Consider the following 72089-nt stretch of genomic DNA (forward strand, 5'->3'; position numbering starts at 1 on the left):
GGAGTTCTTGCAGAGAAAGGCTTCTAAAGTTTCCTATTAACTAGTAATTTTTAGCAGACATGAATAAGCACTCTATGTAGTCTGTTTAAGAATATTTACTTGCAGGAGTAACTCAACCATGTAAACCGAAAATATGTGATATTTCATGTTATTCGAGAATTTCCTGTTTTTTTTTATTTTTTACTTTTTAAATTCTGACCACATGATGTGTTATAGGAATTGGCTGTTGGGTTTGTTCAATTTCAACAAGCAATCTGGATTTTTCAAGGCTTAAAAATCAAAAACTCAATTTTTGTAAAAATTCAATTAACCCAAAGTTCATGTTTTTTCATTGAGAACCCATAATCCAATAGTTATTTTCTAGCAAATTGACCATACTAAATACATCTGCAGGATCAGATTTGTTAAAAAAAATATCAAAAATGCCCAATTCACACTCATTTCACATTGTATATGGATCACATATATCAATGATGGTAAAATGAATTGGGTATTTTAAGTTCTTGATTGCCCTTTCATGCATTAAAAGAAATGTATGATACCTTAACTAACGTTTGTGCTATATGACCTGCAAATTCAAAATATACAAATGAAAGAACAACAAAGCATCTACTATTTTTAATGGTTACTTACTATCTTATATAAAATGTGTTGGAATTGTGAAAAAAAAAATTAAGCAATTAACTAGCTTAAACTCTTGATCATGTTTGTTTTAGCTTTGACAAAGCCACCTAGCTAAGCTCACTGTTGTGTTTGACTCGACTTTAACTTTCTATACTCTTCTTAATTAGCTAGTAGAGAAGTTAATTGATTTAGCCATTATTTGATCATCGGACACTGGTCGTTTCGCACACTAAAACTCATATGTCGTAGTTGTTTGGGCCATTTAGGTCATTCATGGTTAGTAGTTGAACCTATTTATGGTTAAACAGTCCTCTTGATTCTCCTATATATTTGTGATTGTTTGACTTACTTTGACTTTTGACTACACTTCGATTTTTTTTACTGTTTTAAGCCTAATAGGCTCCTATATATCTTGTTGATCACTCTTTTGGTTGGTTGATTGTCTCCAACTTATAACTCTCCTCTTACTAGTGATTGAGCTTATTTATTGCTAGTCATTGTGTCAACTTAGGTAATTTATTTTTTGTTGTTGGCATTGATTCCTAGTTGTTGAGGCTTGGGCTTATATAAACCCTAGTCCTTCCTCTTATTTTCACCACTATATCTCGATCTCTCCTCTACTCTCTCCCTCGAGATCGCTCTGTAACTTTGACTTATGTAAGAGTATGCCTAGTTGAGCTTAGGATTTGCTTATTTGAATCAAGAGGCTATTCAAAGTAGTACGTATCAAGTTGCTTAGTCTTATCCCATGCAAGACATGGGTCAATCTTTATGAGTAAATGAAAGCTTGAATGCATCCTTTGAGTGATATTGCATAAATAATCATTGCACTAAGGATCTAATTCTAAGGATTATGACTATCACTTTAAATACAACACATCCAATGAGTGCCTCCGAGTCTACCTTTGATAAAAACTCAATTGACATACCCACTCGATTTTCCAACAAAATTATCATTAAAATGACTTATGTTCTTGCATTGCCTCTTCAAAATGCCTACTTTAGTATTGAGACATTTAAATCTTTACATTGAATCCAACACTCAAAACCTTAGGCTTCAAAGGAAATTAGGCTTTCTTACTAACTTGAGAGAAAATAGCAACTGCTAGCATATGTTTTTTGATTAACCACAAAATAAAATATGAATACATTTGAATTACCAATTTTTTTTAGTATGAATTTGAATTATCAAGAAAAAAGCAGGTATGACTTTGTAAATATATAACACCTAAAAATTTCACATTTATTAATTGGCTGATATTTTTCCATTAAAGTAAATGAAAAGTAAAAAATTTAAAATTTTTCACATAAAATTCAAAGCCAATGAATTATCATTTAAACCTTGGTTTGGTCCTTATGAAGCCCATAAGCTAATTTTTCATAACATGCCATGGCCTATTTATAGAAAATGAAATAAATATTTGGCACTAACAAAAAGATGGAGATGAATTTGGGGGAAAAGTTTTGTTAAGTTTCAAGGAAAGCAAACATGTGTGTGTATGCACGCACACACACACACACACACACATGTGTGTGTGTGTGTGTGTTTTGGCCACGCCAAGAGAAAACCCAGTTCTCATCAGCCCCAACCAGGATGAGTATGAACCCAACCGGCTCTAGTGCAGGCCTCCACAGATAAAACCCTAAGGTCCACCTTCACTCCCGGTACTAGTTGTGGCTTCTGCCTAATTGACAGGAGATGGCAAATGTTGTCAATGCCTCTTTGACAAACTGGCCTATTGCTTAATGAATCATTATCCTTCATATTTTTATCTTTCTGGTGGCAAAAATCAACATCCTAGCTAGGGCTGCAAACAAGTCAGATCTGCACTGACCCAATAATGGTCTGACTTTCAGTGAGTTGTTGGTTCAGTTTTGGATCAGCACATGGTAGGATTTCAGATCTGAATATGAAATAATCCCCTCAGACACTGGATCCGTAGAAAATGGGTCAAGTGTATATATTTGTTTTTTTTGTGTGTGAGAAACCCATGAAATGAGTCGGGTCAGATCCCGTTCTGAAAATATTTATTTAACATCATGGCCTCAGTTTTTTAGCATGGACCCTGCCACATGCAGATCCTCCAAACAAACGCTACATTAGGAAAGGGCCAGTATCTGATTGAATGACAAGCTCAAGCATATGTTTCGGTTCGGGTCCCGGGATATCTCCATGCCACCACCGATACATTATGTTTGTTTCTTTATAGCGCAGTTGCGTCTAGGAATTCACAATGAGTCCAGCTATTTCATTCTCGGATTGGGCTTGACCCATTTAAGCTCGGCTCGAGCTCGAGCTCAAGCTGGTTCGAAAAATAAATGAGTTGAGCTTGAACAAGCACAGTTAGGCTCGATAAACCTGATGAAGATCGAACCGAGCTTGAACAACCAGTTTTTCTTCTCGAGCTGACTCGAGCCAGCTCAAGCTCGGCTCGAACCCGGGTAGTGTGCATCCCTACTTGCGTCCAAGCCCAACAACATTTCGTTGTTGTATTTAAGTTGATGGCACCGACCCCATTAATTTGAACCTGATTTAATCCATAAAATGAGGCCTATGTTCGAGTAAAGAGGTGACGCCCATAGGATTTGAACCAAGCGGTCTAAGCCCCATCCCACTACGTCAAACCCCTTGGTTATTTAAAAGTAGCCTACGTACGGCGTAGGGTGTCACAGGGTCGGGTTTGACCCAGACCCGGCCGTATCAAATCCTATAGGGTTAGGGTTTGGTTATAAATAAGAAGGTCAGATTAATATATGAATCTGAGTATGGTTTGTGAAATTTCATAACAGACCCAAGCCTGACGTGAGTTCTGATCAAGATCCACAATTTTTAATGTAAAAATGATAAAAAAATATTAATTTACCAAGTATGGTCTGGGTCTGGTTCACGTAATCCTTATAGGATGCAGGTATGGTTTCTCTTATGGTGGGTTCGATTAGACCCAGTTCTGAACCCGGATACCATCCTCTCAAATGAGGCTTGGGTGTGGTTTCATCCCAGTTCGAACCAAACCCGACCTGTTGACACCCCTACATACGTATCGTTCCCCCTACCTCTATATAAAAAATGACAACCAAACTGACTTTCTATAGGACTCGTTACCAAGGAATGCTTGCCGGTTCGGCCATGTTTTCCTCCAACTTCCTCATCTTCTTCACCATTATTTCCTCTGCCACTCTTCCGGCGGCCACCGCCGCCCGATGGCTGTGCCACCCCGAAGACAGACAAGTCCTAGATCAAGTCAATAAGGAATTCAACTACTCAAACCCTTCATGGATGCCTAACATTAATTGTTGCCAGTGGTATGGTGTAAGATGCGATATCAACACCAGCAGAGTGGTGGAGCTTGACGGTTATGGGTCTGGCAAGATCCCCCCATCCATTGGCATGCTCTCATACTTGCAAATGCTTACCATGCACAAATGCCCGAACCTCATTGGGTCAATCCCTCCAACATTAGCCAACCTAAAAAATCTCTATTTCCTTCGTATCACCTGGACTGGTGTCACCGGACTTGTCCCCACTTGGTTAAAAACAATGTTTTTAAAAAAGGTTTGAAATAAAAGATAAAAATCGAAGATCTAAATCAACTAGAGTCCTAAACGAATTGAAACTCTCTCAGATGTGGTGTCAATTGTCAGGGCCCCACATTCGGGTTTTGAAAAGATTAAAATAAAGATTTAAAAAAAAAGGTTTTTGAAACAGATGAAAATAAAGGCAAAGGATAAAATAAAAAAAATTAGAGTCCTAAACCAACTGAAACTCCTGACTAGAGTCCTGAAATTTTGAAACTCTAAAATAAAGTCCTAAAATTTTGAAAATTTAATTTTTTAAAAGATAAATGAACAAGTTTTTGAAATATTTTCTCAAAAATGAAGTCAGGGTTAGAGTTCTCATCCAACTGAAACTTTGGAACAAAATCCTAATTCGACAATAACTCTAAAATTTTGACCTCTTTCGAAAGATTTCGAAAGATTTTTTTGAAAACATGTAAAAATAGAGGTGAAAGGTAGAGTCCTAATTCGACTGAAACTCTATGGTAGAGTCATAGTTTGACTAAAACTCTAAGATTTTGGTTTCTTTTGAAAGATTTTAAAGGATTTTCTTAAAAACAGATAAAAATAGAAATGAAAGGTAGAGTCCTATCTGACTGAAACTCTGTGATAGAATCCTAGTTTGACTGAAACTCTAAGATTTTGGCCAAAATGAAAGAAAAGGACGAGAAATAAGGCTACCTCTGATTTAAAACCAAAATCAAATTTTGAAAAAAGTTTAAAAGGTGAAAAGACAAAGTCCTAAATCAACTAAAATTCTGAAATTTGAGAAATTTGGATGAAAGAAGGGATCCAGAAGTGACACCACCTAGATGGGTCTCATCTGAGAATTGATATCAGATAAAAATTGATTTTAAAATGAATCCAGATAGCTTTCTAAAGAAACTATTTTGAAATATAAGAACTCAGGGGTTGACAAATGGCAAATATCGATCTAAAACCCAACAAACAAACAAACAACAACTACGCCTTCATCCCAAAACAATTGGGGTCAGCGATATGAACCAAAAAAGAAATTCATTTTGGGTCTTCCACATGAATCCTTTTCCTCCAATCATTTCTATCCAACGCCATGTCCTCAGTGAGGTTCAAAGCATTCATATCCTTTCCTATCATCTCCATCCAAGTCTTCCTAGGCCTACCCCGACCTCTTTTAACTAATATATTTTCCCATTTCTCCAACCTTCTAACTGGAGCATCATTAGGCCTTCGCCGAATATGTCCAAACCACCGTAAACGATTCTCTCGCATCTTATTTTCAATGGGTGCAACACCTACCTTCTTACGTATCTCTTCGTTCCGAATCTTATCTTTTATTGTATTTCCACACATCCATCTAAGCATCGATCTAAAACCCAATTTTTTTTAAAATTGATTTTGAAAGAAAAGTCTTAAAATTGAATCTGGATTGAAGATTTTGAAAAACAAGAGTACTGAATCTCGAGAATGACATGCAATGCCATGCAATGTAATGAAATGATATAAAATGACACAAAATGCTATCAAATGATATGAAATGATATACAAAATGCAAACCCGGGATGAGGAATTTGAAGTCTCGGACCCCTGACAGAGACAAAGAATTAAAGATTCTCATCCAAGGATGAAAAATGCTAATTGAATATCAAATCTGACATTAGATCCAATCCAAATGTGAAATGGGTCTCGGATATATCTAAAATTTTCAAGAAATGAACTAATCTGAGCTCCAATTAATGGTTGTACCAGTTGGGGGAATGATAAAAATAATGTTTCAGAAAAATGATTAAGAAATGATTTTGCCCCTGCAGGGCATGTAGTGACACTAACAAACAAAATTTGAATTGGTTTCGACTGGTTTAAACTGAATCCTAAGGTTTCTGAACTCAAGTGAACTAAAAAGATACTGACTCAAATAAACTCCTAGACTGGATGATCGAGAAATTGTATAATTCTCAGAGAAATGGTGAGAAATGCACACTAGAGTGAAGTGGACCACAGAAATACAATGGGTTTAAGCTAAAATAAAGATCAGAAATACTGAGGTGAACTAATTTTGAATCTCAAACACTAACTCAAATGATTAGGCTCAGTTCAATTTCAGTTGAAATGGGCTAGAATGGACTCTGACACCATGGACAGTGGATTTGAACTAGAACTGAGTCACTTGAACTTCTGGTGAGCTCAAGTTAGACTCAGAGGGATAGGGTCGACTAAGATTAACTGGCTCAGAGACAATTGACTTGGATTCGAGCTAGAAATGAGTTCATTTCTGAGGAAATGAACCAATTTTAGCCAAAATGGTCAGAAATGAATAGGGTTCACTCATCATGAGCTCGGATGAGCTAGAAATGACTGACATTCTAACTGTTCTAAACTTGAAATGTGCTTGACTAGATCTAATTGTCAGAGATATAAGGTTACCTAGAGGTAAAATGGCAATTTTTTGACAAAATGGGGTGAAATGATACCTAAACTTGGATCGTCCTAGGGGTAGACTCCTAAGGGGACTGGCATCTGCTGAAAAGGGGTGTATGAGGATGAATGAGGAAAATTTGGGGTGTTTACATATTCTTAAAATTTTCTATTCTTTCTATGAAATTAAATTTTGTACATGATAAAACAAAATTTTTATTTGTAGTAGATGTGTTTATTTAGAGGTTTCTCTTGATGAATATCGATTTCTCATGGATGGTCCATGTGATGGACTGTTAGATGCATGTAAGCATGCGATAGAACAATTCATATGTGTGCATCTATCTTTTAAAAGTTTGTATAATGATGAATCTGAATATTTTTGGAGTTGTTAGTATGTTCATGAATATGCATATTACGAGTATTTGAAGGTTTATGCTTATGTGCATCTAAAAGTGCCTATAAAGTCATGTGTTTATCATGTATATTGTATGATTTTTTTTTCATGTTTTGTTTTCATACCATGTTCCCTTTCTGTGTGGCAGAACATTTAACTTGTTGTAGCAGAGACTGGCCCTGATTCATATAACTTGTACGGGAGAAGACAGCTGAATGATTGAGGCCTTCTAAATAGTGAGTGTTGGTTGTGGCAAGTCTAATGTGACTAGTGAACTTGTTTTCTGGTCAAGTCTAGTTGGACCATGTTCAAGTTAATTCATACTTTTACAGCTATTATTCAGAATTATTGATTAGATTAAAATAGTAAAAAGAAGTTTATTCCCATAAGAACAAAAAAAAAAGATGTTTAGAGATATGTTGCCATATACTGATTTTAGATGAGTGCTATATGAAAGTCATATGGCATGGGAGAATTTTTTAGTTACATGTTAGCCTCTCGGCTGGACTATACAGGCCTGACAGACCCCTGTCAGGCCTGCCGAGCCTGCTGAACCCAGCCAAGTAGGGGCTCGGCTGGGCAGTTTGTGAATATATATATATATATATATATATATATCATCTACATGTTTTTTTCTTTTATATAAGATCATGTTAACTGTCTGATGATGGTGTATGCAGGTTTTAAAGACTGAGATAGCAACTTTACTAAACCTTTTTATAATTGAAACTAAGATACGTTTCAGGGCCTGTATATGTATCATCTACATGTTTTGTTTTGTTTGCGTAAGATCATAGTGTATGCAAGTTTTTAAGAATCTAAAGATCAATGTAAAAATTGCATTGAAATTTTAATTAAAAACAAAACATGTTATTGTATTTTGAAAGTGCTTCATCTGAAGTACAATTTCTATTAAACAAACCATGCTAAATACATGGTGGGTCAGACTGATCATACAAATCCACCTATGACCTTACACATATACTTGGTACCTCAAATCCGACTGAAATAATTTGAACTGAAACTAATAAGGACAAGATTATACTTAGTCTTTTGGTTAGGGTTTTAGTGGAAACAAAGTTGTATGTTGGGCTTGACTTGAACCCCCAGCTGACAGGGTCGGTTGGGGCAACTGTTAATATATATATATATATATATATATATTGAAACAAAAAGTTTTAAAATATTGGGGCAACACTTGGTTTTGAACTGGCAGGTGGCCTGTTTGGGCTCAGCTGGGTCGGGGTTGAACCCTAGCCGACAGGGTCGGCTAGTCTTGATAAGCCAACTTCAAAAAAATATATATGTATTTTTAACCATTGGTGTTATGTAAATCTGGAGTTCGATTTTTAGCATGCATGTTAAATTTTCAGATTTCGGGTATGTACATGTATGTTGATTTCAGTACATGTTATGCATGAAAATGTTCATGTGCTCGAATTGATGTGGCATCCTTAAGTATTATGCCAAATGCAGCTTGTTTTAAGTAGATGTGCATACTTGAAATGATATATGTTTTGCAAGTGAATGAATGTTCATGTTTTTAAATTGGGCTCTCATGAATGGAAGCATATATGTGAATAGTTACATAAAAGCACATGCACATGAATGGTGAACACGTTCACATGAATGTTGCAGCACATGCACATGGTTAATTTGACATATACGTATGTGCATTGGAAAGTGTGTGACATTATAAATAACATGTTATGATCTTCGCATATGATGCATCGATGATCAAGATGAATCATCGCGGGCCTGGTGAGCCTTGAGCTTTGATGCTCCTACTTGTTTTGCATGCATCGCAAAGATCACATTTATGTTATTTCTATATTACATTATTCAATTGTTTTCATGGGCTAAAGTCCTGTGATGAGCCTCGTATTTGGAAATGCAAAATTGTGATATTACTTAGGCTTGCTGAATTGCAAATTGATGCAACAACTGTTAATAATAATATAATGAAAAGAACAGTGCAATGTACTTCTTGAGATGCCTCATCGGAAGTACGGGACTCTTGCAGTTGCAGTTTTGGGGAAACCGAAAGGATACAAAACCTTTGTGTGCATTGTTGTTGTCCTTGAACCCGATATTGAGGTTCTTATTCTAGCCACGATTTTAGAGAAAATCAGCTACTTTGCCTAGGGGTGGTGTATAGATACAGCTGTTGTTTTGGTATACTAAGAAAAGTGGCACTTGTGGATCCTGATGTCCCTGGTGTCCTTGACATTAGATGTTGATTTCTAATGTTCTGATGGATGGTATTGTTTTCTGATACCAATTGAGGGTTAAGTTTGGAACCTAGTAACAAAATACAACTTGTGTGCTAAGCTACCCTGGGAACTTAACTTGTCTTCAGGGATTTTACTCGTTTGGTGTATCCACAGGCAACGGTAATTAAAAAGAGAAACTTAAATTATGTGCATTTAATAAGAACATGCATATGGAAAAGAAAAATTGACTAAAGATAATAATGTGTTCATACATGTGCATTGAAATCATGCATATTCCTACTATGCATTAGATCATGCATATTTACTTGTTTCCTTAATTGTGATATATTGATTAATGCATGATGTTTCTTCCCTACTGCATGCTAAATGTCTATATTGTTTAACTTGTGGTCTATATTGATTATTAAATTATCCATCAAGCTTAACAATTGTTCCATATTGCATAAATGATTAATTGAATTACGAATTTATCATAAATGCATCCCTCTAAATTATTGCATGAATCTTATTTATATTTTTTATTCTTATTTATTTTATTAGAGTGATTCATACGTAAAATTCTTTGGATTCTGACACTCTATTTTTTGTATTTTTTGTATTTTTTACAGCCTCAGATGCCTAGTATGGAGGACTTGCTTTTGAGAAGAGTCGCGAGGGGACTACACGACTGCAGGGCAGATTCTTAGAACGGCGTGGTTCTTTCTTTTTGTCTTTTTTTTTTCTTTACTTTTAATTAATAATGTCTCAGACTCTTTATATTTGAATAAATGAAGTTTGCTTTGATCATGGTTTGGTATGAAAGATGAGTATAAGATCCCTTGTGGTGGTGGTTGTGTTTAACTATAAGGCCCGGGTCTTTGGAATTGTTTTCGCATTTGTAAAAAAAAATTGTCACTTTTTCTTGTGTATGAGTTAGGGTCGTTACAATTTACCTACGATATCAAAATTAGCTCTGTAGGCTAGATGAGACAATGATTTATACATGTGAATGATACTTATTGCAACGACTTATACATGTGAAAGATACATTATTAAACAGAGTTCACACATGATTCTTTTGTTCCATAGCTTTTTGGATGAAGCCATTTTCATAAACAGTGATCCAAAAAAATATTAAAAATTCTATGTTTGTGGCCCACGATTCATGAAAATGGCTTCATCCAAAAACTCTTACTTAATAAGACCATCCAGTGTATAAGTATATTCACCTCATGTTTTGTTAAACTCTTAACAAATCCGACAATGTGGAAATTGGGTCATGCAAAGAAGCATGACAACTAACTTTATGGTAAGACTCAAACAGAATTCACATGTGATTCCTGTGTTCCATAGCTCGCTTTTGAATTGATCTGAGACTGTTATGAAACAGAATAATATAAGACACTATATTAAGTTTCACAAGAAATATAAACATCTTCTCAACATTGATTACATACCAAAAGACTTGTAAAACTAAAGCTATCATTCTGGAAAAATTGGTCGGGAGGATAAAAGGTTACAACATTGAAAATTACGTTTGTAGGGTATTATTGCATGTTGGAAATTACATAAGTTAGATATTGATAAGTTGCATGTAATGCAATTTACATAAAAAGCAATATAATGTATTACATACATTTTCATGTGAAGGGTTTGGTTGTTTTTGCTTAGAGGTTGGTTGTTTTTTATACCTTTTCTTGCCAACCAATTTTAGTGCACCCTTTGTCCTCCGGCGACTGCGATCAGAGGCAGGTTTTCTTTTGATGTCCTTCGCTAGGTGAATTTTTTCATCATAATCTACAATGTTCACTCCTGACTTGTTGAAGATGATGTTTACGCTTCGGCGCAACTTCTCATGAGTGTCAATGGAAGTATGATTTTCACCTTCGTTGTTTGCTCTCATTTTTTTGGACTGGTCTTCATGAGCTATAACGGACTAATGGTGAATTAACTGCACATGTTTAAGCAACTCCCTTGACGCTTTTCTCATGCATACATAGGCTTCTTCACTTTTTGATGTCAAATCTGCAACATGCATAAGTGACCTACACAGTTGTTGGTAACAGGAGGCTATGTGGCACTTCTCATCAATACCAGATTGACTGACATTATCTGTATCCAACAGTTCAATCTTTGCTTGCCTCATCCATCTTTGCATTAAATATGACTCAGGTATTTCTTGTATTTTCTCTTGATTAAGTGTCTTTAATGCATGACGACATAAAATACCTTTGAATTCATAATTTTTGTACATACATTCAATTGTTTTATTGTCAACATTGTACGTGACATGTGCTTCTTGCCTTTTCTGATGCTCTTCGCCCTCCCATACAATATGGTATTTGTGCATATTCTCGGTTTGTATGCATCCTTCTATGTTGTAATTCATGACATGTATAACCTCCTTCTTAATCCACTTAAATACAGTTAGTGTATACAGATCTGCAGATCGCATCAATATTTTCATGCCCAAAATTATATCTTGTTCAAGCTCATTTTGTCTAAGACCGTCTACAAATAATTCATATTGTTCCATGAAGCAAAACGTTGTTAAACATAAATACATAGTTTTCTTCAGTGTGGCATGCATAGATTCAACTATTTGTGTTCTTATCATACCTGTACAAAAGTATTGTCTTCCATATGTCAATGTTCACTTCTCTTTTTCTGCATATAAATTTTGTAATCACAGACAGTCTTCAAGGTCTTACATCTGAATCATTTCCTCCCAATCAGACATAAAGGTGACCTAGTCTACGCTCTCAAGTACACACCTTGTAAACTTTTTGTCAAACCATGTCTTCTAATTAAATATGTGTCATATGTTTTTTGTTGTATTTTGAAAGATATGCCACAAACATAGGGGATGATATGCATCTGGTCATATATGAAACACTGCAGCCGCAATTGCGTGATCATCATTTATAAGTACAACTTCAAGTTGCTTCCCATTCATTGCCTGTGTAAATACTTTTAACAACCATTCAAAGCTTTCCTTGGTCTGGTCATACAAAAACGCGTTGCCTAATATACAACTCTGTGAGTGATGGTTCGTTCCGACAAAATGCGCAAATGGCCACTGTTCAATATTAATCTTCATTGTCGTATCAAAAACAAGCACATCATTGAAGCATTCATAATCTACTCTTGACTTTGAATCTGCTTAAAACATATTCACAGCATATTCATCTTTATCCAGTTGCATTGCACTAAAGAAACCAGGGTCAATGCTTGATTTCTTATGTAAGTAATCAACCAAAGAACATATTTCTTTATTCTTCATGTTATCTGTCATTTTCCTTTTCAAGTGGTTTCTTAGATCCATAGGTGTGAATGAAACATTCTCGCGACCACCATCTATGTATGCGTATAAAATGTATATCTTTTTTGGTGCAATGTCGGCGCTATCAGCTATTTCAGTAATTACAGCATACGCTTCAGTTACTGTACACTGTGACCTTAACATAGGAGTCATAAATGAAGCAGATAAATCATGGTTATGATCACTGATTAAAGTACAAACTGCATATTTCTCATTCAGAAGTCTTCTTAACACCATTCTCGTTAGACATCCACATCTTGAATCCGGCTTGTTGCTTGCTGGATTTTCACTTGACTTCTTCCAACCTTCCTTAGAACAAACATATGTCTTTCTCACCATGACATCGTGTGCATTTTTTGACCAAGAATACCTTCTAACACTGAAGCCAAGTTTTAAAGCATAATCATTGTAAAATTTATATGCAGCTTCCTCATTATTAAACTGTATTTCTTCTACAGAAACAGAGTCAGGTGTACTATCATGTACATTTTTAGTGTCTGCACCTTTATCAAGTGTATTGTCACAATCGTCTACCTCATTATCGAATTGCATTTCTTTTGCTGAAACATTCAAGTCAAGAGTGAATCCAATGTATGCATCCTTCTTATCATGTGCATCATTAGTGTATATGTTCACTTCTTCAGGTGCGTCATTAGTACATTTGTTCACTTCTCCATAACTTTCCAATGATTGAGATAGATAGTCTTCATTACAACTAGATGATAAGTTCACCACTGTTATAAGCAAGATATCAATTTGCGTTAGACAGCATATACGTTTACTACGATTTATTCAAGATGCATATAACAATAAATATCGATAAGGTTAAGTCAAAAGCAAGTCAAAGAAACGATTGAATGAATCATAGTATAAAAGCAACAATGATTTGTTATTTGCATATACTATGCATCGAGTTGTTATTTACCATGTCAATAAAATAAATGATTTGTCGTATATGTGTGTTGACGATAGCGGTTCATGTAACAACAATTTAATTATATCTACGACACTGTGAAGCGATTTCAATAGAAATTGCTAAATGAGCAGCAATTTGAATATGAAAATCGTCATCGCAAGCACACAACAATGTATTTCTGCACGCACATATTTTAAAATTCTTTCTACAAATATCTTACAAATCGATACGAGAAAACACATAATATCTTACAAATTGATATACATATCGCATAATATATTGCAAATTGATACGACAATTCAGCATAATAGCTTATAAATCGACACTGCAAAATACATAATATCTTACAAATGGATATACATATCGCAAAATATATTACAAATCGATACAGAAATTTAGCATAATAGCTTACAAATCGATATTAACAAACAAAACAATATCTCACAAATCGATAGTATGTTACTACAACCGCGATTTGTGATACATTGCATATACTGAGTGAATGAACGATACCAAATGGGGTAGAGGCCCTTCTTCGCATCTGTAAACAAGCATTCTTGTCAATAGGTCCCAGCGTCTTACAAATATCGTTAAGTTTCCAACAGTCGAAAGGACAAGATCCACCTGCAATAACAAAACAACGCTTTAATGGCACTCACGACAACATACGTTCTTCAACAATAGCATGATGACATGGAAAGGTACTCACGACGCCTTAATGGCACTTGTTGGAATGCTTGTGCATCATTGTTTTCTTCCATACTGCCTAACGATAATGAAAAAGAAGCGAAGACTGTAAAAAGAGATGACCGACAAATGCCCCTATGACGCCCACCAATGATCGAACCAGCCGATCATGAACCTGGGAATGTTTTGTAACACAAGTCAGGAACGAGAAGGAAGCAATGTGTTGTAACACAAGCTAAAAACCAAGGCGGAAATCTGGACTCGATCGAAACGATGACAAAGGCTGCTCCGACGGCAACATACGACAGTAAAGGGTGTGTCATCAAAGGGCGCTCTTGTTACAGCAGATGGTGCAAAAGTTTACTGCTTAGGGTGAAAACGGAACGTTTGGATTTTGAAGAGTTAACATCATCCTCGACTTTCTGGATATAGGACATTTTTGTCCTTTTCTCGAACCGTCGTTTTCCTTTTTTTGAATGAAAGATATTTTTGTCATTTTCTTGAATTGTCGTTTCATGACGAGAATAACAGGAAAGGGTACTTAAGTCTTTGCAATTGCTCCAAACTCTTATGCTAAGTGATGCTGACACACACGAGAATACGAGCCCCACGTGCTTATATACTTGGCGCTCATTCGGACCCCCGAACATGCATGGTAGAAAACAATGTGTCTTCAGGGGAGAACACACAACACCCCCCACCACCGATGCATTAGATTTGTTTCTTTATAGTGCACTTGCGTCTAGGGATTCACAACTAACCGAGCTATTTCGGCCTCTTCTTGGGCTTTACCCATTTAAGCTCGGCTCGAGCTCAAGCTCAAGCTCAAGCTCGTTCGAAAAAATAAATGAGCTGAGCTTGAACAAGTAGTCCAGCTAAGTTAGGCTCGATAAACCTGATGAAGCTCGAACCAAGCTTGAACAACCAGTTTTTCTTCTCGAGCTGACTCTAGCCAGCGCAAGTCGGCTCAAACCCGGATAGTGTGCATCTCTACTTGCGTCCAAGCCCAACAACATTTCGTTGTTGTATTTAAGTTGATGGCACCGACCCCATTAATTTGAACCTGATTTAATCCATAAAATGAGGCCTATGTTTGAGTTCTTTTGTAAAGTTCTTCCCCTGAATATAATTCTTTATGTTCATCGCGAATGAACGTTTTATTTTTTTATCTTTTTCCTGGTTGTAAAAGTAGGTTTTTTTTACTCGGAGAAACCACCCTAAGCACAAAGACCTAGCTACGCTAGCTCAGCTCCGAGGGCTTACCCCTCTGCCCCAAGGAATCGCCAAGCTTCAACTCATGCAAAGAGGTGACGCCCATAGGATTTAAACCTACCGGTCTAGGCCCTCATCCCACTGCGCCAAACCCCTTGGTTATCTAAAAGTAGTTTTTTACTGGTAAGGTTTTAAATCCAGTTTTACTGATACCTCCTCTGTCAGAGAAAACCAAGGTGGCAACAATGTCCAGTGCAAAGCTTGGCACGACAGTGAAAGGTCTATAACCAAGTTCAATCCTTCCCAGCCACCACCATACTGTGGGCTCCATCAAAGCATCTCTTATCCAAAGGGCTCACCGCCTTAGTTGAAAGACTACGTACTGCGTAGGGTGTCACAGGGTAGGATTTGACCCGGACCCGGCCAGTATCAAATCCTATAGGGTTAGGGTTTGGTTATAAATAAAGCAGGTCCGATTAATATATGGATCCGAGTATGGTTTGTGAAATTTCATAACAAACCCAAGCCTGACCCGAGTTCTGATCAAGATCCATAATTTTTAATGTAAAAATGATACAAAAATTATTAATTTACCAGGTATGGTGTGGGTCTGGTTCATGTAATCCTTATATAGGAGGATGCAGGTATGGTTTCTCTTGTGGTGGGTTTCGATTAGACCCAGTTCTGAACCCGGGTACCATCCTCTCAAATGAGGCTTGGGTCTGGTTCCATCCGAGTTCGAAACCAAACCCGACCTGTTGACACCCCTACGTACGTATCGTTCCCCCTAGCTCTATATAAAAAATGACAACCAAACTGACTTTCTATAGGACTCGTTACCAAGGAATGCTTGCCGGTTCGGCCATGTTTTCCTCCTACCTCCTAATCTTCCTCACCATTATTTCCTCCGCCACTCTTCCGACGGCCACCGCCGCCCGATGGCTGTGCCACCCCGAAGACAGACAAGTCCTAGATCAAGTCAATAAGGAATCCAACTACTCCAACCCTTCATGGATGCCCAACATCGATTGTTGCCGGTGGTACGGTGTAAGATGCAATATCAACACCAGCAGAGTGGTGGAGCTTGACGTTTGTGGGTCTGGCAGGATCCCCCCATCCATCGGCCTGCTCTCATACTTGCAAATGCTTACCATACACAAATGCCCCAACCTCACTGGGTCAATCCCTCCAACATTAGCCAACCTCAAAAATCTCTATTTCCTCCGTATCATCTGGACTGGTGTCACCGGACCCATCCCCACTTGGTTCGGTGAACTCCCTAACCTGAGCTTCCTTGATCTCTCTTACAACCGACTCACCGGTTCCATACCACCGTATCTTGGTGAGCTCCCAAAAGTGACGTGGTTACGGTTGGACAGGAACCAGCTGACCGGTCCGATACCCGAGTCCTTTGGCCGGTTCAAGGGCACCTCACTCTTCCTCTCTCACAACAGCCTCTCCGGACCCGTGCCCAAATCCGTCGGAGACAATGATTTTGAGCACATCGATCTGCAGAGGAACCGGTTCACAGGCGACCCGTCTCATCTGTTCAACAACCGGTCGAAATCATTGGGTTACATCGATCTGTCTCGGAACTTATTCGATTTCGATCTATCGGCTGTTGTTTTCCCCACAGGGAACCTCCAAACCGTCGATCTCTCTCATAACATGATACGTGGCAGCATCCCCGAGGAGATTGTCGATGTGGTGAGCCTGGACGCTTTCAATGTGAGCTATAACAGGCTTTGCGGAAGAATCCCTGAAGGTGGTCCCATGAGAAAGTTTGACAGCTCATCATACTTGCATAACAGCTGTCTCTGTGGCCCACCTCTTTCTGTCATGTGTTAAGCCAAGCAATAGTTGTAGCTTGCTTCTATCTTCTCTCTCACGGGCTTTGTATGCTGTAAGGTTGTGTCAATAATCTAAGGATGGCCAAACCTTATGAATAATGATAATATATTATTTCCATAAAATGTAATCCGAGAGAATTATAAAATCTAGACATGATCTTCTGGTTATTAGGAGCTTAATTTTATGAAATTGCTTCAAAAGCATGAAACCATAAGTTTCTTTCTGTCATTCTTCAAAAACTTCATAAAAAAGCTCACTTCCCTCAAGTGAAATTAAACTTTTGTTGACATTTGGAAATGCACTTTTCTTGCTTGAGGAATTGTTCTTTGAAAATTTGTTTTTCTATTGAAAGTTTTTTTTAAACGAAAAGAAGGATAAAGATATTTTTTACAAAAAAAAAAAAAATTAGAGATTATGCATTTAAATGAAAATTAATACAAGCTTTACCACGATACTTCATATAATTTTTTTTCAGAAAATGATGTGTTTTCTAAAATGACCCACAATTTTTACTATCCTCCACGTGTCCACCTCCACGTGTCCAATTAATCGCAAATGTTCGATTTTTAAAAGTCTTTTTCACCCTTTGCACATTCGGACTTTCTAAATATATACAAAAAAATTTCTTGAATATGTGACTATTTTATGCAAAACAATCTATGTTCTCATATATGTATCTCTTCAATCCGACATCAAAAACTTGTGTTTTTGTAGTTGTTGGAAAGCTGAGACATAAGCATGTAACTTTTTTGTTTTGAGTTAGAACCAAAAACCCTTCAAGAGCTCTAGTTTCTGAGTTTCAAAACTGAAAAAAAAAAATATGCTCTGCAGACCTGCAACAACTGAATAGTTTATCTTTCAAAAAATGAAGGACTTCATAAAATCATAGTTATTCTATATTATTTTTTGGTCACCTATACCAAAAATTCAAAAAAATAATAAAAAGGGCCGACAAATTGACGCATTAGCTTTCCAACACAACCAAGATTACCTTCATCTGATGAGTACTTTTCAATAATCGCACCCTCTGACTAAAAGATATATTTACATGATTTTTTTGCAAACCTCACAAAATTCGTATAAAATATAAGCAAATGGTAACCATTATTTAAGAGGATGAAGAAGTTTGCATATATTTTATGTGAGAATGATGAAGTTTGCATATATTTTATGCAAGGATAAGAAAGTATGCATATATTTTATGTGAATATGAGGAAGTCCACATATATTTTATGCGAGGATAAGGAAGTTTGTACTTATTTTATGTGAATATGAGGAAATCTGCATATATTTAATGCGGATATCGGGTAGTTTTCCTCATAAAATATATACAGACTTTTTCATCCTCGCCTAAAATATATATCAACTTCCTCATATGAGAATAAAATATATGTGAACTTTCTCATCTTCGCATAAAATATATGCGGACTTCATCACTCTCACATAAAATATATGCGGACTTTCTCATCCTCGCAAATATTGATTGTTTTTTTCTTATATTTTATGCAAATTTTGCGAGTTTAATCATATGAATATACCTTTTAATCAAAGAGTGTGATGGAGTCAAAAAGTCTATCTTTCATAAAATGTTTCTCTCAAACTACTCATGAGATCAGGGTGATCTTGCTGGTGTTTGAAAGATAAAGTGTCGATATGTCTTATCAAATCAAGGTGAACTAGTTGGTCTTAAAATGCTAAAGTGTCGATATGTCTACCCTTTTTATTGTTTTTTCTGAATTTTCGATGCAGCTGGCCGAAAAATAGCATAGAATAACCGGGTTTAGTACAATCATGTATGTTCATCTTTTTTTTTTTGAAACGTTGTTAAGGATGTATCTCAACACTTGTTCATCAAGTTTTTAATAATTCAGATATCGTTGAAAATGTATTTTTATCTAGTTTCTTTGTTCTTTTTTGCGTTTCTTCAAAATCTTTTCATTTTAGGTCAAAATTTAGTACTAAATTCTATCACAAAAAAAATGTACATATCCTCAAGAAGCCTACGCATGCGAAGATTAAAATAGTTTTTCTGATACTCAACATTTGTGGTTTCGAAAAGATTTTGACAAATAGTGGATTTTTTTAAAAGCCATCATTTTTGTCTCACAATACCGTCGTTTTCTATTTTTTTTGTCAAAAGAAAGAAAAGTTACATCTTGCTAACGTCTCTTGTTAATTTTTGTTTGGTTATTCTTGTTCTTCCTCAATACTCGATGTTGTACGTATCAAGGCATTTTCCTAGTCTCTCTCCTCACTTCACATTCTGTGCAAAGCTTCTCAGACCCACTTATGTGGACCACAGGGTGGCCAGCCAAAGAACTTAAATTGTGTTGTTTTACTAATCACCGCTTTAGTTAGAAATAAATTTCCAAAAGGCCGCCTTCTCAGTTTTATCATAGTTAAATATCATTAGTCATTAAAAGATTACCAGTTTGCCCTTCTTTTCATATTTCACCATACTCTTGCTTTGCTGAGGGTTTGAGGCCCCAATTTGGGGCTTGACCTTAGTCTCCTCTCTCTCTCTCTCTCTCTCTCTCTCTCTCTCTCTCTCTCTCTATATATATATATATATATATATATATATATATATATATATATATATATATATATATATATATATATATATATATTAACTGAAATATGTTTTCGTTATATAAGAAGGATCTTTTAAGTGTTGCAAATAAATGACTTAAAATTTTCATAAATATTCAAGCATAAAAATCACATTTCTTGATTCGATTACAATGATCCAACAATCGATTCATAACAAATAGACCACGTCAAATGCATCTGCAGGATTAGATTTACAAAAAACCTGTGAAAATCTCGATTCATACCATCAAACATATTATATAGGATCTCTGAAATATGTAAACCCTTTAAACTATTGTGCAATCAACTCAGATCGGATGGCCCTAGTTTTATTAGGGTTACCCCACATGTTAGGGGTAGAGTCTTTTTCACGCAACCCCAACTTTACCCATTATAGTTCCTTCTCTCTTTTCTCTATCTCAGCACTCCCAAACTCTCCTCTCTCTTCGTCCACCACGATCATCGATGCTGACCACCACCATCGCTAGCCACCACCGTCACAGGCCTCTAAGTCTCTCTCTCTCTCAATTAAACTCTTGCCGCCATCTTCTGACCCTCTCTCTAGCCATCACCGTCCTCGACCACCATCATGGCTTCATAATTACATCGCATAGATCCAAACCATCAACTTGCCATGGATAAAATGACTGGAATCATTTACATCGGACTCATAACTCTCACACCTCACCTACTTGTCGCCCCCTCTTTTTTTCAAGGCTCCTTCTCATTTCATATCTCTCTCTCTCTATCTCTCAATGTTGGTTGGCCCACCAACCGGATAACCCTTGTGCTAGTTTGCTTCTTGCTAAATATGGGGATCCAGCTCTTATCCCGGTTCGTCTGGGAACCCGAGGTTTGGCACTCTCGCACTTGCGTAAATCGTGGTTGAGGGCTTTAGCCTGCTTTAGAGACCATTTTGAGGACTCCAGAAATTTTGGTAGTGGTTGCAGTGGGCATTGGCACCAAGCGGAGAGTTTCTCACAAAAAAAGTCTATAGATCGTTGCTACCGCTAGGGGCTGATTGGTTGCCTGAGGATGTGCTTTGGGTGAAGGGTCCTTCTCCCCGCTCTGGAGTCCTGGCTTGGTTAATTTTGCACGATAGGATCTAGACCTATAGTAATTTAAAGAAGTGGGGCATTCAGCTCCCGAGTTGGTGCATGCTTTATCAAGCTACAGAAGAATCTACGTTTCACTTGTCCTGGTCTTGCCCAATATTTGTGAAAATCTTTAGCAGGACCTGAAGGCATCCAGAAGTATTTGTTAAGGAGGAGTCCTTTGCGTTAGATCTGATCTTGGGGCCGATTTGTATTAGGTGCAGCAAGAGGTGGAGGTTCATCTGGCGGACATGGTTGCTTACTTCTTGGTGGTTTGATGGCGTGAAACGATGCTCATTTTTGTCATATTCCAGTTAACATTCAAAACCTGGTGCATAAAATCTTGGTAGATGTTTATGTGATCTTGCGTATGCATCTTAGTGATCTTCCACTCCCTCCTGCTGAAGCTACCTATCCTTTGTCGCAATCTGGGCAAGCGGCTCCGGCGTGAGCCCATTTTATCTGTCTGATGTTCTTTTTTCTTGTGCTTTCTTTATTTGTTTTGGCTTTTGCTCTTGTTCAGTTCATGGGTTCAACATTTTGTTGATCTTCATGAGTGGTAATGTTGAATTACTTTCGTCTCTCTCTCTCTCTCTCTCTCTCTCTCTCTCTCTCTCTCTCTCTCTCTCTCTCTCTCTCTCTCTCTCTCTCTCTCTACCACCATGGAGAGTCCTATCTTAAAACCCTAGGGTTTTATTTTTCTTTTCTTTTTTTCAATTTACACTTTTTTCTCTCGCATTTCCTTGTTGAAGAGTAGATTGCTTATACTAATTTTCTTGCATTAGTTTTTATTTTATTATATTTTTTAGCCATTCAAAAGATATGTAGAGATCAGAAGGGTGGTGATGATCAACTACAGTTAGGAATACAACATACTTGTCACGATTGTCGATGTCATCTACCACTACAAGAAAAATGCTAATTAGCGACAGACATTTGCGATGAATTTTTTGTTGCAAATTTACGACGAAATAGCGAGAGAAAACTATCTGTCGATAACATTCGAAATATTTGCAAAATTAGCAATGAAAAGTTTTCTCTCGCTAATTCTGTCACTAATGAGCGACAGATTAGAGACAAAAAAATTTCGTCGCCATGAAAATGCTAATTAGCGACGAAATATTTTTGTCATGAATCTGTCGCTAATTAGCGAGAAGATTACCGAGAAAATTTTTGTCTATAATTCATCCTTAATTAGCGACGGATTAGAGACAGAAAAATTTTGTCGCTACTTTTCGATTTAAACCAACCCATTTAAGGCGCGAAATTTTCCCTCTCTCCCCGTGCAAAATTTAAATCGACTATTTCGTGGAGGACCTCATTGACTTCTCGAACGAGGACAACTTCTTGGCAGAGGAACGCGAGGAAGAAAAGGAGTCAGAGTTACCTGCAGGCACTGGAGGACCAGGCCGGCCCGACCTCTTCGGTCCGGTAAGTGGTTTTCTTTTCCGAGAATGACTTTTTGTTCCCGGCCTAACGATTCTATTGGGGGTTCTGGTTTCAGGTCGATGAACAAGCGAGGGAACCAAGTCGGGAGGGCACCGGAGAACACGTCAGTTCGAAGGTGTAGTCATTGCATTGTGTAGAACACCCCGCAGTGATGGGTCGGGTCGGACAAGCAGGGAACCAGGTCGAGAGGGTGCCAGAGAGTGCGCATGAGAGTGCACTGGTTCGGAGGTGCACTCTTCTGCGTTGTGCAGAAGACCCCACAATGGTGAGCTGGGCCAGAAAAGCAGGGAACCAGGTTGGGAGAGCGTGCTGGAGAGCGCGTTGATTCTATGCAAAAGACCTTGCAGTGGCAGGCCGGGCCACTCGGGTGCAACGCATGTGTGGTGTGGTACAAGTCCGGCCTATTGCTGCCAGAATACCGCCCGGCAAGGAGCAATTTTTTTAAAAAAATTTAGTGACGGATAATATCCGTCGCTAATTTAAAATAACGACGAACTCGCGATGGATATTATCCATCGCTAATTTAAAATAGCGGCGGACTCGCGACAGATCATGTCTGTCGCTAATTTGTCGCAAATTAGCGACGAAAGTAGTGACAAATCATTCTTGTCGCTAATTAGCGATGAGAAATATGCGATAGACGCTATCCGTCGTTAAGATATTTAGCAATGGATTAACGACGGATAGCATTTGTCGCTAATCCACATTTTTCTTGTAGTGTACCAGAACTGAGTAAGTTTTTTAATGCTAGATCCGTCCTCTATTTTTTCGTATTTTTCTAGGATTTTTCCTCTTCGTTTTTTGTTAATAATTTGTATTTGTTGAGACTTTTTGTTATTTTTTCCTTTTGATCTTTCATCATTTCTCAGTAGTTCCATAAAACTTGGATTTCGAGGTTTCTTTTGGCCCAAAAAGATCCTAGATTTTAGGAGTCTTGAGCAATTTAGGACTGGTCTTAAGTAGCAATAAGGATTTATTTTTTTCTTTTTTTCATTATTTTTGTACTTTTCATCATGAACCCTGAGAACAAAACTTATGACACTAGCTAGTGAATATGTGTTACAGACCCTTCTCTGCTCTATGTCCGACCTGTCTCAGAGTTGGACCTGCCCAGTCCAGGATTCGCCCCAATTCAGTTGTCCAACCTATCCCACTCAGGTTAGGACTCTGTGAAATTATCAAAAGTCCAACTCAGCTTGGAATACTACCCATGCAGAGACTATAGAAGGGTAGGGGTAGAGACTATGGCGAGATGCCCTCATGGAATCTCATCTAAGATGGGATTGTATATATATCTTACATTTTAGTCCTTTTGTAAACCTATTTATAGAGGCGCTTAGCTTAGGTATTTTTTAATGAGATTTATTGAGTTCAACCTCTAAATATCATTTTTTTGCTCTAGTTTGTTGTGTTGAGGAAAAGACTCTTCTCCCCCACCAGTTGTTGTCTTGGAGGGATGCCTGTTACCCTGTTTATGTGAGCCAGCCTCGGGAGAGACGGCCCTCTCTCTCCTCTACTGATCACATTGACCACCCGTGCCCCCAACAGCATGCATCCCTCATGCTCCCTCTATGAACCAATTGGAAAGACAACCCTCTCTCTCCTAGCTGACTCGCCCCTAACTGTGTCCCCTGCCCTAGGACACGTCTAACTCTCTCTCCTTTGTCAACCACCTTCATCGTGTCTAGCTGCAACCGAACACACCGCCCTTCACTCCCTATTGTTGTTGTTGTCACAGTGTATCCTCTGTGGTGCAATGAACCGACTTGATGCCCAAGTCACGCACGGTGTTCTCGTCGGGCGCATGGACCTCTCTCGAAGTTGTGCCTCATCAGCGAACCCAGGTCCACAAAGTTGGCCTCCTTGAGAGATCAAACTTTGACATTTGGTATCAAAGTTCTGCATTCCTACGAGCCACGTCGATCGGGGCGTCGACCAGTTGACTTCCCCAGTCAGATGCAGCAAGGGTCCATGCCCTTCTCGGTTCTGTTTAGGTACGATTCGATGCACGGGTGGGATTTTTTGAATTATCCTTAAATGTTATAGTGTAGGACTTATCGTGTGCAGTGTTAGATCAGATCCAACATTGATCTAACCCGAACCCGAAGGATTTGATTTTTGTTTTTTGTGCCCATCATATTTTTGGGTTTCCAAAGAGCCGGACAACAGTCCCAACAACTTTATGGACGTGAGGCTGAATTCTTTACAAGTTTGCACCAAGTTGGAAACGTATTTCAGTGCAACTTAGGCACTTTTGGAAGGGTCTGACCAACCCGGGTGCTCGACCATTGTTCCCGAACGTGTTTGTCTTACGTACAAAAGACTCATACTTATCCGGCCGTGTGCATGCATGATGCTAAAGGGGACTGGGTGGCCTTTGCTTCGATTTGCTTTAAGGAAGAAGCTATCTGTTGTTAACACTGGTTAGAGTCCCAACTGGGAATGCCTACTTAGGAGGGTTTTTCCAGAGCCCTAGTGATCCGCTTTGATTCATTAGCTTACACCAATCACCATGTCTCCTTGTCCAAGATCCTCCAACATAGCAACGTTATCGATTACCAAGAAAAGTTTGAGAGAACCAGTAACCTTGTTACTAGGTGGCCCCAAGAATTGTTGATTGAAATGTTTATTGTGGGTTTCAAACCGAACCTACAAATCGAGGTACAAGTTGTGAGACCTATCTCCCTTATGTAAGGTCTTGAATTGGCACGAATGGTCGAGAAAAAACTGTCTTGATAAACTCGCGCTAGATCGGGCCAAGTGGGACATCCAGTTAGAGGTACATGTCCCAAGGGAACCCGACCTCTAACAGGATTGTGTCCCTCCCCACACACAAAACCGATTCTCCCAAGTCCAATGAGCGGGCCATGAATCACCCTACACAACAGGGATGGACGATATATGCACACCCTAAGTTAGGGGTGAAGCGACTGTCACGCAAACACATAGAGGAGTGTCACATAGAGGAGTGTCGCAAAAAGTGTCTATATTACCACTGTGCCGAGGTATGGACCAAGGACCACAAGTATAAAGCCCTAAATATGTATGTGTGATAGTAAGGTCGAGGACGGTGAGGCCGAATAGTCTGATTCAGGATGCATTGGAGGAGGTTCCAGAGATATTGTACAACACACTAGCCGGCGTTGAGGTGCCTTAAACGCTGAGTGTCTGGCAAAATCAGTTCATTGACCATTTCAGTGCTAATAGACACCGGTTCGATACACAATTTCATGTGTACTCAGGTGGTTAAGTGAGTCAAGTGCGCAACTATATATATATATATATATATATATAGCGCGAGAGAGAGAGAGAGATGTGGTTGTCCTGTCATTTCACTGGTAACTAAGAGGAGAAGTATTGCATTTAATGAAACATGTATTATGAGTTTTTCTTATGAGAGAGAGAGAGAGCTTAAATGAGAGACAATGTGCTTTAAGTAAGGTGTTTCGTGGGATTATAAAAGTAACCATTTTTTAATAGATAAAACTTTGTGTTTTTTACTTATTGACTGAGAACAGGGCTTCAATCACTTTGAAGTTTGGGTCTCTTCCCGAACATTCAAACTTATATATCTCTATATATATATATGAGAGAGAGAGAGAGAGTAGAGCATAGGTGTTTGAACATTAGCTGCTTGGGGTATGTGCTCAATGGGTTTTTCTATTCTTCTGATTTTATTTTGCAATTTCGACCCTATAAATGTGTTAGGCATGGTCGTTTTACGAGGAATCCACGCCTCGATCATATGCTTTTCGATGAAAAAAAATGATATTTGGAGCCTCAAAAATTTACAAAGATTTAGGACAGTTGATTTTTCGAATATCATAAAAACCCACCCATGTGTCGGAATCGAACACTTCAAGAGCTGATCCCTATAAAATCAAGTTCGTAAATCACATTTATACTGTCAAAATTTAAAAATAAAACAAAAAAACCCTGAAAAAACCATCAAGATCGTATCGAAAGCACCTAATGTTCAAGCACCTATGCTCAACTCTATATATATATTCTATTTCTATTATCATATTGTTCTATATACTAATACTATACTGAGATTTTCCTAAAAACCAGATTTTTTACAATATCACAAGATTTTCCATCATGAAGATTTCCTAAACAAAAATTCTAACACTGACTAGCTGATATGTAACTCCACATTCCATGGCCTCCCTCAAAGCTAAGAGCTTATGATTCAAACCTGGATCCTTATCTAATGATATAACACTAGCTGGCAACACCAACCTGCTTGCATTCGCAGAAGATGACTGATGACATCATCCTAGAGTCCCCAACTCTTTGAACTGCCACTAGAGGGACTTCAAGTTCTCCAACCACACAGAGAACTTCTGAACCAATTAACCAACCAGACTCATTATGAAAGTCCAAGTCAGGTTGGCTATTCTCCAAATGTCAGCTCCTGATCTTCCTATCTCAAAAACTTTTCAACTCTCTCTATCAGAAGCTGTTCAAATGAGTGACGGTCATCTTCCTTACATCATTGTACCCTTGTCCAGCTATGCACTCAAAACCAAGGTTGTCATACTGAGAACCGGAAGCCAGAAGCGAGAAGCAAGATATTTAAAAAAATGTATAGGAAGTAATTCGAGAGGAATAAAAAAAGCAATATAACAATTGAATGAGAATCAAAATGAAACACAAATAAAAACTAAAATAAAAGTGACTTCTAAAATTTCTGATTTTTAGCGTAAGAATTAAGATTTTTAAAAAAATCTAAAAATGATGATTGCCAATTTAGAGAAAGGACATGGAAGCCGGCGAGCAACGTGAAAGAAAACACATAAAAAACATGAAAAGTAAAGTGAACATATAAGAAGAATAGATGGAGTGTGTGGAAAGGATAGGAGAGGCATGAAAGAATCGAGATTCTCATCAAGTTTCAAAAGTGTAGAGTATCATGCTTCCGAAGTTTCCGGAAAGTAGGTTTCCCACCTATCTAAGAAGCTTCCGGTAACTCTGATCAAAACATATGGTGATCTTTTGGCAGACCTTTATGAAATGAAACATCTCTTCTTGTTCCGAAGGAACAATGGATACAGGTATGGGCTAAGGCACTTGCTCCAAAGTCTTTAATCTAGATCTGTCTTAAGTAGCTTATATGGGTTGAACTGGCCATGAACCAAACCTGCCTTAATCAGGAACTCCCCATTCTTTTAAAATAAAATGCTCGTACTAATTCATCGGCCTGATTGAGATATGACCAAGAAACACCCATAGGCCTGAATCCAACTAATGTGTTGATTCCACTGGCATAACAAATATCTTATTGGGATTACCTAAGTGGGTTTTCAAGCTCTAGTGAAACCCGTTTAATTGACAGCCTCAATCCTCAGGGTGCACCTTTTGTCAAGTCAGTGCCTACCTAACAAAAGAGGGTAGCTTAAGACAACTGAAGGAAAGTAAATAACGGCATTTTCCTGCACAATGTTGATTCACTACATATCCATGTGTCTTTGTGTTAATAGGAATGGTATAAAGAACTAGCCCAATTTGCAGTATAACATAAATCCATAATAGCTATAACTGATACTCATATTCAGATCCACTGAAGCATAAATACAAAATGGTGTTTAACAGCATTCAAGAAACCCTTTCAGCATAGACATGCTCTAGAAATTGATCGCTGCAGTTCAATCCCACCATTCCCAACAGTTTTTGTTGTTATCACTGTAATTACTATAATATTATTATATTTATTAATATTTTCCAGACCATGTCTATGCCCAGCAAGTTCACAACACTCACAGAAAGGCCAACAGTCTTCGTGCCCAGGAACCATCCCAAATTGCGAGGCAAAAGGAGAAAAGACAACTCCCTAGAAATCAAAGCAGGAGTATCCAATAAAAACAGGCACGCTTAACTTCCAAACACAAATGAAAATACCAAAGTGTCCAACAGTCAAGGTAAAGGGTGAAACTCCATCTCTTCCATGGTAGGCCATGTCAAAGGCTTCTGATCAGAGAAGCACCTCCACTCCTGCAATGAATTGACAAACTATGAGAACAAGCAGATACTGTTGATCAACAGCATTCAAAAATGGTCATGCTGCTGATATCTATGCATACGTACTAAAGTTGGTGGTAGATGAATGGTCATATAATTGAAAAAAGGAAAATTTACAATCTACTTAACAATATTATGGACTTGCTTCAAACAATGTATGATGTAGAGAATAACTGTATGATGTAGAAAAGAAAAGAGAAAAAAATTGAAGATTCAGTCACATTCAGTCCTAATCAAACTTCATGTAGAAACTTACATTAAGGCATGATCTTCCACCTCTGGTTATCTCCCTTGGCCCATTGCCACAGCACAAGGATTGTGCCGTTCCTTACTCCTCCGTGGTCCTTGTCCCCATGGAAGGCATCCAAATTGAGCTTTATATTGTTCACCATCCTGATTGTTCTGAAACCCTGGCCTAAGTCCTTACTTAACGTCCAAAGAACCGACTGATCCAGCTCATCCGGATTATAGCGAGTCAACCGAACCTGCCAGCAATAATTGACAATCCGCCAAATCAATTCCCTATTAATGAATTACAACTCTGCTATGTGAAATGTAAGAAAATTTTATTGAACGCAAGAAGCTGTATACACAGGCAAATTGAGACAGAGTGGTGATCATGTTTTCCAATGCATACAGATCAATGAGATAACATAATGAAAGAAGTTTTGATCATCCATAACAGATGGAAGGTTGAAGAAAAGAAATGGCCGACATCCACATATTGAGAGAGAGAGAGAGGAATTTTCAAATACCCACAAGACAAATAATTCTCTGATAAAACACACATACAGAGAGAGAGAGAGAGAGAGAGAGAGAGAGAGAGAGAGAGAGAGAGAGAGAGAGAGAGAGACCGGCTGCGTCTCTCCAACCGAGTGCTGCAAGGCTTGACCAGTTGCCTTATTCACAAGCGCAAAGCTGGGAAACCCCTCCTGATCCTTCACTCTCGTGCTGTACTTCTCATCCTTGATCCAGTGCTGCACACATTCACCCCCATATTAACTCTCATTCCAAATAAAACAAAGGTAGAAAAAGCACCAACATATCACAAAAAAAAAAAAATTGGGAAGCATGCCTGATAAGGATCATCAGGGTTGGTCGGTGCAAGAACCACAGAACCATCCCTTATGGTCATGGAATACTCGGTCTCAGCCTGGCAGAAGACCCTCAGAGTCTGACCCTGAGGGCTGCTCTGTGGAGCATGTTCATGGCGGTGGAACGTGGGGAACCAGTGATGGCTCTCATTGTGGACAGCAGAAGGGTATGGCTCAGGTGGGGGAAGGCCCTCCTCATGACCAACATGCTCCACTCTTGAATAGCCCTCTGGATATGATTCATAGGCAGGTGGTGGTGGTGGTGGTGGAGCGTACCCATAATCAAAGGAATAAGGGCCCTGCTGGGGGTAGAACTCTGGATCTATGGGTAGGGGAGGAGGAGGAGCGCCAAATGGAGGAGGGGGAGGTCTATCATATAGTTCCTCACGGCGAGCGCCAAATGGAGGGGGAGGTCTATCATATAGTTCCTCACGGCGAGGATCGGAACGGGGACGGTATTGTTCTTCTTCTTCTTCCTCCTTTCTGTGATGATGAGCGTGCTTACTGTGATGATGACCAAATGGGTAATCCATTGTTCCTTCACTTAAATCTGTGAGCGACGGGGGAGATATTGTTTTCTCTCTCTTCTGATCAAGGTAGATGGAATAGCTTGCTTCTTTTGTCTGACAGGGTCAATGATATATATAAATGCAATAGGTGACACCTTTACCTGTTAAAGCCACTGTTGAGGTCTGTATTTTTCAAGGGGAGTCTGACTTTGGATCTTTTATGCTGATGACAACAGTTTGCTTGATGGGTTGTCTGTCAATTTTTATTTTCTCGTGGTTTTAGTGGAAATCTTTTTCATTGATTTTGGTGGGGCTTCAAAATCACATAATTGTGTTACGGTGCGTTGGTAGCGTCAGTTTTGTCGGCACCGTAACTCTTTCTTACTTTTGGTTTATCACATAAGATTTACACTTCATCATACACTTTACAAAGTGAATCTCATTTTGCAAAGCAACCAAACTTAAAAGTACCCTAACTAGAAAGTGGAAAATGACTAGTTTCAGAAAGTAAATCTAATTTGTGTGAGAACACAAAGAGTTTTCATGAGATTTTTGAAACTGAATCTTATTTGCACAGCACCTCACAATCAGCCAAACTTATTTTGTTTTTTATTCAACAGTCAAGCTGGGTTTGGCAGACCCAGTGTCTTGCTTTAAAAAATATGTATACTTCACAAAAGCAAAACATATAAAAAAATGATTGTACTATTTTTAAAATAATGTTATTTTACAAAACAATCACAAGATATCATAATATTTTTTGGACACTCTCCCAATTTTGTCCAAACTTGAAGGCAATTTTTATGATTTTACCTTTTCACTGAAGCACGGTTATAACAAAACTTACCATTTCAAAGAAACTGAATTCAATTTAAACTAATCGCAATTCTCGAATGTAAGATTTATTTTTTTACTATTTTTTTTTTACTTCACTCTCATCATTCTTATCACCGTTGCCACCATCATCACGACATCACCAACTTGTTCTCCATTATCATCATTGCTATCACCACTTCTTCACCATTATCACAAGCACCATCATCGTTACTATTACTTCTCTACAACTATCATCATCACCATCGTTATCACAACAATTATTTTTTAGTAAGATAATTTATAGTCATTTTATTTGTGCCGATTATATCAATAATTTTCAGATCTTTCTTTAACAACAAAGTACTTTTAACTCCACGTGTCTACACGAAGTCGAGCTCTTGTTATAAGAGAAAAAACACAATAGCTTCATTATTACAAAAGATCTTCAGTGACCTTTCAATAGAATCCACAATATCATGACCTAAAATAAAGTATTCAATCCATATTGCCTGAGATGAAGTATCGTATAGAGCAATAAATTTTGCATCAATGGCTTTCAAAAAAAATTCAGTCTTATAGTGAGAGATATTTCAAATATTCATAATCACTCATAATTGCAAAAGCAACAAGCTAAACCTAGTTGAGCGCTCTCACTTCTCATAATCAACCTCCTCATTAGTTTTGCTATTGTCTATAAGAGTGGGTTAATTGCTCTATATAAGCTTTATATCTAAAAGGTAAACATGAGATCATTTATTATTTATTTATTTTTAAAGCAAGCATAATAGGGTCATTATCATTCCACTTTGGTGAAAACAATAATACTCAGAATTGTTTTACCTTCTTAATTCTAAAAAAATTGATACTTAATTGATGAAACTAGTAGATTATGTAACCAGAGACAATTTGGTATTGTATATTTGAGTATGAACATGCTTCATGGGCTGATAAACTTGCTTTATAGGCTGGTGTACATACCTACCATTATATCTTATGTGAATTTGGAAGACAATGACCTGTCTTTGGGTACATAGTCCAAAAAACCCTTAATCAACATAACTCAGATCAGTTTAATGATTGCAAGAGTGAGTCAATCGAAATCTATTATTATAAGTATATTCATATTGCAAAGCATACCACAACACATATACTTTGAATTCAGTTATAATCTCATGCTTAAATATCATGGACAACTCAAAATAATATGAAATAAACATAATATCTTGTTAAAGCCACCATCCATGATAAAAATATCATATGAAAGTATGAGAGAAATTACAAAAGCATGCTTTTACAAGTAATACCTGGGACTAAGTCTGGAAATGGCCTTGAATGGGCCCTTAAAGACTCAGAACTAGTCATAGAAACCCATGAATCGATCCTAGAAACCCTGAATTGATCATAAAAAGCCCTAAATTGGTTCCAAAATACTTTGAACCGATTACAAAGTGTCTGAATCGATCCCAGAAAGATCGAGTATGTTTTTTAATCAGTTTTGTTCTATAAAGGGGTAAAAGGGTTCGATTTTAGACTTGATCTGTCCCATAGATCCTGACCCAGTTCACCAAATCAGACTTGTGACCCGGGCTAGATCCAAGGATCCAAACTCGAGTTGCCCATAAACCGGACGCCCAGTTCAGGTTCAGAACAGGTCCCGAGTCCCAAGGACTCAAACCCGGTCCACCCAAAACCTTGTAATGGGTGTATGTCGCATCAAGTCGAGGACCGGTCCACCCGAAACCCAAATAGTGGGTCTGGGTCTTGGATTGAGTCGAGCCAAGTCAATGACAGATCTGATCCACCCAAAATGGATTTGAGTATGATCGGTTCGGGCACAAACCCGGTTCACTCGAAACCCTAAAATATGTCTAGGTCCAGGACTGGGTCTAACCGAGTCAGGGACAGACTCGATCTACCTGAAACCCCAAAAATGGGTCTGTGTCCGACCAAGTCAAGGATAGACCTGGTCTACCCGAAACCCCAAAAATGGGTCTGAGTTTAGAACCAGATCTGACCGATTCGGACACAGATCCGGTCCACTCGAAACCCTTATAGAGGGTCCGAGTCCTAGACTAGATCCCACTGAGTCGGGCTCAGACTCGGTCCAACCAAAAGCCCTGAACTGAGCCGGGTCAGCCTCAGACCCGGTCCACCCAGAACCCTAGTATCACCCGTCAAGCTGAGGCTCAAACCTGATCCACCCAAAAAACCCACTAATGGGTTTGGGCTCGAATTGAGTCCCATCAGGTCAGGAGTCACTGTAGCTATAGTGCTACAATGAAAACCCTACGCCCCACCCCAAAATACATTTTTTTTTTTGTAGTTAGGGTTACACCCCCCCCCCCCCCCCTTCCACTTCCTTTACCACATCTGCCACCACCAATGGCCAGCTGCCATCAACCTCAGCCATCCACCGGCTGCCATCAACCTCAGCCATCCACCGGTGACTGCAACAACAAAGAACGAAAGAAAAAAAAGAAAAAATATAGGAGGAAAGTGGGCGAACCACCCACTCCCACTGCCTACGTCGCCAACAACCACGTAGTTGGCCATAGCTGCCATCACTGACGGCCAGCCGCAAGTGATCCCAGTGGTGGAAACAAAAAGAAAATGCAGGAGTGGGGTGGGCCAGATTTATCCCGGCATTCCTACTCACTAGCGGCGACCACTGCCGATCTCGACAAGGCCCTGCATGGTGATGGGCCTCCTGTCGACATCTCTCCCTTCGCCAACTGACTTTCATAAATCAAACAGCAGTTCGATGAGGGAGAAGATACAACTAATGGATTCGGCGAGCACGACATTGATGCCAACACACCCACAACCGTAACACATGCAGCAGAAACACAGTGTGGGCTCAGAACACTGTGTTAGCATAAATAGCCTTGGAGAACACCACTTACCAAAAGCGGCCATGACCAATTTGAATGAAGCTTCGATGAAGGTGGGTTGTCGGCATTCTTATCAGTCAATCGTTACCCTCGATAAGCCCAGACCCCCAAGTTGAGAGGTGAGTGGAATCCTTGAATCCAGAGAGAATGAGAAACGGGTATCACATGCAGCTCTCATCAAAGTCCCATGGTGGCCTACTTATAGTGGAAGATTGGGTAGTGGGAGGTCCACATTCATGGTCAGTTATGAGAGCTCTTCTCATTCTCATAACTGTCTTATAACCATAACCTCCAAGAACTGAAAAGCCCCAGCCACTTTGTTCCTTTATGTGCTCGGGTCAATATGAGTCACATATAGGTTGGATCCGATCCAAACTATAACAGCGGTTTGGTTCACAGACTTCCCAACCCTTCCTAAATCCTGATTAATTTGGAGACGATTGGATCCCTCCCTCACAATGTATGTCATCTATACTTTCTTATCCTTTTAAATGGGCATTGCTAACAGGTCATGAGACAAGCCATCAGTGTGTAAGTTTTCACTAAGAATATCATACAAGGGACACGACACGAGAATAAGTTGAAGCATCGTCGTAACTTGGAAGCCAACCTGACTCGAACAATTCTTAACAAGAATATTTGAGGTCCTGTTCACAGATGAGGTCCCACGTAGCAGTGCTTTCTTTACACTCATTTTTATACAAGCCTTTTCTAGCTTATGCTTACTGCCAACTAGGAATCGATTCAAGTTTATCTTGAATTCCCCATAATATTTGTGGTTGTGTGCTCATGTTAAAACTTTGCTTGGTTAAAACAACTTGGGACACAGTTGTATACAATTATGTTAATGATGACAATTCTTTTTTTAATGACAAGGAACCCTCGCCGAGAATCGGGTCACTTAATGAACCCGTAATTCATGCGTAAATTTCACTTTACTTTGGTGATGAGATAAGATAATCCCTCCTGTCTATTATAAACTCACACCAATTAATTGTTGGTGCACTGTAGGCCATTGATTTTTTTAACTCAAAAAAAAAAAAAAACTACTCAAGGAACACAATAAGACAATCCAAAGTATGTTTTGACTAAACAAACCACAGAGATCATATACAATGTTCTCGATCAACAAGAAACTAAAAAAAAATTGTTAGTTTCTCTTAGAAAGTATAATACACAAGCTTTGTGGTCATCATCACATTTAAATGTCTGTTTTTTCTTAATGCATTTCAAAAAGTTATCTAATCTACCTAAGGTAATTCTTTTTTTTTTGTCGTATATTGATAGAATAAACCATCTTTTTTCTTTAATGAAATAAAGGTTGAGGGCATCTTAGCTTATTTTTTTCTTCCTACACAATGGTCAACTGACTGGCTTTTAAGATCAAAGTATGAAGCAAAAAATGGGGGGTGAAAGGGTAGCAGTCAAATGTAACAATGAAAATGTTGAGTGGCTTTCAGGAAACAGCTGATCAATTGAGTGACCTTTTGTAATTTACTAAAAATAAACACAGGAGAGAGAGAGAGAGAGAGCTTAATTGCACACACACAAAAAATTGATTATTTAAAAAAAAAAAATTTAATGATACCCATCTAAGGGAGATACAGAAGATATTTTCCATTGCCATGAATTTAAATCTGAGAGAGAGAGATTTACCACCAATGCAAGTTCTTCCAAGCCAACACAGCAGCCGCAGCAAGACTCCAAGAGAAACCAATAGTTCATGGATCAAGAACTCCTTCCAGCTCAATCCCCAAAGGTGAAGCAATTACCACAACAGAAGAATTAGCGACTCCAACACTAAACAATCTCACTGCTTTTGACAGACTTGCATTTCCATCAATCTGCTGCTATTTGATCTGTGATGCAATAACACTATCAATCCTAACCTGCTCCCTTGGTGCCAAGCAATATTACCAATGTACTGATATGCACACCTTAAAATGATAAAATCAAATCAACCATTTTTCAATCTCTTGAAAATGATTAGAGCATAAAATGAACTGAACTTTGTGTACATCACGAGGACACCATGCCTGAACAATTATTAACCTTGCTGGAATTACTCCATCCATTGATAGCTTCCAATCGACATGATTGTTGGAGCATCAGCTTATACGTAGATGGTTGTTCCCATGCTACAAGAGAAAATCTATCACCGTACTCATCCATTCCTTCAACCATTAACTGCCAAATTAAGGCGCCAGCACCTGCCTGATTCTTCTTTGCAGAATCATAAGTTTTATCATAGATAACTTTCAAGAAGACATCAAGACCATGCGATCCAGGTACAGATGATCCAATCTCTGTAAAGAGAACTGGCTTCTTCAATATTTTATCCCCATCACTCACATGAGAATCCACCCATTGTGAAAGATACTTCACTTTTTCCTCCAAAGTGGCATTTGGGATCCTGCAAGGAGATGGAGAAGAGTTTTTAATGAAAATGACAAAAATGGTTCTGGTAACCAACCACACATTTAAGATAGACTGCTTACTAACCAGCTATCAGGATATGCATGAACTGAAGCAAAATCAATATGTTCTGTGAGTGAATTCTGAATAAAGTCTAATCCAAGGTTGGCTGCCCATTCCCCAGGATTATTTACCAATTTTTCAGGTGTTGTTGGACCATAAAATCCTTCAAACCCAACAGTGACCAGATGTTTCTGGTCCAAAGACTTGATGTATGCTGCCATCTCAGAAACCCATGCCTTGTTGCCGAACATCACAAGTGCATTAAGTGTCAGTAAGAACAAGATGTCAAACTCGGTATATAACTAAAGCAGCATAGGAAATGTAGTGCCACCTGAAGGATCGGACCAGATGAATTGGATCCACGAGGTTCATTCATGAGTTCCCAAGCAAATATGGTGGGATCATCATAATAATTGACACCGCTATAATAGTTCTTTCTAGTCAAGATTGACTGCAAAATGAAATTGAAAGGAGAAACATTTGGTCAAAATTTTTAACGGATGAAAGGTAGATCGAAGTAAGTGCTTTGTTTTCTTTTCTGCCAAAGTATGCATCTGAAAAACTCATCAATCAATGTTAGAAGAAATGAAGGCAGAAAGGCTACTACAAATTAGAAGAGCATGCTTATGTTGGATACTGACATTTTGTAACATATTTCACTTTGCAACTCATTGTACATTAGTGATAAGCGTGCTTCGTAACCCAACAAAAGTACTATAGCAGATCAAGTAGGTGTGGAGTTAAATCCTCTGACATGAAGAGTCGAAATTTTTTATGAAAGAAACTTTATTACTTGTTCCTCTGATTAGTACATGAGACAGATTACTTAAAAGAGTAGGCTAATCTCTTATTCTATGAAATTAGAAATAGCTTTTAATGGAAGCATAGAAGATTTTGGTGTGGTTTTTGGCTTGTCATGTCATATTTTCTCTCCTTTTTATGCATTGGCTTTCTTGTTCGTTATCAAGCTTCAAGTATGTTTGCTGCTTTCTAATGAATCTTATAGAGGCAAAAATATGGTTGCATCCTAGATGACAATATTACCAACCAACCATTTGCACCATTACTATTTCCCAGTGGGGTGAAACTCATCACTTAAAGAGAGTCATGTTAAGTTTATATATATATATATATATATATAATGATGTAATAGGTAAATAACTATTACATGAAAGTTTTTCATGATGTAATGGTAAAGTTCACATGTTATGAGAAGACAGATAATAACTATAAATCCATAGGTCTGTATATAACGACTGTTTTCTAGCATCTAGTGCATAATAAAACATGCTTGTAAGGATATGAACCTTGCTTGAAGTAAACTTTGAGGACCTCTCTATGACCTGGAATTTTGAAGTTGAACCATTTGCTCATAAATTTTGACAATCCATTTTGTTGGTGGATTTAGCAAATAAACATTGATGATGGCAAATATGAAGAGTTTGAATTAGAAGTCAATTTCACTCTAGAAAACCATCACAATTCGTAACATTGCAACACTAGTTGACTTACATCTCATAATCTACAGCATAACAACTTGAAAGACAATGGCATACAATAATAACTTAAAATATATGGAGAATATAGAAAAAAATGATGAAGATGAAATAATTCAAAGAAAGACGTGAACCATATCAATTCAATGCACATGGCAGTAAACATATACAAGATACTATCTAGGAAATTAAGGATATATATAGATGTATCAAATCCATTAGCAGATTCAAAGCACAATTTGGAATCTCTTCTTTAACGCCATTGATGTCACTCCACTCACAAAAGCCAAGGATGCGTTTGACAACACTATATCTATCATGCTACACAGCTTTTGCTTTATGCAACACATGGACATAGATCAATGCTCCACTAAAAACACAAAGATGCTTTAAACATCTTTCAAGCTTGAATGCAAACAACAATAGCATAAAAAATGAGGAAGATATAGTCCTAACAAGTTAAAAAGACCGATCAAATCTACAAATCTCATGAGGCATTGGCCCTGTGCTAAAAGCTTGCCTCAAAACAATATCCTAGAGGTGAAGGCCCTACTTTCCTTCGTGCACAAAAAATAGAGGCCAAGCCTCCAAGTAATGACCATAATGGTCACAACACCCATCTCCACCAATTTACAACTTTTTATGCAAAGTTAGTGCATAGTGAACAACTAAAATGTATGCATTTACAACTTTTTGTTGATACCAATGAGTTTGGCACATAAATGATCCAGACCATGCAAAGTTAGTGCATAATGGTCAACTAAAATGTAACTATAACAAAGCATGTTCACATGGGTGGTTATCAAAACAAGGTACTCGAGCTTGCTCAAATTTTATTATTAAATGCTTGAATGAGTGAATAAGAGTTCAAACACTAACTATATGTTTCAAAAGAATGAAGCCAAGATCAAGCAAAACCAAGCATGGTCTTAATTTAGCTTGTGTAGGCTTATTTTCTGTGCATGTATGTGTGACAAATTTATAAACTTCTTGGTGGTTTAAACTATTCAATATGAGATTGCTTGTGGCCTTAGCTAAGCTATAGAAACCAGGTGCTTAACTCTATCGCATCATCATCATCAAGCCGTATCTCAATTACCTGGGGTTGATAACACAATTGCATTATCAGTTAGACAACTTTATAAGCATTATGATCATAAAGTTTTGGTGTTTTGAAGTTATATTGATACATTTATATCTCTGCAATGATGTAATTTAGATGGACACTATGAAATAAAATACCTATGTTCAAAAATTAAGCTTGAACTAGATAATAAAGCTTGTGAACAAAAACAAATCAAGCTCATGAATGGTGAGGTAAGCTTGGGACAAGCTTGAACTTCTGCTCAAACAATATTTCTTCACAAGCCAAGCCTTAACGACCTATAACTCAATTCAGCTTGGATCATTTGCATGGCAACATGTGCAATACGTATTATACCTACACAAAAGCCCATTACCAATGTTTTATATGTTAAATAGACCACAAACACCATGCACGCATGCATACATGCACATGAATTTAGATGTGGAACCAAAAATTCCATGCAAGAAATGGATGAGTTCCATATCCAACATCTTGGAACTGACTCAACAGAAACTTGTATTCAATAGTGTAATCTTGAATCTGAAAATTGCATTTCTCAAGAGCTGTAAATCATCTAAAGTGGGATGAGAGTTTACCTTGACATAGGCTTTATAGTAGGACTTGATGGTTGGATGGGAAAAGAATGAATCGTTTGATAATGAGAGATTGACACCAGCATCCTTTGCCCATTTTATGTACTGGGCCTTCCCCCCAAATGGAACAAGATTATTCACAAGGCTGAGGATAAGACGCACCCCATATCTCCCAGCTTCCAACAGGACAAAGTCCAATGCCTGCATAAAGAAACATTAGTTGGTTGGTCAATGTAAACTAGGCAATAGGACTGGGAAACCAACCCAGCTGCTTGCAGCTCAGCACTCATAACACTTGTTGAAGGCTTGCAAAATAGGTTTGGCAAGCTGAGCTACAAGCAAAATTTGTTTACCATAACACGCCAAGCATGAATAATCTTTGCTCAGCTTGGCTCAGCTCCTGCAGCTTCATATATATATATATATATATATATATATATATATATATATATATATATATATATATATATATATAATATATGAAAACCTCCCCAATGGAAAACCCTCCCAAACCTCCCCAATGGATGTTTTATTGGATTTTTTGTGTTTTTTTCGAAATTCCGACCGTACAGATGCTTGTTTCGAAATTACTATATGCTTGTTTTTATAAGAATCAGTTCTTGGAGCATTTGATTATGATGCATGGATAGGTTTTTATAAGTTTCAAAATTAATGGCATACAATTTTCATAAATTTTCGAGGCTCCAAAATCCAAATACCATTTTTTCTATCCAAATCTCATGATCCAGTGTCGATTTATAGTAAATCAAGCATGCTGAACATGTCTTCATGGTCAGAATTTTGAAAACAACACCAAAAGATTTTCATTGGTGAGGTTTTCATTCCCCTGTGTGTGTGTAAATATTGGCTACTAATGAAGGAACGGAACTAATGAGTAGAAATAACTTTTTTTCTTCAAAAAATTCCAATTTTTTTTGTAGATCAAATGTTGCAGATGTGATCTACATGGTTTGTTTAGTAAGAAATTTGTTTTGAATCATGTAATTATGACAAGTAATTAGGTTTTAAAGGGGGTCCAAAAATCAATGGCCCGCAATGTACCAAAATTGTATAACTCAAAAGATCACATTTTTATATCTGAAATGCATGATCCAAGGCTTGATCCTTAGCAAACAAAGCATGTTGAACACATCAATGTGGTTAGATTGGGTCGATACAACTTGCACCTATGATTTCTAGCTCATTAGTTTCGTACCTTCATTAGTAGCCAATATGAAATATATATATATATATATATATATATATATATATATATATATATATTTGGTGTTATTAAAGGCACGAAACTATTGAGCCGGAAATCATTGCTGGACTTTTTGGATCGGGTTCAATAAAAGTGGGGTTAATACAAGTCAGATAGATTTTTTCCTACTTAGAAAGAGAGATAGGGGTTGTTGCATCGATTGGAAGGTTATACCGGGAGAAAGTGTAGCTACACAACATAGAGTCTTAATTTTAGATCTTAGAATTAGACAATGCCGCAAAAGGGATAGACATAGGATAGATCCTAGAATTAAGTGGTGGGCACTGAAAGGAGCTAAAGAAGGAATGTTTGTAGAGCAGGTAGTTAAGGAAGTTGATTGGTGTCTCGAGGAGGATTCAGAATCAATGTGGAATAAGATAGTGGGTGGCATGAGAAAGGTGGCTAAGGAGGTATTGGGTGAGTCTAAAGGCGGTGTACCGCTAGGTAAGGATACATCATGGTGGAACGAGGATGTCAAATTAGCTATTAAGGTTAAAAGAGAGTGTTATAGAAATCTAAATAAGAGTCGTGATAATGAGAATTTGGAGAAGTATATGATAGCAAAGAAGAAAGCTAAAAAAAGTAGTTCAGAACGCGAGGGATAAGGTATATAAGGAGGTTTATGACAAGTTGGATACCAAAGAGGGCGAGAAGGATATTTATAGGTTTGCAAAGATGAGAGATAGGAAATCGAGGGATCTGGGTATGGTTAGATGTATTAAAGATGACATGCAAAGGGTTTTAGTCAAAGATGAGGAGATTAAGGAGAGATGGAAAGATTATTTTGATAAGCTATTTAATGAAAGTCATGCTCATGATCTTGGAGACTTCTCAATTCCTTTTCATGAGATGAATCGTGACTTCATGCGCAAGATTCAAAAGAAAGAAATTGCAGAGGCTTTAAAGAAAATGAAATCAAGAAGGGCAGTTGGCCCAGATGGTATACCTATCGAGGCTTGGAAGTGTTTGGGAGAGAAAGGTTTAGAATGGTTGACAAATCTTTTTAACAAGATTTGGCGGACATATAAGATGCCTAATGAGTGGAGGAAGAGTACTTTGGTGCCTCTATATAAGAATAAGGGTGATATACAAAATTGCACTAACTATCGTGGTATAAAACTCATGAGTCATACTATGAAACTTTGGGAGAGGGTGATTGAGTCTAGGTTGAGGAAGATTTGTTAGAAAGTGAGTTGGAATACATTGGGTTCAATAATGAACCCATACTTATGCACATGAAGTGCAAATATACCCATTAAAGGGAAACAACACAAGCACATAATGTGCTAACCCATAAAACCCATAAAAAGGGAAAAATATGACATAAAGTCATAAGTTGCATATTATTGAAGAAACAATGGACAAGGGGTAAAAACCCCATTACAATGGAGCATAAGCTCCCTCAAGAAGTAAGAAAATACAAAGGGGAGAGCCCCTATTTATAAGCAAGAAAAGGAGCCACAAAGGGGGCTCCCAAGAGAGTCGTTGGGAGCCCCCAACGGTCACATATGTGACCGTTGGAGGCTCCCCAACGACTCTTTGGGGAGCCTCCCCATGTGGCACTAAAGCCGAAAATAAAAAAGGGAAAAAATAAGAAAAATAAAAATAAAAATGGTAAATTACAAGCAATATTCCAAAGTGAAATATGCGCAAAACAGGAATTTACAGAAATACCCTTTTGGGTGAATAAAGAATATATATTTATATTCATATATATATATATATATATATATATATATATATATATATACATATATATGTATATGTATCTATATATATATGAATATAATTATATACGAGATTACAAATGACGATAATACACATATTTTAACATCCCCCCTCAAACTTTGCGGGGAAAAACCCGAAAGTTTGGAAATAAAAATGGAAGTCTTGAGACGAAGTCCAATTCTTCAAAAGGCTTTAAGGAAAAACTCCATCTTCATGACAGTTTGAGCTAGATCTTCAAGTCCAATTCCCCATCAATCGAATCCATGATGTATCTAATGTTCCACATCTTAGCGATCCTGTAGAAAATCAACAAAGAAACAAGTAAAACATATCTTTGCACTTTTACTCAAATGGACCATTTCTAACTAGCATAATTATGGATGACACATGTTAGAAATTATGCAAATTATGCAGAAATGACACTAAAGTTTCAAAATCATACATCATGTTAAAACAAACTGAGCGGAAGTAAATTATGCAAAAATAAATTGCAAGAATGCATAATGCATTCATAAGGTCCAACATTGGACAAATATAACCCCATAATGGGGAATAACAAAATGATCCACGAAGGGATACCACAAGAAGCCTACGAAGAGGCATAAAATACATATGCTTTATTGAATGAGAGCCCAAAAAAGGCCATAAAGAGCATATGCATATACTTATCATTAAATGAATTAATACTCAAAGAACTCATTAATGATCATGCTTCAAACATGTAATGAAGTGCCAAACAAGAGAAACGAAATCTCCAAACATACTTTAGGCAAAATAAACCCAAGAGTTCACAAGGTTTTAAAATCATTTATGAAAGACATACTTAATTGACAAAATACACATTTTGCATATAAGGGTGGCAAAAACCATAAGCACTTAATATATATAGATTAAATGCTAAGAAATCAACTTGATTTTAAAATATGCATATCAAAAATATGATTAACTTGAATATCTTAAAACACAAGTTATGAATGAAATTTTGCAAATTTCAACAATAGTTTATCCATTACAAACAACTACCTCATTAGTCCTCCAAAACCCATAAGTCAAGTGTATAAGCTACTAGATCAAGAATATAAAGCCATTAAAGGCCAAAGACACACAAAGGTGTGTAAAAGAACCTCTTGTCTACATATAATAATACTTGAAATAAGTGCATCTACGACAAGAACAAGAGCATACATGCCAACATGGACTAAAAAGTATCTCTTGTCTACGTAAAAATACACTTAAAACCAAGTATGTTCAGCTACTAGAACAAGAGTAATAAGCCAACCATGGGCTAAAACATAATACATCTCTTGTCTAAATAAGATGGCACTTGAAATGAGTGAAATAAGCCAACCATGGGCATACATCTAAGCGACTAGAACAAAAACACAAACGCCAACATGGACTAAGACCACACACGATGGTGTGCATCAACGTGTCTTGTCTACATATGATAACACTCAAGACAAATGTGTTCAGCTACTAGATCAAGAGAGCAAAAGCCAACAAAGGCCAAAAAAACACACGAAGGTGTAATAAAATTCTTGTCTACATATGATAACACTTAGACAATGGGCTTTAAAAGGAAAAGACTTTTGAGGCAATAAACCTGTAATGAAAATAAACCTTGAATAAAACAATACTCCTTTTTTTTTTAAATGAACTCTCATAGCAATAATATGTATGTAAAAAATATCTTCAACAAGATACTATAATCGATAAAATAAAATTCTTGAGAACAAATGTGTGAATATACACACACCAAGAACACTTAGAATACTTGTGAAAAAACACAAGACCACAAAATCATAAATTTATTGCCATGTAAAAGTATCTCCAACAAGATACAACGATCAAGACCTTAATATTCTTGATAATAAACCCACCATGAATGCACAATAAGAATGCTTTTAGAACACTTGTGCACAAAGAGCACAACACACGGAATCACAAATGTGCAAATGCACTCATAAGATTCTTAAAATAAAAGGTTGGGCTATAATCCCAAAACACCTTGATTTTAAATATACCTTAAAACATTTAAGGTTTCAAACACCATATGTCCATCACATTTACATAGAAGCATCCATAATATCAATGGCCACACCAAACGAGTGACACACTCATATACCAAATCATTCTAGAGTCCCAAGGTGCCCATAACTCACCTCAACCACCATCTATAATATGGTAAGTGGACAAACTAAAAATGACATAACAATGAGTGACACCCTCATAATTAGAGATCATATATCAAATCATTTTAGAGTCCTAAGGTGCCCATAACTCACCTCAATCACCATCTATAATATGGCAAGTGCACAATCTAAAATGACATAACACAAGATGCCCTTAACTCTCCTTAACAATTATCTCTAATACAACAATAAAAAGGCCAAATAAATGATGCATAAAATAACATGTGATGGACAACTATAAATGCCACAAAAGGACAATAAACACATAAGGAATCATTTTCCAAAAGGTTTTTACAAAGAAGACTGATTAACAAATTGAATCAAAGATCCAATATAATCCACCAAAACAATTTTGCATAAACACAAATTATGCTTAAAAATCAAAAGAAGTCTTATACATCAAAAAGGCTTTATTATGCAACAAACATAACATGAAATATTAAGCAATATCATGTGTACGAACCGATTTGGAACAAACAAGCCTTAACTATGAAATATATAAGGTGCAATTAAGCGGTGAAGTTGGTGAGGTTTGAAAATAACAAACTTAGGCCAATATAGGCATTCATAAAGATGGTGAAGTTCGAAAAGCTTATCTACTATTGCAACTTAAAAATGATACTCATAAACAACCATGAGGTCTTCACAAAAGAGTATATACTCACAAGACGATTATAAGGACCGAAAGGCTCCTTAAGGAGAGCTTAAATAAAATTCCCAACGAAGGGGAAAACTCCATTTAAAGTGGAAGAAATCCCAACAAAATAGATTTAAAAACCTTGTGATAAAATAAGATTGTACTATGGCATAAATAAAAATTAAACATTTATTGAGGGAAAATTTAAAAACTCTTAAGTTTTATCAAAAAACATGACTTAATAGATTATTACCTACTCCATTAAAGTACTTCAAAAAACATGACTTAATAGATTATTAAGCACTTACAATATTCACTAATGAACAAACAAAAGGGCAAACACCCAAACCCACAAGAGACAACACAATATAAATATCTCTTATTGAAAAGAGAGAGAGCTCTCTAAATGTTGAAAACATCCTTAAGAGTGTAAAGATGAAAAGAAAATCACCACATTCCATAAGACCATTTAAAACTTTCTTAATTAAATGTTGCTCATATAAAACGGACACATTTGGTAAGAGAACATAATATGGAATTTTTCATATATGACAAACATTTTTCAAAAAACTATATTTCAAATATTTTAATCTTATCATACTTTTCTTTAAATACTAAACATTCATATAAAGGTATTCTCATAAACAAGGTTAGATTTAAAATGTAAATTCAAAGTTCCAATGGTCATAAATTTTTACCGATCCATTTAAATCTAATTTTGAGCAATCATATATCTAATTTTTCGCAAAACAAGTTATCATTTAAAATTTTTCAAAGAAAAACATACGAAAAAGATTCAATGGAGTAGCAAGTAACTCAAATTTTTATAAAAGGACTTAATGACAAAGACCTCACATAAAGAACATATTAAATTCTTCATACAATACTTCTAAGAAGTAGAAAGCATACCGAATAACTATATAAAAGAAAACAATAGAGAGAAACGAATACTTCACCATTTTTCTTTAAAATTCTTGAACACCACGCTTCCCGATGCACCACATAGCAACTCGATCTCAACCGGGCTCTGATACCATGTTAGAAAGTGAGTTGGAATACATTGGGTTCAATAATGAACCCATACTTATGCACGTGAAGTGCAAATATACCCATTAAAGGGAAACAACACAAGCACATAATGTGCTAACCCATAAAACCCATAAAAAGGGAAAAATATGACATAAAGTCATAAGTTGCATATTATTAAAGAAACAATGGACAAGGGGTAAAAACCCCATTACAATGGAGCATAAGCTCCCTCAAGAAGTAAGAAAATACAAAGGGGAGAGCCCCTATTTATAAGCAAGAAAAGGAGCCACAAAGGGGGCTCCCAAGAGAGTCGTTGGGAGCCCCCAACGGTCACATATGTGACCGTTGGAGGCTCCCCAACGACTCTTTGGGGAGCCTCCCCATGTGGCACTAAAGCCGAAAATAAAAAAGGGAAAAAATAAGAAAAATAAAAATAAAAATGGTAAATTACAAGCAATATTCCAAAGTGAAATATGCGCAAAACAGGAATTTACAGAAATACCCTTTTGGGTGAATAAAGAATATATATTTATATTCATATATATATATATATATATATATATATATATATATATATATATATATATATATATATATATATATATATATACATATATATATATGTATATGTATCTATATATATATGAATATAATTATATACGAGATTACAAATGACAATAATACACATATTTTAACAAGATTGTCATGATATCGGAGAATCAATTTGGTTTTATGCCTGGAAGATCAACTATGGAAGCTATACATCTTCTTAGATAACTTATTGAGAGAAATAGAGAGGAACAAAAATTTGCATATGGTTTTTATTGATTTGGAGAAGGCATGCGATAGAGTACCTAGAAACGTTCTCTGGTGGACAATGATGAAGAAAGGTGTTTCTCTCAAGTACATTAGTATAATTAAAGATATGTATGAAGGAGTAGTAACCAATGTCCGCACTTGTGGAGGGGTGACAACCAATTTTCCTATAACGGTTGGGTTACATCAAGGATCTGCTTTAAGCCCTTTCCTATTTACTATAGTGATGGATGAGCTTACGAGATCAATTCAAGAAAATGTGCCATGGTGTATGTTGTTTGCTGATGATATTGTTTTGATTGATGAGTCTAGAGTTGTGGTTAATGCTAAGTTAGAATTATGGAGACAGACATTGGAAGCAAGAGGTTTTAAATTGAGTAAGAGCAAGACAGAATATATGGAATGTCGGTTTAGTAAGCAATGAAGTAGTGATGGGAGTGTAGTGAAGCTTGGTGAGCAAGAAATACCGATGCATGATTGTTTCAAATATTTGGGATCTATTATTCAAAAGTATGGAGAAATTGATGGAGATGTAAATCATAGGATAAAGGTTAGGTGGATGAAATGAAAGAGTGCAACTGGAGTGTTGTGCGATCGTAGAATGTCATTGCGGTTGAAGGGAAAGTTTTATAGGACGACTATTAGGCCCGCTTTACTATATGGCACAGAATGTTGGGCTGCCAAGAGACATCATATTCAAAAAATTAGTGTAGCTGAGATGCGTATGCTGAGATGGATGTGTGGAAATACAATAAAAGATAAGATTCGGAACGAGGAGATACGAAAGAAAGTAGGCGTTGCACCCATTGAAAATAAGATGAGAGAGAATCGTTTACGGTGGTTTGGACATATTCGGCGAAGGCCTAATGATGCTCCAGTTAGAAGGATGGAGAAATAGGACAATATATTAGTTAAAAGAGGTCGGGGTAGGCCTAGGAAGACATGGATGGAGGTGATAAGAAAGGATATGAATGCTCTGAACCTCACCGAGGACATGGCATTGGATAGAAATGATTGGAGGAGAAGGATTCATGTGGGAGACCCAGAATGATTTTCTTTTTTGGTTCATATCGCCGACCCCAATTGTTTTGGGATGAAGGCGTAGTTGTTGTTGTTGTTCAACCGGATGTGACCCGGTTTGACACAGGGCACACCAAGAGACACAAGAGAGTGAAGGGGCTGTTACGTGAATATGAAGGGTTTACATTCAATATATGAATGTGAAAGGTTCACATGCATGAATGTCATGCATGTAACTCGCACTCTTCTTCCACTATATAAGGAGACCTCCATGGATGCTTGATGAGAGCACACGTGGTTATTAGGTTTTCATTCTGAGTCTCTCGGTTCTAGGGTCCTGCTCACCTTTCGACTTGGTGGTCTGGGCTCATCGAGGGCATCGATTGGTTGAGGAAAACGCCGACATCTCACCTCTATCGAAGGTTTGATCAGATTTACCGGCGTCTTGTAAGTAGTGTTATCTCATTGTTTATGCTAACATTGGGTTATGGGCCCACTCCATGTTGCCATTGTGCATATGGGTGTGTCGACGATCTAGCCGTGTTCGTCGGATTCGATGACACTTTTATCTTTCTCGCCGGACTCTCATTTGGATTTTGCGAATTGACGGTGTAAGAAGAGAAGTGCAGGACGACGACACACAGTCTGTCGGCCTATTGCAAATGTTGTGATGGCTCTGTCAAAGCCGACGAAAGTCACCGCCGATGAGCGTAGGTGTCGAGGGGCTTTGTTGGTTCGTCCCTCCTCTCATCTTCCCTTCTATTTTATCCTCTCTCTTTTTTGTTTTTCGTTGTGGCAGCCGCCGACGAAACGCTGAGATCGGCGACGACAAGCCGCCTAAGGCCAACCGTCGATGGCAACCGCCGGCAGCGAAAGCATAAGAGGGAAAGGGTGGAAGGGGGTTAAAACCCCTCTTTCCACTATGTTTTGCCTCTGCAGCTGTCGTCGAACGACTGAGGGTCGATGGTGACTGGTCGTCGTCGGCCTATCGTCATCGAAGGCGGCCATGGCTGACCACCGATGGCAAAGGCTAAATAGTTAGTGGGAAGTGGGGGAGTGTCACCCTTTTCGTTTCACATTTTCACAGCCACTGTCGTCGATGAACGGTCAAATCCAACAGCAGCTAGCAGTGGAAGATGAGAAAAGGATGGTGGCGTAACCACCACCACCTTAAAAAAAACAGTTAAGGGAGGGGAAGGGTTGGGATTCACTGTAGCATGTTGGGACCCGGAACCCAGTCATAGGTTCCCGAAACCCAGTATAGTAGGTTTCAGCCCGATCTAGTGGGATATGGTCCAAGGATCTGACCCATGTGCTATTTTGGATAGGATCAAGTCTGAAATAGGATCTTGTCCACAGGATCCACGCATTGTTTGAGCCTTTTAAGGTGCAAAACCGATTTGGTGCATTCTGGGACTGGTTCGAAGCCCTTTTTGACCGATTTCAAACGGTTTTTCACTGGTTCCTGCATATATCAGTGAAAGAATAGGGGTTTTCTCATTATGTTTTTAGGGGTTTAGATGATTTTGTGCATGTTTCAGACTGGTTTGGCTATTCTAGGACCGATTCAGGGCCTTTCTTGACTGATTTGATGTTGTTTTAGACCGATTTAGGGTATTTTATAATTGATTCCAACACTAGGACCCCGGGTATTACCTGTAACAGCATGTCTTTGTCCTTTTGATTATGCTTTTATGTGTAATTTTATCATGGAAGAATGACTTTTGCATGCATTTGATGTAGCTTTGTGTTATCTATGATATTTAAGCGTGAATTATGACTAAATTCATGACATATGTGATGTGTTTCATCAAAATTTTATTTGTGCATATAAGATGAAGCATGAACTTTTTGTTTTTGATGTTATTATATATATTTTGTCATGAATATATATGCATTATCATGACTCCATGGGAATGCTCTATAATACGAATATGTTTGTGGTAAAAGATCTCGATTAACTTACTCATGCAATCACTAAAGTGATCTGAGTAGTGTTAATTAAGGATTCTTTATACTATGTTGATATTTGGTATTGTGATTGTGTATGACTTTATGAAACAATAATTCTGCTCAAAGGTAGGTCATTGTGTTCCAAATTCACATAGTGTATAATAGTAGGTCTATTCACCAGCCCATAAAGCATGATTGTACCCAAAGGTACAGTGCCAAATTGCCTCTAGTAACATGATCTACTAGTTTTACCAATTGAATTTAGTTTGTTTAGAATTGCGAAGGTGAAGCCACTCCGAGTATTATTATTTTCACCAAAGTGAAACAATAATAACTCTATTATACTTGCCCTAAAAAATGTGAATAATAAAGGGTCTCATGTTTACGTTTTCGATATGAATCTCGTATAGAGCGATTATCTCACTCCTACAAAGAATATCACAGTCAATCATAAGGTTGTCTATGAGAAGTGGGAGAGCTCAGAATGTTGTCTATGAGAAGTAGGAGCGCTCAAATAGTCTTAGCACGTTGCTTTTGTAATCACGAGTGGCTAAGAATATTAGAGATGTCATCTCTGCTTACAAAACAGTGAAAAAAATTCTAAAATCCATTGAAGCAAAAATTATTTATTTAAACGAGATTTCATTTCAGGTCATATAGATAAGAAACTTCATTTTGAGTCTTAGTATTGTGGACTCTATTGAGAGGTCACTGAAGATCTTTTGTGATAATGAAGTTGTTGTTCTTTACTTTGTTGTTAAAGAAAAAATAAATAATCATTTAGTGTGTATTGATACAATCGGTACGAAGAAAATGATTGCAGATCCTCTTATTAAAGGGCTAGCACTGGGATTATATTACCAACATGTAATGATGATGGGTCAATTTGATTCCTTCTTATATATGACAATACATCATGGTTATATGTGATCACATTTATGAAACTAAATTGATTATCTATAGTTTTGTGCATTGTTGATTCAGTGTAAAGTATCTCTCATTTGGGAAGAGAGAATAACAGAATAACAATATTAAAAAGGCCAATAAAATGGGTTGGAGACCAACCAGTTCATAAAGGTAATCTTAAGATGTTAAACATTAAAAATGAATAATATTGTTGCACATGAAAATATGACATCTCATATAAAGGCGTTCATCTCCATGACTCATATGATTCATTCTTATGATATAGGATAGCATGTGAACCCACATGAAAATTAAATCGAGATAACGGTAAACAACCTTAATTATATGTTTTTTCGTGTCAATGGGTAAAGTGGGAGAATGTTGGACTTTTTGGATTGGGTCCAACCAGATATGACTCGGTTTGACTCAAGGCACACCAGGAGACACAAGAGAGTGGAGGGGTTGTTCCGTGAATGTGAAGGATTCACATTCAATATATGAATGTGAAAGGTGATATGCATGAATCCATACATGTAACCCCCACTCATCTCCCACTATATAAGGAGACCTCCATGGATGCTTGATGAGAGCACACGTGGTTATTAGGTTTTCATTCTGAATCTTTGGGTTATAGGGTCCTGCTCACCTTTCGACTTGGCAGCCTGGGCTCATCGAGGGCGTCGATTGGCTGAGGAGAACGTCGATAACTCACCTCTACTGAAGGTTCGGTCGGATCTACCGGCGTACGGTAAATAGCATTATCTCGTTGTTTACGCTAACAATCATACGTTCAAGATTTATCAACTCAATCTAACCACGTTCAGCATGATTTCTTTTCTAAGGATCAACCTTGGATCATGTTATTTCGATATAAAAATGCAACTTTTTGTCTCATGAAATTTCATTGCATGGTGGGAGATTGATTTTTGAAGCCTAAAACTTGCTCACATGTCACAATCATATACTTCAAAATTCATTTTCTACTAAACAAACCTTGTAGATCACATACATAAGATCTGACCTATAAAAAAAACTAAGAAATATGAGAAAAGGTGATCTATATCCAATAGTTTCATGCCTTCAATAGCACCAAATATTAACCCATATATATAAAGTGGTCAGTCCTTAAATTGAGGATAGACCACTTGAAAAAGACATAGCTCCAGCTGTTTTTTGTTAATCCTAGGTGGTAGAAGCATTCATCATCATTTATTTACAAGAAAACATACTTTGAATCAAATTGTGTGAATGAAAAATCTAGAATTTTTTCATTGCAAAGTTTTGGTGAAATATATATTGAGACATGACCCAGGTTCCGGATCTGGGTTAATCTGGTTGGATCCAGATCAGAGCAGACTTGCTATGACTTGCTATTTCTTGTATTTGTTTAAATTCTGTTTTACCCTTTTCCTGTATTATATTTTTGTGTAACTGATTAGGGGTATTTTTGTAAAGTTTGAATGTATCCATAATGAATCATATATATGTTAATGATCTCATGGTATTCCCACATTCAGAAACATGAATTGAGAAACCCTTGTTAACGTGTGCCTCATCTTCTCTTCTTCTCTTGGATAAGATTCTAAACCCTATTGATACCTAAATCTGATATGGCATCACAGCAAGGATGATCACACGGCTTCATCAAGGTACGTCTTTAAAGGTCTTGACTTCACCCTATTTGCTTCTACTCTTCCTCTTCTCCTTTGATATTCTCATACCCTTTCTTCCCTATTTATTTCTTTCTTGCTGTCATTAATCTTTACTCTTCTTTTCCAATCCGATTTCTTGTTTCCGAAGTTTTCTCTTATTTGTGATATTCCTGATTGTTTGTCCTTGAAAATTGGGGTTTATGTTAAGATCTGTAGGTTCTAAAACAGATCTGGAAATTTTATTGAAAATCAGCATATATTTCAGTTCATTGCTCGTTTTCATAGTTCTCCATTGAATCATGTCAAAAAAAAGGAAAATAGAAGCTATGTTGATATTGGGTTTGTGTGAATACCGATTCTTGGATTCACGTGAACTTTGTTGACCACTGGATTAACTGCCTGCTGCCTAGGAAAAAAAAGCAGGTTCAATTTCAGTTTCTTTGTGGCGTGTTTTCAGTTTCGTATTGCTCGTTTAATTTCTTCTTTATTCCTTGTTCCTATTTTATACTGTTATGGATTTGAATTCCCAGCCCTCTTTGTCTTCCACCTTCTTGCCCTATCTTGTTTTCGAAAAACTCAATCATTATAATTTCCCTACCTAGAAGAGGAAAATAGCTCTTTTTATTAGGAATCGAGATTTTTCAGGACATCTTGATGTATCCATCGTTCCTTCTTCTGAGTATATTCAAAAGGAAGAAACGGATGGGAAAGGGGTCAAGACTACTACACTTGTGAGGAATCCAGAATTTGTCTCCTGGATGAAGAGAGATTAGGTGCTAGTTGCATATATCACCTATACTCTATATCAAGAGGTGCTTATAGGCATACCAGATGACTGCAAGACTATGCAATTGTGGCACAGACTAGTATAGACATACTAGTATTTGCAGCAGGAGTTCCAGACCCTTAAGAAGGGTACCATGTCAGTAATGGAATTTTTTGAATAAGATGAAAGTTATTACTGATCAGTTAGCTATCGTTAGCTGAGAGGTTTCGGAAAAGGATCAGATGCGTTAGATTCTTTGCAGTTTGGGGCCAGAATATCATGATCTGGTAATTACTCTTTTTCATCAGTCTATTTCACTCACCTTTAAAGAGTTGAGGTCGAAGATTTTATATTATGAGATGTCTCTTATATCTCTTACTCGCTATGTCACATGGGTGCGGGTGCGGGTGCGGGTGCGGGGATTCGGGACTTCCAAAAAACCCGGGTGCGGGGGTGCGGCAGGGGCAAAAATGTAATATATATATATATATAAATAAAGGGGGTCAGGAGAATAGGCGGGTTTTTTTTTTTTTGCAGCTGTCAGCTGCTGTCAGCAGCTGACAGCACAGCTGCTGTCAGCAGCTGTCAGCACAGCTGACAGCATTAATGGACCTTAATGATCCTGTCAGCTGCATAATTTTTTAAAAAAAAAAATCGTAAGCCCATTTGGGCAAATTTTTTTTTTTTTTTAAATGGACCTTAATGATCCTGGGTGCGGTCAACGCACCCAGGATCGGGTTGACCGCACCCGGTGCGGCACCCGCACCCGCGTCGAGTCACGTCGACGCGGGTGCGGCACCCTCCTAGCCGAATCCCTGTGACATAGCTTACTGGAGATTCAACAAAACCAGCATATTCACATGATGTTTTAGTCACTGGAGTGTCTCGAGGTCGTGGTTGAGGTTTCTTCCAAGGTGGAAGAGGACGTGGATGGACTGGTAATCAAGGAGGCCAAGGAATCCTCCCAACTCCTAATATGCCTCCTAATGCTAGCACTTAAAGCAAAATTCCGACTTGCCATATTTTGTAAAATGCTCAGTCACGTAAAGGCAAATTGTTGGTTTAAAGATAATCCTAAGTACAATCCCAAGGCAGAAAATTAAAACAAAGGTCAAAATAAAGGATCTTCTACTCGGGAGAATCAAGGACAAGGACAATGACTTTCTAGGAATAACTGTTACTTCTTGCAGCTCTTGCAGGGCTCAATCTGAAGCAAAATGAAAAAGGTATCTAGTATATGGATTCAAGGGCTGCAACTCATATTACTGGAGATGAATGTAATAATCTAAAGTTGATCCTTTATCATGGCAAGAGTAGAATAGTTATTGGTGATGGTACTTCTCACCCCATCACTCATACTGGAAATGTGTCTATTCCTTTGTTTGGTTTCAGCCTTCTTAATATGTTTAATGTCTTATTTGTCCCAAATATAAAAAAGAATCTTGTTTCAGTTTCAAAGCCCATTGATGACACAAACTCGTATTGTTTTCACTCTTTTTGTTTATGTCAAGGCCCTCAAGGATCTTCGTATTGGGAAGTTTGCTGAAGAAAAATGGATAGGCAACATGTATGTGTTTCGCGAAGATCCATCCACCAAGGTTGTTGCTAGTTCTTCAAAGTCGCTAGTGGAGTCATCTTGTCTACTTAGTCAATCAGAGTCGTTAAATAATTTCAGTGCATAGCATTGTCGTTTAGGTCATTGTAGTTTACCTTTTGTTGAGACTTGAGAGACTTGTCTCAAATAATTTGATTCCTAAGTCAAGTTTTTGTCATGAGTCGAAAAGTGTCATATGTTCGAGTTGTTAGCTATCTAAGAGTCATGTACTACCTTTCAACTCCTTGAATAAAAAAGCTTCAAAGATTTTTGAAATTGTGTCATATGTTGTCTAGGGGCATGCATCCATTTCCTCTTCTTCTAGGAGTTAGTATTATGTTTCCTTTATTGATGATTGTTCTCGATTTACTTGATTATACTTTATGAAACATAAACATGAAGGTTTTAGTATATTCAAGAAGTTTCATGCTCTTGTAAAAAATCAAGTTTGTCTCTATTATGAATTTTCAGTGTGATGGTGGGGGAGAGTACTCTTAGAAGGAATTCAATGAATATCTCCAGGATAATGGGATCAATCAAAGAGTATCTTGTGTTAATGTACCGTATACAAACAATACATATTGATTATTTATTGTGTAGATATATATATATATATATATATATATATTACATTTTGGTTATACATGTAATAGGCTATGCCCATTAGGGGCATCTTCGACTCTTCACATTTTGTAATAGGGTCTGCCGGCCCATTAGGGGCAGATTTGTAAAATATTTTTTTATTTCTTTTTATTTTGCAGATTCTAGCTGTTGGACTAGCCCCTCTCTCTTGTGTATTCTCTATAAATAGGAGATCTCCCCCTTTGTTATTCTAATGTTTTCTGAAGCATTTTCCCACTCGATAATATTTATATTTTTTATATTGTGGCCCTCTAGTGGCTTGTGTTTGTGAGACTCCTTGTGGAATTGCATTTTTCCCATAAGTGGCACTTTGTATTTTTGTGCTCTTGTAGCCCGAGGCACTTTTTTGTACTCTATCTTGTTTCATTACATTTTGTTCCTGAACCCCTCAATAAAATGGTTTTGCTGAGTGGAAGCATCGTCATATAGTTGAGAGCGCTCTTGCCGTGATGCTTGATTCCAATGTATTTATAGATAGGAGTTTTTCATTAAGTGCACACATAATAAATAACTGCCTATGAAGATTTTGGGAAATAGATCTTTGTATTACTGTTTGTATGAAAAAAATGTCAATTATGATGTGCTGAAGGCCTATGGCTGTCTATGTTATGTTCATATTAACAAATGGTTGATACAAAAATTTGATGCAAGAGCATATGTGTGTAAATTTGTGGGTTATGCTGACAATTATAAAGGATTCAGGTGTTATCATGTTAAAAGAACAGGTGCATGTGAACATCAAGGAATGCCGTTTTTGATGAAAATTCCTTTCAGCCTCAGGGTTCGAAAGATGATAAAAAGGAAAAAGACAGCACACCAGTATGTTATGCAACATGGTTAAGTGAGGAGCTCTTCCAAGCTCTTCCCGAGTCCTGATAATAACTCAGAATTCCAAGCTTCAGAAAAGGTTCTAGAACATAGGTCATAAGATAATGAAAGACTAGATTCAAGAGTCAATTGTCGATGATGATTTGCTGCCAGAAATAACAAGGTTCAAGGAAGGATATGTATACACCAGAAGAAATAGGCAGCAACCAGGTAATGAACAGGAACAACAAGTTGTAGAAGATCAAAATCTTTCAGATGAACAAGAAGTCGGCCAGGTTATCCCGAGAAGATCAAGCCATGTTCGTCATCCTATTGAGAGGTGGGTCAATTATGAAAATTATAATGCAGATCATCAAATGTTTTTTATACAAATAAAGAAACAACAGAACCCGACTCATATATTCAAGTTGCTCAAAACAAAAGATGGGTCGAAGCAATGAATAAGGAGATGAAAGCTCTTCATAAATGTCAAACTTGGAAAATTGTGAAAAGGCCTCCCCCTCCTGACAAGAATATAATGGATCAAAATGGGTTTATAAAATTAAATATAAATCAGATGGGTCTGTTGAAAGGTACTATAAAGCACGTCTGGTAGCAAAAGGCTACATTCAACAGCATGGACTTGGTTATGAAGAAATGTTTAGTCCTTATGTAAAGATGGGAACTATTCACATTTTATTGTCTCTTGCAATTGATTATGGCTGGACACTTGGTCAATTAGACGTGAAAATGCATTTTTCGATGGGGAGCTCAAGGCAGAAGTGTATATGGAATAGCCTAAGGGATACAGTAAAAGAAATCCAGTTGAATATGTATGCAAATTAAAAAGAGTGTTGTACTGGTTGAAGCAGGCTTCTCATTCGTGGTTTGAAAGTTTATCTTTAGAGATCCAAAGGCATGGATTTTATAGATCATCCCTATATCATTCTTTGCTCATTCACAAAGGTAAAGTCTATATGACAGTTTTATTCATTTATGTAGACGATATCATTGTTACAGACAGTTCAAAAGATTATATCCAGAAAATCAAGGATATATTGAGCAAAAGATTTAAAATGAAAGATCTCGGTAAATTAAAGCATTTCCTTGGTGTTGAAGTTGATAGAAACAAGGATGGTCTTGTGTTGACACTGCATAAATATACTCTTGATCTTGTAAAGAAAACAAGGATGGTCTTGTGTTTCTGATTGCAAGCCTTTGATGACGCCAAATCCTATTAATCAGAGGCTTAGCATAAATGATAGAGAAATATATAAAGATCTTACTAAATACAGAAGTATAGTTGGTATGATGCAGTATCTCACTTTTACTCGGCCGGATGTAGTTTATGCTATGAATCAAGTACCTCAATTCATGAATTAGCCTAAAACTGGTCATATGGAGGTTGTGAAGAGAATCCTTAGCTACAGAAAGAGAAGTCTTGGTGATGAGCTTCACTGTAGGAAAAGAATGCAAAGAGAACGAATCTGAACCGTTTACATCTAGTTGCACCGTTGAGTAACCGGATTCAGAATCTGACCACTTTGCTTCCTATCTGCATCCAACAGACCCAATTACATATAAAACTTACATGATTAAGCTAATTAGATCTGGATTCAGTATTGCTTTTTTCCATCAAACCCCGATCTGAAACCACTAAAGTAAGAACGAATAATACCTAGATCCGAACCGAGTGACCCATTTACATCCCTACGGATTAGTATTTGGACATCAACCAGAGAGACTTCTCTGTTATCCCGCGCCATCTGCTCTCATACTAGACCTGAAAATGACACGGTCCAAAATGGTCCAATTTGCAAGAGATCGGATCCTGTAAAACGCCGGGTGAGATTAGTAATCTCACCCATCGTTTACAACCACAAAACCCACCCCTCTGTGGGTCCCACTTGTACTGAGCTACAGTACGGGGGGTGGGTTTTGTGGTTGGAAACGATGGGTGAGATTACTAATCTCACCCGGCGTTTTACAGGATCTGTTCTCTAATTGAGAGAGGATCCTGTAAAACGCTGGGTGAGAAAACTTAGCCGAACGGGGTTCCACTCACACCAGTCCACCGACAACCAAGGAAATATATACTTCTCAATAGGGCTAAATTTGTCAAAACACAAATACAATTGCATTTTCGTCCTTGACCAGACAAATACGATCACCACCTCCCCGACGCTCAGACAAGAGACCGGCCGTTTCTACCCTCACCCAAAATCAAAATTGCCAACCACATCCCGAAACGTCAAGCAGGAATCTATAGATATGATCCCAGGTCCGATCGTCATTACAACAAAAACCCAACTGAAAAAGAGAAGAGAAAATCCCCAACCAGATTCTTTCCACGATCAGAAATTCACGAAAGGGTCAAGTCACGAACCACAATGTTGCCATTTCATAAAGAAAGCTGAGCCGGATTTATCGATAAAACGGCTCCGAGTCCAAACCCTAAATATGTTTTTCGGAGTATGAACTGAGATTTTCGTGATTTTTTTTTTTTTTAAATCTCAGTGTACGAATGTGATCTACAGGATCTTTTAAGGCTTAAAATTCGATGGCTCAGAATTCTTGTAAATATTCAAGCATCCAAAAGATCGTATTCATTTATTAAAAATACACGATCGAACATTATTCCTAGCCAACGAACCATGCCGAAGGCCTCTGAAGATCGGATTCGCGAAAAAAAATGTTCAAAATAGCTAGTTCACTTCACATTCCGGTAAACATATTTCCAGTGAACAAATTCTAATGATGCGTTCTGACAGGACTTAAACTTCAAATTCACCATTAGGTAAATTAACAATTTACATCCGTAGGGGAGGGAGAGAGAGAGGAATGAAGTACCTGGAATACCCTCTCGTCGAAGTGGCCGGGGGAGATCTGGAGAGCGTCGGGGCCGCCGTCGCTGAAGGCCCAAGTCCGGCATACTGACATCCCCATCTCCGCCCCTCTCCGCAGCATCTGCGACACCCTCCGACGCGATGACGGCCACGAGCTCTGCTGCATCAGCCAGTACGAGTTCCACCCGTTCACGTACACCGCAGAAGAAGAAGAAGAAGTCTCCGCTTCAACTCCTCCTCTTCCTCTCTCCATCTTGAGAACGAAGTGGGTGCCGTTCGTCCCCACGAAGCCGCTCACCCTGCTCTCCGGCGATCTCCGAAATTGAGGGAAGCTGGGGAGGAAGAAACGCAGCCGATCCCCGAAATTGAGGTAGAGAACCAGAAGCAGCAGAGCTACTCCACCCAACGGACCCGCCAACGCCCTCCTCCGCCCCTCTCTCATCCTCCCTCCCCGTCCTCCTCTGGTTTTCTCTCTCATAATCTTTTCTTTTTCCGTGATGATTGCTGTACGATGCAGTTGAATTTACTTTTATACCCTCTGTTAATGGGATGTCATCGGGTCGATTCCACCCGAGGCCCGGTACTGTCCCACAAGTTCGATTCAGTTCTTAACTCGTACCGTCCCACGGTTATATATTAAAAAATCAGATCAAGTGAAGCGATGGACGGTGAAGATGTCAAATCACTTTCTTAAAGTCATTTAACATATCGCCTGATCTGCTTTCAGTTTTGTCAGGTTGGCTTAGATGCTGAATCACGCCTTTTTTAAAACTGAGTGCTCTTGGCTGGTTGTGCTCTATGGACCCATCAGGGTGTACCCGAACTCGAAAATAACAAATTGCTGGTTCAAGCTTTTGCCGGTCACAAAAATAAAATTCTAAACCCCAATTAGGGATGGCAGTGGACCGGGGGAAAGCGGGGCCCCGCCCTGCCCTGTTTGGACCGGGGATGAAGGGTATGAAACGGGGATGGAGGCAGGGACGAAGGTTAAAATCCATCCCCATCCGGGGGTGGAGGAGGGGATGGACGTGCACTTTTCCTCGCATCGCCCCATCCCCACCTCATCCCCGCCCCAACCCTGCCCCGACCACTTCTCCCCACAATATCCCTGCCCCGCCCTGCCTCATCCCCGTTTGAACCGGGGATGGAGGACATGAAACGGGGATGGAGGATAAAATCCATTCCCCGCCGGGGATGGAGGCGGAGGTGGAGGATAAAATCTTGATGCGGGGCGGGGGTGGAGACCTTGTCCCCCGCCCCGCCCCGCCCCACTGCCATCCCTAACCCCAATCCAAAAAGCACATATAAAACACTCGGGTTGGGTCGCATATTGGCCTAGTTAGGATCAAGTACTCGGTAAAAATCATAATTCAAACCCAGCTTCGATATTGTTTGGATCAGGTTCAAGTCTATCCTAATATTATTTGGATATGTATTCTTATACCCATATTTAAAAAAATTGAATTTTTCCAAAAAACCATATTGTTTTTTGGTTATTTATATTTGAAAAACTAATGGTTGTGGTTGAAAAATGCTATATTTGGGAGCCTTGTAATGGGATGGAAACACGGTTTTAATGTGTTGCCAAAATATCAATTTGAACAATGTGTGATGTTGAGAGATGGAATTGCCAAAAACGTCATATTAGATGGTGGAATATGTGATTTGAAATCATATGATTTTGGAATCACATGAGATGGAATCAAATGTGATTTGAAGTCATTGTTAGGAAAGTTTTAAAATATTAATGTTTACTACCAAAAGAGTTTTGAAAAAGTTTAGTCCCATATCTAAGAGAGAAAAGTTTTTCAAGAGGTTTAAATAGAGAGTTTGTAATCTATTCTTTACTTTGGTAAGCCTTGATTCTTTAGGTGGATTGCAGACGTTGCTGCAGCAACGGACGCGCGCCGTTCGCGCACACACGCGCGCGTGCGTGCGCAAGGGCGCTTGAGGCGCAATGTGGCATTTTGATGGCGCACTTCGCACGCTCGCAGTGGTGCGAGGTGCTTATGAGGTGAAAATATCCGTTTTGCTTTTCGGTTTGAGTTATCTGGCCGTTTGAAAAGCTTTAAGTTGCATGCATATCGAGTTAATGTTGCATTGTGACTGTTGGGCGGTTTTGGAGGCCTTTGATTGACAGTCAAAGGTGGGTGACCGTTCAGGTACTTTTTCATCCTATTTTCAAACCATCAGATTTATGGCCATTAATCTAATTTATCGCAAAATGTTTTGGCCTCTCTAAAAGTCTATAAATATCTTCTATTTTCGTCTTTTGAAGAGACAAGAATTTTCCTACTCTCCAAAATCTTCTTCTTCCTTCTTCTCGATTTGGCTTGCAGAGTACAAGTGTGGTAGAGATCATCTGTCCTTGCGAAGCAGTGACTCTCTGGAGGTTCAAGCCTAGTTGTATCCTGGGAACTCAGTCGCATCAAACCCATTTTCGCATCTTCAGACTTCCAGGAGTGAGGCGATTGAAGTTCTAAAGATAGCGATCTTAAGAACGTGCCTCTAGGCTTGACATCTTTTTTCTGAAAAACATTTTCACAAGGTTGGAATAACAATCATATGATTTCAAACTGCATATCCCACCATATGATTTAGAATCACATGAGATTCACTTCAAATGTGATTTCAAATCACATTTCATTTCTTATTTGCAAGAGATTTCAAATCACATATTTGGTTGATTGTGCAAATGAGATTCATTCTCTCGTTTGCATGAGATTTTGAATCACATGTTTGGTTAGCTCTGCAAATGAGATTCTTTCTCTCATTTGCATGTGATTCCAATTTTCCATTTGAATGCAACCAAACATTCATGTGATTCCAAATCACATGAAGTGCAACCAACAGGTGGAGATGCAACAGTTAACAATCGGGATTCAATCAAAATTGAGTTAGTCAAAGTTCTTTAAAAGAGTTTATTTGTTTTATCTTAGTAGAAGGGTCTTAAGAGCCTTTCATGGTAATGCCCAGTTCTCATATCTACATTATTTCATGTTGTCTAGTTGTATAAGATTGGAAAATGTTTCTATATCAGCCAAACAGGATGTTTTTTTTTCAAACAGGATTTGGTCACATTGCACACGGCAGGCCATTTCAAGGCTTATTTTTTTAGTTGCAAACTGCAGAAAATGTGTCAAAGAGCTAGGACAATATCTTCCCACCTAATGAACTCTTGAGAAAACTCTTCCAACCAAATTCAGTCTCAATCCAATGTCACAAACTGATAAATTAAAAATATTTATTTTTATTGAGAAGAATATAAAAGGTTTTTAATAATATCACGATTTTCTGCATTGTTTTGGCTTCTTAAATTATCTCAAGCCAAGATTTCAACTTCTGTAATAGGGTTATCTCAATTTGCTACTGTGCCGTGTATTATTCTTAATGAGATACTATCCAATAACTGGTTTTCCCGTATCCTTTTAAGAGTGTCCATGTGACATAGATATCAAAATTGTAATTAAATATGACAAGTAGAACCATTGTAGGGCCGCCCGCATGGTCATCGGGGTGGTTGTGAGAGTGTTGAGATGAAGGCGACAGGTCAAAACCCTTTGGCGCACAGATGTGTCTGTAGCTTTATGCAAGTCCTCGTGGGGCTCCACCCGGGGTTTTTCTCTTTTCAGTGAGAGAAATGTGGGGTCAAATAATATTAGTTAGATGGGAGGTCAACCATAATGGAGTGGTTTCGAATTGGAATCTCACCAGGTTTGTGCCCAAGATTGCATTTAAAAAAAACAAAGGTCTAGGAGAAATATGAGGATCATGAAATTAGTCATGTTAAAAAAAAAATTTATTTAAGGTGGAAAAACCACAATTATGGTTAGGGATGGCAGTGGACCGGGGGACAACGAGGCTCTGCCCTGCCTCGCCCCGTTTGGACTGGGGATGAAGGGCATGAAATGGGGATGGAGGCGGGGATGAAGGTTAAAATCTATCCTCGTGCAGGGATGGAGGCGGGGATGGACTTACTTTTCCCCGCCCTGCCCCGTTCCTGTCCCAATCCCTGCCTAGCCCCGCCTTGCCCCCGTTTGGACCGGGGATGGAGGACATGAAACGGGGATGGAGGCGAAGGTGGAGGTTAAACTCCATCCCCGTGTGGGGATGAAGGTTCGGATTTTGAAATGGGGCGGGGGTTGAGACCTTGTCCCCCGCCCCAGTCCACTGCCATCCCTAATTATGGTTTGGACATCCTATTACAGGTTGTGCACATTGACCATGGACCTAAGTGGGTGTCTATCGCAAAACTACTTGAGTACTCCCCCTGCCTACTAGGGATAGTTTTCCATTTGGCTTAGGTCTTGCGGCAAAGGACAGCACCCTAAGAATCAAATTGAAATCTCGGCCTCCTTCAATTTGAACGCCTTAAGCAAACTAACCTTACCATGTGTGAAGAGCCCTTGTGGACACCAAGTTCCACATCTTACCAATCACATCTTAAAGTTTTTTTTTTCTTTCTTCTAAGTTTTTTTTTCTTCCTACACCCCCACCCTCCTACTTCAAATCTGACCGCATATTATCTGACCGCATATTGGCTGACCCCTGATTGGTAAAATCCATGAAGTCCTCCTAAAGAGCACATGCACTTTAAGAAAGTGATTTGACATCTTCACCGTCCATTGCTTCATGGTCCTTGTGTACATTGTTCGATGCTAAAAGTGATTTGGCCGATCACTTGATCTGCTCTCGTCCCCCGGACCACAGGGAAGCACACCCAGTTTAAATTGACAGCAAGGGACACCCCTTGTGGGTTTTGAACTATGGTCTTTGCATATCATGTGACATTATGACTGCTCCTAACCAAGAAGGTAGATCCTACATGGTTAAGTCATTCTCTTAGTTTATTAAAAATAAAAGACATGTTTTTAAAAAATAAAGGGCAAAAAACACAAAATAAAATAAACAGGCCAGCAGAAATGCTTTGGTACGCATTGCTTACAACAATCATATTTAAAAAATACAGAGAAATTAAACAAATTTCAATGGGCCATGTACTGTCTGGACTCGATTCAGGTCTAGGCATTGCTGAATCTGACCTAATTGTACCTTTTTTTATTGGAATCTATGGGAAAAGATATTACTAATCCGGGTCGGATTAGCTCAACAGATAAGTTTTATTTGTAATTGGGTTGGATTATCCGTCAGATTTGGATCACTTAGGTTCAGATTCAGATTCAAATGCAAAACTGTATGTATAATCTCAATCCAACTGTAGTCGAATAGCAATATTTAAGCAGAATCAATCCGTTGACATACCCAGTCAAACTCACAAAATCCATGAGGCAGTCAGGTTTCGAAGGGGTGATTGGTGGAAAACGAACCTTATAGGATTTCTGAATTTTATAGAGCTACGATGAGTACATATAAAAAAATTAAAAAAAAATTAAATGTAATGTAATGAATGTTTTAAATAACTAGAAACTAAATGTGATGCCATTTTCGTTTTAGTTAACGTTAAGAAAGGTGCGGCCATAGTGACAAAAGTTTAAAACGTTAAAATCTCAGCAGCTAAAAAACTTGCGAGAAATCTTTTATTTTTTAACTCACATTTTTTTGGCAAAATACTAGCAATAACAAACAATTTAAACATTTTAAGGAAATAAAATTTTATGAAGAAATGCAAATAAAAATGTTTTAAATAAAAACACGGGTGTTTCTTGATAAAAAGCTGTTTAAAAGCATAAAAATCACACCTAAAATGCAATATTTATGTTTTCATGAAAAAATCATGAGAAATTGCCATTTAAAACTTTCAGGTAATTTATTGTGATATTTTCATGAGTTTTTCCACAAATCTCGCAATATTTGTCACATTGGGTGCGATGTAGGGGTGCACACAAACCTAGTTTGAGCCAAGTTTAGGCTGGCTCGGCTCGACTCGACTCGTTCAAAAAAATAGTTGTTCAAGCTCGGCTCAAGCACAAGCCGAGCTTGAACAACTTTTGTCCAAACTCGCCTCAAGTCGAACTCGAGCTTGGCTTGGCTCAACTTGACTGAAGACAGTGGGTTTTGAACTACCCACCTCCTCAAAAAAAGGTTAACACCTTACCCATCTAAGTAAATCATTGTGTTTAATTTGCAAACATAAATTATGCATATACTATACCTGGGTGCATTATATAACTCAACAAAAGCTTAATAGGGCTAATCGAGCTCAATTGAGCTTGATTGCTTTATCAAACTCGGCTCATTTATCTACCCGAACGAGTTTGAACCTAGCTTAAACGAGTTGAGCTCGAGCTTGCTCGGTTGGTTGTGGACCCTTAGTGTGACACACTAACACACACACACACACATATATATATATATATATATATATATACATATATATATATAGAGAGAGAGTGGTGTCTGCCTGACCACTTTTGAGAAGCCTAACCGTTGTAGCATTAAAAAGAGTATTTCGCTTCAAAAAACGCCCCTAAAGGCCCATTACACAACAAAAAATATATGTAAAGGGCCTTTGAAGCGCCACTAAAGGTCATTTTAACATGGCTGCATGTTGGGCATCATCCATCATGCATGCATGATGGACGCTCAATGTGCGTCTATTTGTGTCAGACTCAAAAGTAGTCAGGCAGCTGCTACTTTTTCTTTATATATATATATATATATATATATATATATAGAGAGAGAGAGAGAGAGAGAGAGAGAGAGAGAGAGAGAGAGAGAGAGAGAAAATTGAACATATGAGGTTTCATTTCTCATTCTGCCTCATAGGTTTTAAGTGTTTTATGATAGATCTGAACCAATTAGATGTGTTTAGCATGCTAAATTTAGTGAGAATCAACTCTTGGATCATGTTTTTTTTATGAAAAAACATATTTTTATGAACCAAGAAAAACTGGTACCTTCATAGCCATTGATTTTGGATCACCAGAAAAACATGTATAAAGGTCAAATTCTGGCAATCTAAAAGCCGGTTTAGATCACATCTACGGTATTAGCTGTGAGAAAAAAATACTTAAAACTACTATTTCTGAAAAAGGCCTAGACCTAATGAAACCGGGTATATATATATATATATATATATATATATATATATATATATATATATATATATATATATATATATATATATATATATGAGAGAGAGAGAGAGAGGCTATCCGACCCATTATGCTCGATCCTGTACCTCATGGGTTGTTTTTTGAAAATCTGAGTTTACAGATGTGTTAAGCATGATTCACTAGCAATTGACTCTTGGATCATGTATTTTGGATGAATAAAATAGTTTTTGGAACCTTGAAAGTTTTAAAAATTTGTAGATCATTGATTTTGGAACCTAATAAAAACCTATCCACACATTGGAATCAAATGATCCAAGACCCGATTCGTTTGAGAACAAGCACGTAGAATACATGATACATCTATAAGGTTAGAATTTTGAAACACCAACATTTGAAAAAAAAAACATCTGGTATTGGATCGGGTAGCTTTTCATTTTAGTATATATATACTAATTATTTTTCTAGCCTATGAGAGTTTTGAAGGTCCTCTTTCATGTTTTTCATAAATTTGACTATACAGACTGTTTTGACATGCAAGTAGGTTTTTATAAGGTTTACAAATCGACGGTATAAGATTTTTATAAATATTTAAGGCTTAAAATAATATATTTTTTTTATCAAAAACATGTTCTAAATGTGTTCCCTATCAAATCAACCATGCCCAACACATCTTTTGGTTCAGATTAATAAAAATCAACACTAAAACACCTATTCTCTCATGGTAAGTTGACAATAGGCTAGAAAAGTGGTAAGCTGTTACTATTTTTCATATATATATATATATATATAGAGAGAGAGAGAGAGAGAGTAACCTGTATTGTAAAAAAGTTAAGTCATCTTATGCAAATCGAACACTTTTTTCACCGTTGATTGTGCATGCACACACAAAAATTCTGAGTTTTACAGTTTTTAGTGGTGGTCGAGACATGTGTCCGACCCTTGTTTGATAAAAACCTGGTCCATGATATCAGTTTTGTGTGTACACGTGTGTATATATATATATATATATATATATATATATATATATATATATATATATATATATATAGAGAGAGAGAGAGAGAGAGAGAGAGAGAGAGAACTGAACTTATTAGGCATCATTTCTCTTTCTACCCCCATAGGTTTTAAGTGTTTTATGATACATCTGGACTGTTAGATAGCATGCACAATTTAGTGAGAATCAACTCTTGAATCATGTTTTTTTGACGAAAAGACCTGTTTTTTTTTAGCCGAAAAAACTGGTACCTTCATTGCCATTGATTTTGGATCTGTTGATCGAACAACTGGTTCCCACTAAACCAGTGGCGTAGCTAGAATTCATGGGGGGGGGGGGGTGGCAAACAGGGGTGTAGCAAAAAAAAAAATTTGTGTGATAGTCTTGGGGTTGGGATCGGAGGCAGCGCCGCCGAAAAATTTTTTTTTGAGATAAAATAAAAAATGGTTACAATTATTAATAAAAAACTATTTCATATGGACAAATCAAACTATTTGCTGCAGTCTGGGCTGGACTAGGACTGGGCTGGGCTACAAAAATGGATAAAAATCTATTTCATATGGAATCAGGGCTGGGCTTTTAAATTTTTATTTTTTTTAACTGGACCGGGAGCAGGACTGGGCTAAGCTCTGCCTATGCACTAAACAAAACCTATATATCACATCTATGGTGTTAAATGTGAAAAAGCTACTTAAAACTATGATTTTTAAGGGTTTAACGAGACCTAATGAAAAAAAGGGTGCCTAAGGAACGCATTATTCTCTCTCTCTCTCACACACATATATATATATATATATATATATATATATATATATATATATATATATATATATATATATATATATATATATATATATATATATATATATAAAAGCTGCATCATGCATTGCCCACTCAGCCACTCATCTTGGCCTTTCTTGAGATGGGTGTGGTCTCCCATTCTGTTTTGTTTAGGCACGGCATATGCAGCTGCATAAAAAGTGCTCTTATATATATATATATATATATATATATATATATATATATAGCAGGTGGTAGCTGCCTATCACTAGTCTACGGGGCTTTTGAAAGCTTTTTTTTTCCTAAAATCTTACCTGCTTGATTTTATAGGATTCAACTCTTGGATGGTCCCATTCCTTTGTCACTTTTTATAGGATTTAAAAAAATTAACACACTACAATTTTAAAAAATATTCAATGCTTAAAAAGTCTTATTTTTTATTGAAAAAATATGTTCCAAGTGTGATTTCTTAGTATCAACTGGGGGCTCCACGTGGTTGGTAGGCTCTGTCAGCGCATGTTTCATTGTAGTGGGTCATTTCAGATTCAAAACCTAGTGGTACATTGAATAATAACAGGTGGTGGTTTGCTTAACCCCAGTTTGCCTTTCAAAAAAATAAAAATAAAATTGACCATGTCAAATAAATTTGCATGGTCGGATTTGTAAAAAACTATCTAAAAACAACTATTCATTGGTGGTAGGTTGACGGTAAGCAACTATATATATATATATATATATATATATATATATATATATATATATATATATATATATATATATATATATATATATGAAGTGAACATATTAGGCCAGCTTTTCACATCCTGCCCCGTTAGGCCCCATAGTTTGAAGTGTTTTATGGTATATTTTAACCATTAGATGTGTTTAACACACTCAATTTAGTAGGAATCAACTCTTGTGTGATTTAAAAGTCGGTTCCAACTAAAGAAAACGTATATATCACGTATATACTGTTAGATGTGGAAAAAAAAAACAAAAACTATGATTTTTTAAGGAGCCTAATGGGACATAACACAAAAACGGGACAGAATGAGGGCATTACTCTATATAAGAAAACATATTAGGCCCTCTTTTCTCGCTGTCCTATTAGGCCTCATAGTTTGAAGTGTTATATGATAGATTTGAACTGTTAGATATGTTTAGCATGGTCGATTTAGTGGGAATCGACTTTTGATTTTTTTTTTTTTTTACGAAAATATATTTTTTTGAGCAAAAAAGTAATTAATGCCTTTATATCCATTGATTTTCAATCATTAGAAAAACCTATATACAAGTCAGATTCCGATGATCTAAAAACCAGTTCCCACTAAACAAATCTTATAGATCGCATCTATGGTGTTTAATGTGTTAAAAACAAAAAAACAATGATTTTTTTAAGGGGCCTAGCAGGGCAGAACAAGAAAACAGGACCAAAAGAGACAATATATATATATATATATATATATAGAGAGAGAGAGAGAGAGAGATAGATAGATAGATAGATATAGATATATATATAGAGAGAGAGAGAGAAAGAAAGGGAGACTACGGATCCTGATGATAACATGTATGACATGACATCTTTTAGGTAAACTGGGGGATAGACCTGTGGGTTTCGAACTTGGAACATCCTGGTCGCAAAATTGTGACCTAGTTAACTTACCATCTAGCGATCTCATTTCGACCCCACATGTGATGCCACCTATATTACAAGGAATGACTTTTATGAGAGTGAATGTACCTTTCTTATTTTTATTGTTTTTAAATTTAAGAAAAAAATAATTGCCTCAAGCGGGGTTGGCATAATGGGGTGGGGCTTTGGCAGCTAGGAAGGTAGTCAAGCTTTGATTCTCATGAAGGTCACTCCTCTGCGCAAGCCAATGCATAGCATAGGCCCCAAAGGCAGTGGTCCTAGCCACGTAGCTTTACGCTACTAGCACAATGACTGTAGGTATGTTAGGCTAAGCCAGCGCGATCAGGTCTTCGAGCAAGGTGCAGTTTCTTCTGGTTATAAACTTAAAAAAAATAAATAAAAAATAATTACACTGAACCAGAAAATATTATGTTTGCACTCTAAACTAAGGGTGTCAAGGGGTCGGGTTTGGTTCAGAACCAGGTGAGGTGGAACAAGACCTGACCCTGATTTTCAGGTATGGTGTCCGGTTTGGACCCAGGTCTAATCGGACCCACCATATATAAGAGAAACCATACCTGAACCCGTTAAGAACTACATGAACCAGACTGGGCCATACCCTATAAAATAATTTGTTTTTATCATTTTTACATTGAAAAATTGTGTGTCTTAATCGGAACTCAGGTCGAACTTGTGTGTGGTATAAAATTTTACAAACTATACCCGGCTCCATTTATTAATTGGACCTTTGGGCTCAGGTCTTCTTATTTATCACCATACCCGGACCCTATAAGGTTTGGTATGGGTCGAGTCCAGGTAAACCCGACCCGTTGACACCCCTGCTCTAAACTAATGGAGTATTGGCTACCGTTGACTATTGTGTTTGTCTCAACAAAAAATTTCACTTTCATTAAAAAAGAAAGAACTATTATGTTTCTCTCTTGTCACTCGGGTGTCAACTGGTCGGGTTTGGTTTGGACTCAAGTGAAACCAGACCTGGACCCAATTTTCAGGTGTGATATCGGCTCCAGACCTCAGGTCTAATCGGACCCACCACAAGAGAAATCATACTTGGACCCAATAAGAATTACATGAACTAGTTTTGGGCCATACCCGGTAAAATAGTTGCCAGAAATAGGTGCGGGTACGTGAGGGCTTAAAATGTTTCAAGTATGTTTGTGAAATGCATATCGATCCAACTATGAAAAATATTGTTACAAACTTCTAATAGACATTAATACAGTTTCCAAAAGAATTGGCATGAGCTTCTAGAAAATTGATAAGAATACATTTTCATAAAAGTACTTACAAATTAAAATACATGCATATACATATAATAATGATAATAATTTTTATAAATTATATTACTGTGAAGTTTTCATAAAAATAGTATCTTTATTAAAATTACATGTAAAAGTCTCGGGTCAGGTCAGGTTGGATTGGGTACCTAACAGAAGTCATAACCCAAAACCAAGGTCAAGTTCAGGTTGACCCGAATATTATTCAGGTCAGAACTTTTTATGCCCATACCTCAGAAATCGGGTTTAGGCCGGGTTGGGTACCTAGTACAAGCCCAGCACTACCATATACACCAATAGTGTTTGTACCCACCCTAGTTTAGATTTCTGGCTCCGTCCCTGCTTGGGCGGCTGGCTGGCCTCTTTGAGATTTGGACCTGGTATGAAGACCTAGTCGTGCCGGCTCAGCCTGCCATACCTACAGTCGTCATACTGACAATGTAAAACTTCAAGGCTAGGACCCCGAAACCCGCCCCCCGAGGTCTATGCTGGGCATCGGCTTTTGCAAAGAGGAGATGCCCATTGGAATCGAACCTTGACCACCGGTCTAGTGGCCAAGGGCCCTACCCCACTAAGCCAACACCCTTGGGGCTTAATTAATGATAATCTTGACATTCTTTCTATGCAAAATGTTAAACACATAATATAACAGTTGTGAATTGATCACAACACACCCTAGGCATTGCATCAAACTAGGGGTGCAAACAGATTGGATTTGGGCCTGATCATGGCAGATTCAAATTTGAATTTAGAATGCAAGCAGTAGAATCAAATCCAAGCCTAGATCTGAATCATATTCGGGATAGAGTACCCTGAATCCAGGTTCAAATTATATGTTGTAATACTAGATCCAGTAGAAATATGGAAGATTAAAAAAGCTCTTTACATGTAAAGAAAAGTAATCAGATCAGATTAATTTGATATTAATCTAGATTATGTACAGCCTAACATAATGATCCAATTCCAAACCGGATCTGATAAGAATATGAGTATCTGGCTTTAAGGATCCAAATCTGAGAGTAACATGTCAGATTTCTGTCTGATTATATCCAATCTATTTTCACCCCTACATTGGACCCTACAAAGCTCTGGATGATCAAGAAAGGGACTATCTGAAGGGCTCACCAAAGTTGCAAACGGGTTAGATCCAGGAGGATGTAGGCTGAACAGATACTGGTTCCAACATTTTTATGAGTGGGCCCAGTTTCGGATCTGATCCAGCGCC

General features: G+C 37.7%; 3 protein-coding genes across 3 annotated transcripts; 1 reads left to right on the top strand and 2 right to left on the bottom strand.

Annotated features, from left to right (window-relative positions):
- The first annotated feature begins 16184 nt into the window (after positions 1-16184).
- Positions 16185-17168, top strand: LOC149812890 (polygalacturonase inhibitor 2-like). The gene has a single exon (XM_089991009.1). It carries the CDS (start codon positions 16185-16187, stop codon positions 17166-17168), a length of 984 nt encoding a protein of 327 aa, XP_089847135.1.
- A 10808-nt stretch (positions 17169-27976) lies between these two features.
- LOC149812891 (ricin B-like lectin R40G3) lies at positions 27977-30035 on the bottom strand. Its single transcript, XM_089991508.1, has 4 exons — positions 29403-30035; positions 29182-29304; positions 28584-28812; positions 27977-28300 (listed from the first exon to the last, which is right to left on the bottom strand). Exons 1-3 carry the CDS (start codon positions 29952-29954, stop codon positions 28585-28587), a joined length of 903 nt encoding a protein of 300 aa, XP_089847634.1. The 5' UTR covers positions 29955-30035; the 3' UTR covers positions 27977-28300; position 28584.
- Positions 30036-35174: 5139 nt separating this feature from the next.
- Positions 35175-59640, bottom strand: LOC149812892 (mannan endo-1,4-beta-mannosidase 6-like). Its single transcript, XM_089990969.1, has 5 exons — positions 59148-59640; positions 39295-39492; positions 36447-36566; positions 36140-36351; positions 35175-36050 (listed from the first exon to the last, which is right to left on the bottom strand). Exons 1-5 carry the CDS (start codon positions 59619-59621, stop codon positions 35657-35659), a joined length of 1398 nt encoding a protein of 465 aa, XP_089847095.1. The 5' UTR covers positions 59622-59640; the 3' UTR covers positions 35175-35656.
- Between the last annotated feature and the right edge of the window lie 12449 nt (positions 59641-72089).

This window comes from Nuphar pumila, chromosome 16 (assembly GCF_984573655.1).
Source record: "Nuphar pumila chromosome 16, dmNupPumi1.hap1.1, whole genome shotgun sequence".
Classification (NCBI taxonomy): domain Eukaryota; kingdom Viridiplantae; phylum Streptophyta; class Magnoliopsida; order Nymphaeales; family Nymphaeaceae; genus Nuphar; species Nuphar pumila.

Coding starts and splice junctions, on each gene's coding strand:
- LOC149812891 (XM_089991508.1), bottom strand. CDS start 29,954: ATGGATTACCCATTTGGTCATCATCACAGTAAGCACGCTCATCATCAC. Junction 29,305..29,402: donor ACCCTGATGATCCTTATCAG/GCATGCTTCCCA, acceptor GAATGTGTGCAG/CACTGGATCAAGGATGAGAA. Junction 28,813..29,181: donor CGGTTGGAGAGACGCAGCCG/GTCTCTCTCTCT, acceptor TATTGCTGGCAG/GTTCGGTTGACTCGCTATAA.
- LOC149812892 (XM_089990969.1), bottom strand. CDS start 59,621: ATGAGAGAGAAAACCAGAGGAGGACGGGGAGGGAGGATGAGAGAGGGG. Junction 39,493..59,147: donor TCGACGAGAGGGTATTCCAG/GTACTTCATTCC, acceptor TTCTTTATGCAG/GCATTGGACTTTGTCCTGTT. Junction 36,051..36,139: donor CATGCATATCCTGATAGCTG/GTTAGTAAGCAG, acceptor ATCTCCTTGCAG/GATCCCAAATGCCACTTTGG.
- LOC149812890 (XM_089991009.1), top strand. CDS start 16,185: ATGTTTTCCTCCTACCTCCTAATCTTCCTCACCATTATTTCCTCCGCC.